This window comes from Apodemus sylvaticus, chromosome 19 (assembly GCF_947179515.1).
Source record: "Apodemus sylvaticus chromosome 19, mApoSyl1.1, whole genome shotgun sequence".
In the NCBI taxonomy this organism is placed as follows: domain Eukaryota; kingdom Metazoa; phylum Chordata; class Mammalia; order Rodentia; family Muridae; genus Apodemus; species Apodemus sylvaticus.
In genome coordinates this window covers 8610474-8671421 of record NC_067490.1, presented here as the reverse complement: position 1 = coordinate 8671421, position 60948 = coordinate 8610474, and the positions used below count along the sequence as shown (strand labels likewise).

Here is a 60948-nt window from a genome sequence, read left to right as displayed (position 1 = left end):
GTTTAACCTCGGGTTTCTGCTTTTCTGACCCTCTTCTCCCAACTGCCAAGATAATGGGGGTATGCCACCACTCCACATGTATGGGATGCCGGCCACTGAGCCCAGGGTTCTGTGCATGCCAGGCAAGGCTATACCAACTGAGAGTGTCACCCCCCAGCCCTTAGACACACTTCTGAAGGAAAAAGCCTCTTGGTCTGCTGCTCTAACACAAGCCAGGGACCTGCAATATCCTGTGCTCCTGGACATGCCCAGGATGCACTGCGCAAGGGGTTTTACAGTGTGGAACCAGCAAAGGTTATTGTCTGCACTCATGAACGCCAAAATAATTCAGCTTATAAAAAGTTACAATGAAAAATCTTCTTCAGAACTTTTTCTTTTTTTGGTTTTTTTCAAGACAGGGTTTCTCTGTGTAGCCTTGGCTGTCCTGAACTCACTCTGTAGACCAGGCTGGCCTCGAACTCCGAGATCCGCCTGCCTTTGCCTCCCAAGTGCTGGGATTGAAGGCATGCACCACCACCGCAGGCTTTTTTTTTTTTTTTTTTTTTTTTTTTTTTTGCTTAAAAAATCTCAACTAATTGAAGCCCAGACCCTTGAAGGTGTGAATGGAGCCGAACAGTTGGGAACGGCGGTGTAGCCCTGGTGTCGCTGTAAGATGTGTAACAATCTTGAGAACCTGGCCTAAGAGTGAAAAAGTCCACTTTGGTGGCACAAACAGAATCAATCATCCACAAGGCGTGTTTCTGGTTTTAATTTTTTTCTTTGATAAATCAATTGCTTCACAAAAATCCTTTTAAAGACACCAATCCAGGAAAACATATTGTTACAGTATTCACATTTTAAAGATTGTCAGTTTCAAAGACCGAACTTAACTGAAGAAGGCAGCCTGCTGTGTTCCAGCCACGCCCTGTGGGAGGGGCCTTTGGGATGGGCGTTTCCCTGCCAGCCTTGGGGGAGGAGCAAGTCTCCCGCTGCCCCCACAGGTGCGCCGGCCACACAGCAGGCTACACGGTGGCCCGTCAGCCCTAGCGGGAAGGGTCACGGTGCATATTGCATATACACTTCTATTTGACAATCTGGACTTGAGAAAGCAGAAAACCGAGCCCACCGGATGGGTGGGTCAGACGGTCTCGATTTCTGCTAGGCAGCCAAACAGCAGGAATGACACGGGTTGACTGTAGGTCTCAGAACACATTCAAAAGGTCCCAATGTTTGGGAGGACTTTAGCAGAAATGGAGGATAGGATCCGACCATTTAAACAAGGCTCATGGGAGATGTACCTTCGGGTTTTCTCCGCTGGCCAAGGAGAGACAAGCAGGGGTTTTGCTTGGTTTTTTTGAGACAGGGTTTCACTAGGCACCACAGGCCGACTCAATCGGCGGCCATCCTCCTGCTTCAGCCTCCTAAGTGCTTGTATACATGCTACAACGCCCAGCAAGCAGGTGTCTTGAAGGTGCAACTGGCTGACACCAGATCTGCTGGGCAGGAAGTCTGTGAATGAGCAAGGCTTGCCTCCCGGTAATCATGTAAGAGCAGCTCTGTGCACCGGAGGTGGAAGGCTATGACCCTGTGCCTGCTCTTTTACAATCTCTCTTTTTAAGACAGGGTCAAGTTAAATAGCCCAGGCTTGCCTCCTGCCTCAGGCTCGAGGGTGTCTGTCACCAGGCCCGGTTCTCTTAGGATCTTCATGATACTCCTCTAATTTAGCAGGTGAGAGTTCAGTGCTTAGGAAAGATGGTTTCAACCGGAAAGGACAGGATGGATCATGGTGTTTGAATCCCAGCTAGAGCAGCCGGGGCGTGGCAGGCCTCTGCAGGACTCACAGGGGTGATGGACCGCTGCTTTAAACCAAGTAGGACAGCCAGCTGATCGTGCAGGCTTTTGTATACCTGACTTAGAATATTAAAGCAGTTAGACTAGGTAACGGAAAGGCTGCTTAAAATATTCTCTCCTCAAAGGAGCTGCTGGCGAGTTTTTCGGTTTTGTCTATTTTGCTGTTTTGGTTTGTGTGGTGGAGGCACGGGAAGCGGTTCTAAAGGAGCCCCCATTTTTCTCGCTGTCTAGATGTGCTCAATGGCTGAAGAGAAGAATCAAGACATTTGGGGGGGGGGATAGTGAACTGTTCCAGAGAAGTGTGAGGCAGCTAAAGAGGTCCCCATATGCAGTTACCACCCTTGGGGCCCAAGACACGCCCCCCCCCCAGGGGCACGGCTTCTCCCTATCAGCACGTGGCCTAGGTACACGGGAGAGCAGATGCTGGGGCAGGGCGCTTGTTTCCTAAGAAAAAGCTTCCCAAGTAAACCCAACCAACACAAACCAAATCTGCAGCCCTCAGCCTCCAGTCTGCGCTGTCTCGACACTCAGAAATGACGTCTCCAAACCATCCTGAGTCTAGAGTGGTAACAGAGGGGAGGACCCAGGAGGGTGAGTGACAGTGAGAGCCACCAGTGGGCCCGCTGCCATGGCACCTGCCAGGTGTCTGCCAGTACCAGTAAGAAAGACAGTTCAGGTGTCTGCTGTTTACCCCAGCTCTGAGCCAGTGGGGCAGAGCACACTTTATATTAGTTTGTAATAAACATTCTATGCATAACAGGTTTTAACTAAAAGGAAAAAAAGTCTAAAATTACCACCCAGTTAACACGGCCAGCTAGCCACGGAACTGCAGTCTGACTAAGCCTGGAAGAGCCTCACTTACCGCGCATCCTACTGAGCACGCTCTGTAAGATGCTCTAGCGAGTGTAACAATGCAATCTGTGCATCACGTGTGAACATGAAACTGGAGATATCGAAAGCTCACTTGACAGGTGTTTCCTTTTAGCAGCTAAGGTGAGCCTCCTCCCTCCGACCCCGAGGGAGGAGCAGGAGACCATGCCTGGGTAGCCGCCTTCCAGAATATTCCGAATCGAAAGACAAGCATGTGCTGTTGTTTCTCTAGAAATTTATCCGCAATATAGTCATAATCCAATTAATAACTGATTTATAAAAATAGCTTTTTATCCAATAATCCCAGCAAGGTAAAAATAGGAGTTTCTTTTTTTCTATATAGCAAATGAAACAGGCAAATGCTGCCCTGGAGAGAACTGAAGTGTGTGGTGGGCACCCATTGCCCACCGGGCGGGGCCAGTGTCCTCTCCCTCTGCAGCCCGCGTGCAGGTCATCTGCCAGACCTGTGGGCGGCCCCGCAGCTGCCCGCAGACCTGCTGTAAACCACACGACTCAATTGCAACTGCATAATTTCTTAGAAAATGGCAGCACCGTTCCTTATTCTGGTCAGGGACTCCTTAAGGGGCGGGGCCACTCGCCACGTTTCTTCCTAGCATTAAAAACCCATACGCGCATCTGAAGGGAGTTGCCGCACCAGCAAAGACGTCTTGAAGCTTGCTGTGAAATACAAAAGTGCACTCTTCTATATCTACATATAAAACAGGTTACAAAGAGAACTGTAAAATGTTTGCTGTGCAAACAGTAAGAGTCCTGGCGCCCCTGCTCTGCGCTGGCGGCTCGGTGCTTCCTTCCTACTGGAGGGAGTCGCTGTTCTCCAGCACCAGCCCGCTGATGTGCGTGGGCGCCAGCGCGCCGCCCTCATCCTCTGTGCTATCCACCGACTCGTCCTCACTCTGCCCCGCCATCATGACTTGCTGTACGGCCAGGGTGGCCCCGTCTGAGGACAGAGACTGGAGGCTGTCCACATTCATGTTTACAGGTGTGGTGATGGTCACAACGGCACCTGCAGCAGAGCACACCCGGGGTCACTGCCTTTACTAGTCCTCGGGGCCAAGCGCAGCCAGGTGCTGCCTGCTTGTTCAGTGTACCTGTGTGTCAGTCAGGAAAGGAGGGCGCGGACCCTCCCACACTTCTGGAAAGGAACGGGATAGATGCCCAGGAGAAAATCATGTTGGACAGGATCAGTATCACATGAAGGAAGGGCAGTGGCAGAAAGGGTACCAGTGACAACTCAGCACGAAGCAGACAGGAAAGAACTCCAATGCCAATGATGGCTGTGTGTGTGTGTGTGTGTGTGTGTGTGTGTGTGTAGGGGCTGGGATGGACTCAGTGGGAGAGCAGCATGTATGAGGCCAGTGGTTCCACATCCAGCATTCCAAATCCATAAAGAAATTAAACACTGTCCCGAAAGCTCCCCAAGCACATAGCAGAATATCACCATTGTGAAGAAAGAAGAAGATGGGAGTGGGGGGGGCACGGAATATAGATAAAATAATAATAAAAAAAGAAGACGAGGAGGAAGACACACCCAATCGGAAGTGTGCATACCCTAGTCAGAACTGCTGAGTGAGGCGAAAGGGCTTAAGCCCAGGGGTTCAAGGCCGCCCAGGGCAGCACAGTTCAGCCTTGTCTTAAAACAAAACTCATATACAAAAGAAGCCAGACTCTGAAGAGCTCATGCAAACTCATCAGGATGGCGGCTGTGACCGGGAGAGAAGGGGAAGGCCAAAAGCAAGCGACAGGCACAAAGACAAGCCAGGGGAACAGGCTTGACTCTGCTGTCTGCTGAAGGCCAGCAAAGGCAAAGGGAACACAGGAGAGGGCTCTGCGGGGGACACCGAGACAGGCAGCCATCACCTCTCCATCACGGGTGAGCCTCAGCACCTGCCCGTGGATGTCTCCTCCTGTTTTATTCATTTTGAAACACTTATTTGTTCAGTATGTGGGAGTGTAATGTAATTTTGGCATGGTATGGAGTCAGAGGACAACTTGTAAGAGTTGGTCCTTCCCAGGTGTCAAACTTAGGTCATTAGGCCTGGTGGCAAGTGCCTTTCTTTACCCAATGAGCCATCTGGCCAGCCTTGAATCTTAGATGCAAAGAAAGGGACAGACTCAGGCACACAGCTCTGCATGGGCTCACAGCGGACAGCAGTGACCTGGCCCGTTTTCCCACCTTTGACCACCTGAAGTGACGTACCTTCAGACATGGCGAGCTCGCTGGGAGTTGCTTGTGCCACTCCTGATGCAAGAGAATCTGGCCAAAACCTCTGAACTGGCCTGTTCTGAGCAGGTTTTTTCTTTGTTTTTGGAGTCTCTGAACAGCTGGAATCCAACATTGGCTGGAGAATCCGCCTTCGGGCATTGATGAACCTGTGTGTGGACAAAGGGGTACTCATGCCATAGAGCTTGTCACGACTGGGACAGGAAAGCATTCTTAAGGAGTCATGCTGACAGATGAACACGAGTGACAAGCACACAGACTGTCTAGGTCTACAGAAATGCAGGGCCAAATCTTTTTTTAAGAAACGAATTTAGTTGGGCATGGTGGCACGAGCCATGCCTTTAATCCTAGCACTCAGGAGGCAGAGGGAGATGGAGCTCTGTGAGTTCAAGGACACGCTGTGTCTAGCCGCAGCACCTGACAGCAGCACAGAAGGCGTCAGGAGGCCAGGCTCTGCAACAGTGATTGGTGTAGTTAGCAAGCAGTCATCTTACCAGTTGTTGACTTGAAGCAGTGTCAAATTTGTCTGAGCAGCAATCTGCTTTTTCTCATCCTCTGTCGGGTAGGGATGCTAAAAATAAAGGCGGTTACTATTACCGTGGGCTTTGAGTTTTTAAAAAGGCCAGTGGTTCTCAAACTGTGGGTCGTGACCCCTTGGGTGTCACATATCAGATATCCTCCTTATCAAATGTTTACACTACAATTTCTGACAGTAACAAAATTACAGTTCTGAAGTAGCAACAAAATAATGTTCTGGTTGGAGTCAGCATGGCCATGTGTTAAAGGGTCGCAGTGGAAGGAAAGCCATCAGCAAGCGCAAAGGCTGATGGGGTGGAGCTGTCAGCACGCTGGGCCTTAGTCTCACAGGTCCTGGTTCTAGAAACAGTCAGGTAGAAACGCTGCAGCTCTCTTTCCTGACCGAGCATATCCTACACAACAGCCGCTGTCAGTGTGTGGTGAGAACACAGTCTGCCAGTGTCCCAAGGTGCCCAGGGAGCAGTGATGGCAGTGGGAGCTGCAGCCCTGCTGTGGGGTGTCCTCTGTGCCTAGCGCCAGCTGAGCCTCGACACCGCACACCAGTATCAACTTTGCTGAGAGTTAACACTTGAGTGGCACACGGCACCTACTTCAACCATGAGCGCTTTCTCAGGGTGCAATCTGTGCGGGATTCACAGGATGCTGTTGTTCAGACACTAACTGTGAGTACAGTGAGCTGGTGAAACCTCAGGAGGCAGAGCCAAGTGGAGGACCCTATGCCACTGGGGTTGTCCCCTTGAAGGGGACTATGAAAGCAACCCTTTCCTCTCCCCCTTCCTGGCTGTGGGCTGTGTACTCTGCTCGGTTACACAGTCACACCATCGCCTTTAGACTCCTACTACTACTACTTTAGATACTACCACTCCTAAGGTCTTCAGCCATGATGCTACCAATCATGGGCTGGGATTCTAAACTGTTCTCCCTTTGAGTTGGTCGTCCCAAACATCTATGGTCATTTTGGAAAGCAGAGTAGTACCTATGCTGTGGGTAAAGGAAGAACTAAGTGCAGGGCTGGGGGCAGAGAGTGTCTGCTGTATCATCTTCCCTTAACACACAGTCAGAATACTTCACTTAAAACAAAACAAAATGAAACCAGAATTAGGGGCTGGCCAGGGGCTCCGCGGTCCGGTGCTTGCTGGCCAGGCATGGAGGCTGAGTCTGGAGCCCCAGCACCGTGTACGACCTGAGCATGGCCAGCGTGCCTGGAGTCCCTGCGGAGATGCTGATGGAAGCCTGAGAGCTGGAGGGGAAGACTCCCGGTGCTGACACCAGGTCTCTACACAACACGCACATACCGAAAAGGACATACAGACAAACCCAAACCTAAGCCAGAGATAAACATCGGAACTCCTGGGCGTACTCAGGAAAATAATTTGGATTCCAGTAAAACAAAACAAAACAACCCAAAACCACTCCTCAGGACTGACAACCAATGTGTGAGGAGGCATAGAAGCCAAGCATTCCAAAACCACATGATCAAATCCTTTAGTTTGGACTCCTGGGCCCAGGTGTGAGTGGCACTTAGAAGAAAGCTGATGTCACCCGGTGCGGTGGTGTGCATCCTTAATACCAGCACTCAGGAGGTGGAGGCAGGCAGATCTCTGTTGATTTCGAGGCCAGCCTGGTCTACGAAGTGAGTTCCAGGACAGCCAGGGCTACACACAAAGAAACCCTGTCTTGAAAAACAAACCAACCAACCACACAAACAAAACAATAACGAGAGAGAGAGAGAGAGAGAGAGAGAGAGAGAGAGAGAGAGAGAGAGAGACATGCTGTGTCTTTGTTTTGATCAACAGGGAGATCTGTTGGACCTGACAGGTCAGAGTGTGGCTCAGTCTGAGCTTGTAGAAACGGGGTCTGCTCTTACCCTAGTCCAGGGGTTCTCAAACCTTGGTGGAGCAAACCTCTAGCTCCACAAGTAACACATTACAATTCATAGCAGTAGCTATGAGGTAGCAATGTGGGGCAGTGTATTCAAGCTCGGCTGTGCTAGGAAGACCGAAAACACTGTCCCACACAGAGTTCACACACTAAACGGTTCAGCAGTGCGTGTGACATCAGCACCAAGATGTAGTGGCGGGAGAGCAGCAAGCCTGAGGCCAGCCGGCTGCAGTGAGGCCTTGCTTCGGACATTACCTCTGAGGAAAGGACTTGGCCTTAGAGCACATGTAAAAAGCTATGTAAAAACAAGAAATGAGAAGTGAGCTCAGACACAGAAGCACAGAGCCAGACTCAGGCAGCAGTCAACAAGGACAAAGAGGGACAGGAGCACAAGCCAAACAGGAGAGGTGTCCTCACTGGTCCTCATGACCAGGGTTTGTGTATAAATTATTAACTCATTAAGGGGAAGTGTGATAAGATACTGATACCCGAAAAGGAAAGAGGCACACCCAATGCAGCACTTCCGCGAGGAACTGTGACCACAGCACCACAGCACTGCCCTGGCCATCACTTCCTGTCCCTTACTGACACTGCCTTCAGTGGCAGTCCTATCGTACACACTTGTGTGCTCCCTCCCTGCTGGGCCACTCATTTTAAACTATAAGCCATGCGCTGGCTCTCCTCATTGTGCCCAAATGTGCCCTGGCTCCCCGCATCTCCCTCTTGGTCCCCCTGCACGACTCTGAGGCTTGCTCGGCTGTTCCAGTGTCCTTCTCTTTGCCCCTCCTCCAGTCAGCCACGTCAGATGTAGGGTTTTTCTGACCCAAAGACATACTTGACTCGACTCCCTATTTTAAGCTTCCTGAAGCCATTATTAGGGACCTGTGCTCCGTCCCCACTGTGGCCACAGCACAGTATCGACACAAGTCAGCTTCCCGGGGTCCCCCGTGGTGTAGCCAACGCGCACTCACCCCTATGTGCTGAAAGAGCCAGGACCGCATCACATTGGTGGCGTGCTTCGGCAGGACGCCCCTCTTGTTCTTGGAGGAGCCGTCCTCTTGGTGCAAGATGCTGAGGTCTTGGTTCAACTGCAACTGAAGCTTTCACACAATTGATAAGGAACGTCAGAAAGGCCTTGAGATACCCACACATCAAGCAACTTACAACTTCAGATGGAGGCTTACTGAGGCTCCCTTATTTACAGTAAAGAGGCATGAGCTAAAGTCCTGTACAGGCTAATATTTTGAGGGTATGCCTGGCACTGTCATCAATAATATTTGGTCTTGGGCTGGAGAGATGGCTCAGTGGTTAAGAGCACTGGTTGCTCTTCCAGAGGTCCTGAGTTCAAGTCCCAGCAACCACATACGTGGTGGCTCACAACCATTTGTAATGGGATTCAATGCCCTCTTCTGGTATGTCTGAAGACAGCTACAGTGTGCTTATATACATAAAATAAATAAATCTTTAAAAAAATAAGTAATAGTAATATTTGGTCTTCATTCCCACTTTTTCAGCATGCAAGCTCTCCAATTCTTAGACTCTTCAAACTGATAAGGGATGTCTCTCGGTATACTGAACTGTGTCGACTGCTGCCCACACTTCCAGGCAGGGACTGCTTCAGATCCTAGCCTCTGTGGTGCATCAAGGGGCTAAAGTTTAGTGCGATCATGAACTGTCAGTGTGGGTCCAACCACCCTACTATGTCGTGAAGCTTCCGAGCTCCTAGAGGGCGGCACACCAGAGAGGACCCTGGAAGCTCTCACACCCCTCTTCCTGTCTCCATCTGCATCCTCTGCAATGGCCTTCAGTAAGGACCAGCACAACGGGCCCAGGGAGGAAGACAGCCCTGAAGCAGCTGGCTCTGGCAGGACAGGCGGTACTGACGTGTCGCCTGGCACTCCGGACACGTACATACTGAAAACCTTGCACACAGAAAAAGGAAGCAGCACTCGAGCAGTGCAGAACTGCCGCTGGGTGTCACCATGCACCTGACCCAGCACAACTGGAGATGGACGGTGTGTCGGGGTCAGAGTGGAGCCCTGCTCCAGTAAAGGGCAGGCAAGCACGGTTCAAGGGTTTTCAACAGAGGCAAGCTTTCCTTTAGAAGCACATGGGATTAGTGGAATAAATGGGTCAGGATTTGAAGGGACCTGGGGGGAAATGGAGAACCGGTCAGATCGGTGGCCTGCCTATGGTGCCCTGGGGTCTGAGACTCACTCCATCTCATAAAAACATCCCAAATGCTGGTGAGAGGGCAGGGAGTGAAACCTGACACTCGGTACTGGGGTAAGAACAGGGTGCTAGGCAGGTGGGGCTGCAGCTATGCAGGTAATCGGGTTCTATGACACATGCTGGCATCCTGACCCTCAGAAGGCGGAGCAGAGGAAGACAAGTCCAGGGTTATTCTCTGTTATACAGAGGCTAAGACCAGCTAGTGATTCATGAAAACCTCCCTCCTGCCCTCTCCTCACTCTCAAAACCATCTTTACATGGGTGCATGTAGCAGTGGGGAGACTTCTCAGCGGGTATCCGCAGGAGTCTCAACTCTAGTCTGCTGTCCAGGTCTGAGTGTCCCCACCAAGCTGACACCTCCGCAGGGAGCAGCAGCTGCAGCGCTCTCTGACCAGAGCCTGTGTGCCATGTCACACAGGGCACCCCGAGTAACAGGGAAACAGTGGGAACAAGGGTCAGAAAGCACGCCCCAGAGTGCTCGGACTTGGCATGTTTGCTATTCAAGTGAGTAGCCGTTATTCCTAAGGAAACGCAGTCACATGGAAGACTTTTCATCTGGGAGGCTGAGGCAGAAAGATCACAGGGATTTCCAGGCCAGGCAGGGTATGAAGTGAAACCCTGTCCCCATTCCCCTAAAGCAAACAAAAAACCCTTTCTTTCTCAACAAGACAAGTGAGCATACGCTAAAGTACTAGTTCATTATTTGACTTAACATGTCTTCCTCCTAGAGGAAACTAGTCAGTGATCGGACATGGCTCCGTTGTTGCAAACGCTTTAAATGGAAAAGCACAAGGGAATTAGGTTGGTGTGGAGACACATGGCAGCGTCAGAGAGATCTGGCTCCCCTCTATGCCTGGGCCTGAGCAGTCACGGATGGGCTCTGAAGCCTCTGCCTATGTCAGTGATGCCTCTGTCTTTTTCTCCAGTGTGGCCCTCAAACCTCTGGCCCAGATGGCAGTTCCAGAGTACCCAGACCATTGAGAGTCACTGTAGCCCACTTGGGCCACACCCAGGGCTGGACATGAGAATCCTTGAGGAGGACAGACAGAGACCTCACAAAGTGAGGCCATGTGCACAGAGAAAGAACGATGCTTTAAACCTTGTCTTAAACTATTAAAAAAATTAATAATCATGTTTCCAGAACTTAGAGGGTCTTCCAGAAAGATCCAATATCTACATCTTAGTACAAAGGAACAGGAAGACTGTAGAGTGACCATGACCCGGGAGGTCACAGGTCACCTCTTGAAGCCAAAGATGAAGGTGAGGCCCAGTGCTGCCAGGGACACCGAGCAGAGGCCTGGGGTGCCTCCAGAGTTTGGGGTGCTGCCTCGGGGTAGGGGTACAGTCTGGGCTCTGTGGTTCTGAAGACTCAGCCTGGACTTGGAGTCTTGGTGAGCACACATAGCAGATGCTCACGTGAGCCAGCCTTGCCTCTGGCCATGGCTACTTCCAGGACCATGAATAACTTTCCTGGTGTCTCAGACTGTTCTGAAGTTTGCAAATTTCCACATTAAGGGAGATGAGCATAAAAAGAAATGGGCAACTAGAGGCTACTTAACAACAAATGATGAACCGGGCAGGTGGTGGTGCACGCCTGTAATCCCAGCATTCTGGGAGGCAGAGGCAGGCGGATTTCTGAGTTCAAGGTCAGCCTGGTCTACAGAGTGAGTTCCAGGACAGCCAGGGCTGTACAGAGAAACCCTGCCTCAAAAAAACAAAAATGCAAGGAAAAAAAAAAAAACCAACAACAAATGACTGTCACAAGGAGGACACAGCTTAGCCGGCGCCACTGCCCTTTACACAGGTGGCACTCAAGGCAGCACACACCTGCGAGTTCTGGATCCTAATTGTCCCAGGAGATAAGGCCTGCGTGACCACTTGGCCTTGTGGAGTGACGACGGTGACGGGCTGGTATACTGTGCCACCTTAAAAAGAAAAAGAGAATTTAAAGATTAGTTTTCAGTCTTTTTTTTTTTTTTTAAGATTTTATTTTATGCTTATGAACACACTGTAGCTATCTTCAGACACCAGAAGAGGGCAATCAGATCCCATTGCAGATGGTTGTGAGCCACCATGTGGTTGCTGGGAATTGAACTCAGGACCTCTGGAAGAGCAGTCAGTGCTCTTAACCGCTGAGCCACCTCCCCCGCCCTACTTTTCAGTCTTAATGATTTAAAGCCATTCTTCCCGATGTGCTTATGGAAGAGACGAAAAGCCAGTTGGTGACCCTTCTAACCACTTCAAATGATCAATAGTACTTTGTAAACTATTTGGTCAGAGGAATTAATCACCCAACGCTGCCCTGCATGACTCCAGCCCTGTCACTGCGGACATCGTGGGTCCCTCCTCTCGCTTGTCTCTGCTGATCTTTCCCACAAACAGCACGCATCCAGAAAGGGGCCAGAGGGACTGGATAGGACGCCTTCATTCTAGATTTCTGGCAGTCTCTTCTTTCTAGTTTCTGTTTGGAAACAGGGTCTTTCATGTAGCCCTGGCTGTCCTTGAGCTCATGAACTCCTCCTGCCTCTGCCTCCTGGTACTCTGCCACACTGCACCCTAGTTATGACTCTCAGCAAGCGTTCTCTTTCTGGTGAAGTCCCCTTCACAGTGCTCTGAGGCATGCCAAACAGTCTATCACTCCTTATGTGCCTGCTCCACTTCAGGATGCTTCTAGCTGCAATATTCTACACAGAGCAGACAATGCTTCTTCTGTCCTATCCTATAATGGTTTTGTTATAAAAATAAAACTAAGACTAAGGCAATATTTCCCCTTGGTTGGCACCACCAATTTATGATACAACTAAGCAGATTGTGGGTCCTGTGAATAGCACAATTAAAAACTATGTTATTTGAGAAGTTTGCAAGATGACTCATCAGGTAAAGGTGTTTGCTGCCAAGCAGAACTGACCTGAGTTAATCCCTGGGACACATGTGGTGGAAAGAGAAAAATGACTTCTGCAAGTTGTTCTCTGAACTCCACACACATGCTGTGATGCATATACACACATATGCTTACACATGCTTACACACACATGCACGCACAACCACACCCAGCAGCTAAGTCTTTTAAAAACGCTATTATTTGAAATCAAAATTTAATTTTTGCTGTCTATTTTCTCTTTTTACTTTATTATTTCAAATTATGCATGTGTGTGTGTGTGTGTGTGTGTGTGTGTGTGTGTAGGTACAGGCACAGGAGTGCAGTGCCCACACAGAACCTCCCAGAGCTGGAGTCACAGACAGCTGTGAGCAGCCCAGCGCGGGTGCGGGGAATCGGACTCGGATCTTCTGCAAGAGCAGGGAGTGCTCTCAGCCGCCCAGCCATCTCTCCCTCCAGCCCCTTGCTGTTTGTATCCGATCCCTATATAAAACCTTCTTCTAAATGCTTTTAGTAGAGAAACACAATCTGTACAACATACTTGTTGAAAATCAACAAGCAGGTATTGAAACTGCTCTGAACACTAGCGCTACTGCTTCAGTACCTGGTACTCAGTAAGACAGTGACATGGAGGAAGAAGAAAAGGACGTTAAAAGACACTTATATATGTGCTTGTTCAAAAATAATGAATCTGTTTTCTGCAAAAGCTTGTGGAAAAAGTGTCCGTTTTTATGTGGTCCTACCTGCCACTGTTGCCATGGTTACATTTCCCTGTTGCAGGGCTGATGCTGGCACCACGATTCCCTGGGGGCTGAGAGTGCCTGTGATAGCGCTCGGAATCTGCTGAATGTCAGAACAACACATTGGAAGACTTATTAAAACACAGAAATCCTTGTTCAAAACTTCAAAGGAAGGGGGATTACAGTGCAGCAATAAGGACGGGGAGTCGGGCCACAGAGCAGACGCAGCTGACAGGCTTTAGAGAGCAAGCGTCCCAACAGGAACTAGAGAGATGAAAGCAAGCCACGCTGGACAGGATGCCCAGGAGGTGAGCAGAGCGACTCTGCTTTCAGATTGCAGCTTCCTCCTTAGACTTGGCTCAGGTAACAGTTCTCTCCAACCAGACCCATCAGGACAGGAGCACACGCAGAGCTGACACCCCAGCCTGAGAGGCACCAGAAGCGACCAGGGGCAAGAGGAGGAAGTCCGCCTTCACACTTAGTCAGCACTGGATATTTCAACAGATGCAGTGAGGCAAGAAACCAGAGCCAGTGGCACAGAGGTCAGGAAGGGAGCAAACAGAGCTCTTCCTATTTGTACAGGACCCAGTGAGAGAAACAAACAAACCAGGGACTGACCGAATAAATACCTTCCTTAGGATGGAGAAATGAACTCATCGGGGCCATAGGATTCGAGAACAAGCGTCCACTGTTAGGAGAGGGTCTGACAGAAGGGGGGAGGGGAAGAAGGTAACAGGCCCATGAGCGTGACCAGACATCTTATACACACATGTGGAGTGTCAAGATGAAAGCCACTACTTTCTACAACTGACATCTGCTTACAGAAACACACAGGTTTACAGGCTCTGTACGATATTCTCAGGGGTGTTCCACATTAAAAATTAACTCACACACAAGAAAGAAGGAAGGAAGGAAGGAAGGAAGGAAGGAAGGAAGGAAGGAAGGAAGGCAGGCAGGCAGGAAGGAGCTATATGGTGAAAAACACACCTTTAATCCCAGCACTTGGAAGGCAGAGGCAGACAGAGCTCTATGAGTTTGAGGCCAGCCTGGGCTACAGAGATACAGAATTCTAGGACAGCCCAGGCTACACAAAGAACCCATGTCTCAAAAGGCAAAAAGAAAACCAAAACAAACTTAACTACTTTTCTTCAGAAAACAAAAACCAAAACCTACAATCCAGGGTCTGGAGAGACAACTCAGGAGATCAGAGCACACGAGGTGGTTCTGGGAACCAGGGTTTGGTTCCTGGAACTACATGCCAGCTCACTTGTGGCAGTTCCAGGAGTCTGATCCATTTATAGTCAGTCAAAGAACAACCCAAGTGTACTTACAATACAGCCTCAGTGTGTGTGTGTCTGCCTGTCCTAGGACTTATAAAGACCAGGCTGGCCTCAAACTCACCCGAGATCTGCCTGCCTCTGCCTCCCAAGTGCTGGGACTAGGGGTATGTGCCACTACACCCAGCTACTTGTGTGTATTCAAAAATCTTACAGGTCACTATGCTGAAAGCTACAAAGCACTGATGCAAAGGTGATACCGACATGTGGTGTGTTTGTGGAACAAAGTGTGAAGATGTCAAAGAGTGAAGATGTCAGCTCCCATAACTGATGCACAGGGTTAATGCAATTCTGTCAATACCCATGGTGGATTTGCTCTATAGATGTGCAAAGCATCACTGATAATTTATATGGAAAATAAAGCCACCAGAAGAGAGCTAAAACAAGTCCAAGAGAGATGCGATGGGAGGAAGCCATCTCTCCGACGCGGAGACTGGCCAGGAAGCTGTAATAATCAAGGCCTCGTGGTCCAGAACGTCAGACAGAGATGCTCCTGCAACAACATGCCCACCCGACTTTTACAAAACAGGAAGGAAAAGCAGTTCAGTAGGAGGAGAGCTTCTAACAGCAGACGCTGGAGCAGGGGAACATCTGCAGACAAGTAGGACTTTCAAAATAAGGAAAATAAAAGGTTAAAAAAATAAGAAGGCATGGGCAGACTTTTAACAAAGAGAAAGCTAGGGCAGGTCAGCATATGAAAATATCATTTGCTATCAGGATTTATTTGCTTTATACAAATAAATTTGCTTTATTTGCTTTATACAAATAAAGTTCATGACAAACACCACACACCAGGATGGTTAAATACAGTGGTGCTTCATCCCTGACTAGGTTTCGAGGCGCTCTGAGAAAGTAGCCAGATACTGTATGGCCCACCTCTGTGAGGAACCTAGCGAGTCAGTTCACAGGTGTGGGAAGGAGAATGACAGGGCCAGGGAGAGCGGGATGAGGTGCGCCTAATGGGAGAGGACTTCCCGTGGGAAGATGGGAGAGCCCTGGAGTTACAGTAGTGGCGATGGTCGCACAGCAGCGAGAATTCACTTAGTATCCAGGGCTACGTTCCCCAAAACAGTTACAGTGAAGAACAAAAGCTAAGGATCTACGTCGTCTAGGAAGCCGGCAATCGTGTAGGAGCTGGCGGTCTCAGGAGTTAGCGCGGGGTAACCACTGCCACAGTGACCAGGAAGCACGCTGGGCCGCGAGGCAAGTACCTGGGATTGCACAGGGGAGTACGGACTTCCGGGCTCCCCACTCAACAGGGTCTCACTGTTCATTTTTGTCTTCAGACAGGCAATGTACCGACTGCAGAAATCTTTACAGAGCTCATTAACCTTCTCCAGTTCAAGAAGATGAATGCGCAGGACCTGGATGGCTTTCACCATCTAGAGGCAGAGAAAATAAAGACTGTTAACTGGGAAACTGTGCCATCCATCGTCAGAAGTCACTGTTGCTGCACACCGCTCTTACTTATTAGATGGGGACAGCAGCAGTGCTAGCAACAGAAGAGGAACAGCATTAGTGTCCCAGCACTCTAGAGCCTCTGCCCTGGCTCTGGCTGCATCTGTGCCACACACAGAGCAGGGTGCCTCCTTGGGCATGGCTGTGCTGGGAGCGTGGCTCAGTGCTTGCCAATGACTGGGCCGCAGCCTCACCCGGCTCCATCTCCACATCCTCACCCATCCTAGAGGCAGTTCAAAGTTCAACCCCTGGCTCTGCCTTTTCTGGATCATGCAGCTGGTGTCAAGTCTAAGAACTCTAGCCTAGCTCTAGATTCCCAAGTCCTTCTTGTATTATTTCTCTCTGTTTAATATGACATCATCAAGTATTGAGGAGACTTGCTCTCAAGCAGTGGGTCACAGCAACAGTGCCGCCAACCCCTCAGTCTCAGGCTTGTGTGTGATGTCGTTGTCACCCATCAGTAACAAAAGCTATGGAGTGTCCTGTGCTAGATCCCGGGCTTAGATGGGGGCCTGGCAGGGAGGAGGCCCATCCCCTAACTGAGTCAGGCCAGGGACAGGCCAGAACCAAAATCTCTTCTGATCCTTACTCAAATTAGAGCCCACCTATTTTATATCATACAAGATATCAAAAGCAGCAGGCTAACACTGACAGAATTTCTCCATGAGAGACAATGCTTCCAAAGACAGGTTGCAAGTCTGAGTCCTACAGGGTATTCGTGAAACCCAGAGAAGGCCTTGCTGTGGGGCTTCTAAGTTCATCTGAGTCTGGTAGAGGCTCAGGCTCAAAGGGCAGACAGTGCAGGTGCCCTGAAGAAGGACCCTGTGTCCTCAAAGACCTCTGCACCGCGCTGGACAGGAAGAAGGCGCAGTGGCCAGGGGCAGCGCTGGGAGGGATCGGCCGTGCGGATGCGGGCACAAGCCTGCTTCTAAGATTAGGTCTGCGCTTACAGCTCAAGTGGAGCGGACTCCCTGCAGGAGCAGCCTGCCCCAGGGACTCTTCATAGACACCCACGAGAGCACGAGTCCCACCTCTTGAGCAGGCTCAGTTAGATTTTTAAAGGGAAACTTAGCTAGAAACCAGAAGACCAGAAAGGTAAACTGCATGAGCAGATTTAAATCGCAAACAGTGGAGACAGACTTCACTCACTAAGTTGTCGGTTTCCGGATCTTCACAGAAGAAGGGCTTTCCGTCCTTTTCTTGCTTCCTGACAAAGTTCTCAATGTCCACGTCGAAGCTGGCAGACGTCGTGCCTTCTGAGCCCTGCGTGGACTGCTCGCATTTCTCAAACAACAAAGCTAGCAATGGAAACAGCGGGTGCCTGTGGGGAAACAGAGCGAGGTTGTGCCACATCTCTCTAGGAACGCTCTGGGGGTGTGCCCCGACGGGCCTCTGCCCACTCTGACACGGGGATCCTTTATTCAGTCAGGCTGGCTTCTAACTCGAAGCTCTCCCGCCTCAGCCTCGAGTCCCTGAAGTTACAGACACGCATTGCCTGGACTGTAGGCATGATTCTTAAACAGCTCCTTACTTACATCTGTAGTTTATAAATTTATTCCATACATATGTACTACGTACATGCCTGGTACCTATGGAGGCCAGAAGAGGGCAGCAGATCCCTCGGCCCTCTGAAAGAACAGCCCATCTCTTCCCCCACTGGGCCTATCTCTCTTAACCCATCCGTTACTTGTTTCTTAATTTGTTTATGGCATGACTACTCGGAGTGGAACTGTCTCATGAAATGTTTTTAATTGGGTTAATTCTATACTATGTGAAAATCTGTTAATTAATCTTTTCTTGTTATCTGTTTTATGACATAGGGTCTCATTACATAGTCAGGCAGGCCTTGATTCATACTCCTCCAGTCCCAGCCTTCCGCAGCCTGGCAATAGAGCACAGACTCTTATGCCTAGATTTTCATTGTTATTTGTGAACTATCCAACAATAAAATGGGCCATCTTGGTGCTTAGATCCTTCCATGTGTGTCTAGTCACCACTATAAACAGGACACAGAGCAGCCCCAGGACTCCCAGTCTCTTTTGTTGTCCCTTTGAGTGCCAGGCTGAAGACCTAGTCCCAGCTGGGGTCAGCATCATCAAGTTCTCTCTTGGTGTTATGGAAAAGCAAGTATACAAAATGCAAGCCCCAGAGAAAAATAAGGAGCTCACCAAGATACCTAGGGTTCATGTGAACACATGTATGCAGCCACATATGTTCCTTTCAATGGGCCCACCACTGTCTGAGAGACATCCCGGCTGTTTCTAGTCTGAGGATTGAGTGAAGCTTCTAATGCACTGTGCACAGGTATGTGTATCTACATACCTGTGTATGCATTGGACAGGTGCACTACAGCCAAAGGGAGGAAGCACAGCCGGGTGTGTGGCAAATTTGGGAGGCAGAGGCAGGTGGCTCGTAGTGAGTTCAAGGTCAGCTTTATCTATATACTGAGTTCTAGAGCAGGCCAGGCCTACAGAGAGAGCCTATCTCAAAAAAGGATGAGGCAGCCCAAACCCCAAGTGCCCAAGCGTCTGCTGATAGGTAAACTTGGTATATAAAGAGTGGAATACTAATCAGCCTCAAAGAGGAAAAAAGTCCCAGTAGACTCTATATTACTGAGTCCTGTTTAAAACAGTCAATGTGAGAGAAGCCAGTCAAGCAAATGTAACATAACTTAAGTGCTCGCTCACTCAGGAGACACCTGGGTAGCTGAGGTCAAAAGAGCAACATGACAGTTTCTAGAACTGCATACGTGGTGGTCAGAGGACAAAAATGTGGCATTCTCCTCACTCTCTGTGGTTCCAGGAATCAAGCTCAGGTCACCTCATTTACACGTAAGTGCTTTCCCTGATGACCCATCTCTCCCCCCACTTTCCCTCATAGAGTCTCGTTCTGTAGTCCAGCCTGGCCTGGAACTGCCTTTGAATTGTCTCTCTCCCACCTGAGATTCACAGTGTGCACCACCATGCTTAACCTGAAGATTTCCTGAAGGGTTACCCAAATTCAGGTTGATGTTATTATTCCATTATTATTATAAGTACCAGGCCAATCTAGAAAGTGCTCGGTCTAGACCCCAGCCCCGACTTCCACTTCACATGCCTTCCATTTCACATTCTCTCCAGTCCTCTGAAAACCACACAGTCCACACCCGGGCACTACCTATAAATGGCCTGCTTGTCGGCATCCATCGGGGTCTGAGACTCGATGGGAGGAGGACTCACTCCTTCTGCATCCGGGTCAGAGCAGTTGGGGTCTTGCTCTGTTTTTAACTCTGTGACCACCTGCATCTGTAAAAGGAGAAGTTCTGTTACAGAATACATATGCAGTGCTGCTCGTACTGAGCTGGAAGATTGATTACAGAACTGCCAACAACCACACAAACACCACTAGCAGCAACCCTTTGACTCCCATATGCTCTAAGAGCAGACAGCATAAAGGGCAAGTGTATTAGGAAGTGAGAGGACTTGGAGGCTGTCACTGCGCCTGGCTAACAGGCACTACCTGGTGCCAGCTGACTCTTGCAGTCACACAGCTCCCAGTGAGTGACTTGGTGAGAGGGTGAACAGGAGGTCTGTACTCTTCTTATATTCAAACACAAAATACTCACATGCAACGCTACAGTTCTGTGACAGGGTTCAAGTTCTCCTACACAGAACCCTGCACCATTATGCAGATATGAACATGGGCTAGGGACAGAGCTCATGTGCAATTCCTTCCTAGGTTTGACTCCAGCACACACTCATGTGTACACGATTTTTAATAAGATTTTTTTTTTTTAGATTTATTTTATGTATATGAGTATACTGTAGCTGTCTTCAGACACACCAGAAGAGGGCATCAGATCTCATAACCATCTGTAAGCCACCATGTGGTTGCTGGGATTTGAACTCAGGACCTTCGGAAGAGCAGTCAGTGCTCTTAACCACTGAGCCATCTCTCCAGCCCACATATTCTTTTTTGTTTTTGTTTTGCTCTGTTTTGTTTTTTTGAGACAGGGTTTCTCTTTGTAACCCTGGCTGTTCTAGAGCTCACTCTGTAGACCAGGCTGGCCTCAAACTCAGAAATCCGCCTGCCTCTGCCTCCCAAGTGCTGGAATTAAAGGCGTGCACCACTACTGCCCGGCTATATTCTTAAAATAATAATAAATGAACTAGCCAGACAAGGTGGTTCACACCTTTAATCCCAGCACTCAGGGGCAGAGGCAGGTGGATCACTGTGAGTTCAAGGCCAGCCTAGTCTACACAGTGAACACCTGGCAAGCCAGGGCTATACAGTGAGATGCCATCTCAGAAAATTAAATAAACAAATATGCAATGAAAGCCCAAACAAACACAATCCTTTTAAAGGTAGCCTGACTGTGTGTATAAAAAAAAAAAAAAAAACATCACAGGGGCTGGAGAGCTGGCACAGGAGCTAAAAGCAGTGACTGCTCTTCCAGAGGACCAGGGTTCAATTCCCAGAAACCACACAACAGCTCACAACTGTCTGTAACTCCAAGATCTGACACTCTCACACAGACACATATGCACACAAATCACCAATGCACATAAAATAAAAATAATAAATACTTTTCTTAAAAAATCATTACAGGATGGTGTGACTATCCACATAGGGGACACAGGATGTCCCTGGAGGAGCACCTGGCCCTGGTGCAGGAGGCTGTCACCACTCTGTCTGGGACAGGATATACACAGAAGACAGGCACAATACTAGTCTGAACAAAGAGCTAAGGGAGGGCAGGCAGGCCAGGCGGGCGGCTGGAGCAGCCAGAGGCAGAGCCTCAAGGCAGAGATTCCCCAGTAGTCGGCACCCAGAGGGTCCACCAAGGCACGCAGAGGGCGTGCAGAGCTGGGGCAGTTTGGATCTTGCCTGACAAGGGTGGGTAATCATTCCAGGCCTCAGGGAGGAGATATATTATTAGATTTGCATTACATTAAAAAAAAAAACAAAACCACCCAGTGCTGGGTGTGGCAGTACATACCAGCAATTTATTTCAGGAAGGAGGCCAGAGGATCAGGAGTTAAAAGTTATCCTCAGATACCAAGAAGGTTAGAGGCCAGCCTGAGCTAAGCTACAAGTGAGGCCCTGTCTTAAAACAAAAGGTGGGAGGTGTTTGGGGGGTGGGGGTAGGGAGGAAGAGCAAGAAGAAGGGGAGGGGAGGAAACGGGAGGGGAGAGGAGGGGAGGGAAGGAGTGGGCAGGGGAGGGGAAGGGAAGCAAGGAGAATGAAGGAAAAAGCTAAGGCAGACTCAAAATAGCAAAAACACTGAAGAAAACCAAGTATCTGCAACTAGACAGAACAGGTGCAAAACTGGTCGTCAAGGAAAGGGAAACAGAGCTCGCCTGCCCTCCCAGACACCCTTGACAGACTTCCCTGGCCTCCCTCACATCCTCAGGCTGGGGTGAAAGAGGGCAGGTGGCAGTCCTCCTCTGCCTGCGCTGCCCAGTAGGAACACAACAGGGAGGACCCGGCTGTAAGGAGGGGCTGGGCCAGTAAGTGGGCGGAGCTCCTTCCCCTCAGTTGCCATGGGCGCTCACACCACACCTATGAAAACACTGGGCAGCCTCAGTGAGCAGACCATCAAGAAGTTACCCTCATCAAAACCCAACAGTCCAAGCACACACAAGGTCTGCAATGAAAGCCCCACCAAGGGCGGCGATACAGGGACAGTGCCATCCTGTGTTAACCACTGGGGAGATAAAGCCATAGGATTCCCATTTTATTTTATTCTGATTTCCTTATATTTTTTAAATGATGTATCTGCATGGTGGTGAGTGGGTATATACGAGCATGAGCATAGGTGCCCCTTGAAGTCCAAAAGCGGACACTGGATACTACAGAGCTGGAGTCACAGGCAGGTGTAAGCTGCCAGGGATTCTGGGAACTGAACTCAGATCCTCTGTAAGAGAATATACAATCTAGATTTTTTTTTTTAAGATTAATTTATGTGTATGAGTACACATCACTGTATTCAGACACACCAGAAGGTGGCATCAGATCCCATTACAGATGGTCGTGAGCCACCATGGGGTTGCTGGGGATTGAACTCGGGACCTCTAGAAGAGCAGTCGGTGCTCTTAACTGCTGAACCGTCTCTCCAGTCCAAGATTATAGAATCTTACTGCCGTGCCACCTGTCCAGCCCCAGGGTTCCCTACTTGTAATCTCTCTCATGCTCAGAAGGCTGAGGCAGCACTGACTCAAGTCCAAGGCGGAGAGCAGGAGCCCCTGCCTCCCCAAACAACAGCAGGGGCTAGCCAGGCTCAGCAGAGGAAAGCGCTTGCTGCCAGGCCTGATGACAAGCTGAGTTCGGAGCCTGGTCCCCACAGATGAGGGAGAACTGACTGTGGAGAGTTAGGAGCCTGGTCCACACAGTGGAGGGAGAACTGACTGTGGAGAGTTAGGAGCCTGGTCCCCACAGAGGAGGGAGAACTGACTGTGGAGAGTTAGGAGCCTGGTCCACACAGAGGAGGGAGAACTGACTGTGGAGAGTTAGGAGCCTGGTCCCCACAGAGGACGGAGAACTGACTGTGGAGAGTTAGGAGCCTGGTCCACACAGAGGAGGGAGAACTGACTGTGGAGAGTTAGGAGCCTGGTCCACACAGAGGAGGGAGAACTGACTGTGGAGAGTTAGGAGCCTGGTCCCCACACAGAGGAGGGAGAACTGACTGTGGAGAGTTAGGAGCCTGGTCCACACAGTGGAGGGAGAACTGACTGTGGAGAGTTAGGAGCCTGGTCCCCACACAGAGGAAGGAGAACTGACTGTGGAGAGTTAGGAGCCTGGTCCCCACACAGAGGAGGGAGAACTGACTGTGGAGAGTTAGGAGCCTGGTCCACACAGTGGAGGGAGAACTGACTGTGGAGAGTTAGGAGCCTGGTCCACACAGAGGAAGGAGAACTGACTGTGGAGAGTTAGGAGCCTGGTCCCCACACAGAGGAGGGAGAACTGACTGTGGAGAGTTAGGAGCCTGGTCCACACAGAGGAGGGAGAACTGACTGTGGAGAGTTAGGAGCCTGGTCCCCACAGAGGAGGGAGAACTGACTGTGGAGAGTTAGGAGCCTGGTCCACACAGAGGAGGGAGAACTGACTGTGGAGAGTTAGGAGCCTGGTCCACACAGAGGAAGGAGAACTGACTGTGGAGAGTTAGGAGCCTGGTCCCCACACAGAGGAGGGAGAACTGACTGTGGAGAGTTAGGAGCCTGGTCCCCACAGAGGAGGGAGAACTGACTGTGGAGAGTTAGGAGCCTGGTCCCCACAGAGGAGGGAGAACTGACTGTGGAGAGTTAGGAGCCTGGTCCACACAGAGGAGGGAGAACTGACTGTGGAGAGTTAGGAGCATGGTCCACACAGAGGAGGGAGAACTGACTGTGGAGAGTTAGGAGCCTGGTCCCCACACAGAGGAGGGAGAACTGACTGTGGAGAGTTAGGAGCCTGGTCCACACAGTGGAGGGAGAACTGACTGTGGAGAGTTAGGAGCCTGGTCCCCACACAGAGGAAGGAGAACTGACTGTGGAGAGTTAGGAGCCTGGTCCCCACACAGAGGAGGGAGAACTGACTGTGGAGAGTTAGGAGCCTGGTCCACACAGTGGAGGGAGAACTGACTGTGGAGAGTTAGGAGCCTGGTCCCCACACAGAGGAGGGAGAACTGACTGTGGAGAGTTAGGAGCCTGGTCCCCACACAGAGGAAGGAGAACTGACTGTGGAGAGTTAGGAGCCTGGTCCCCACACAGTGGAGGGAGAACTGACTGTGGAGAGTTAGGAGCCTGGTCCACACAGAGGAGGGAGAACTGACTGTGGAGAGTTAGGAGCCTGGTCCCCACAGTGGAGGGAGAACTGACTGTGGAGAGTTAGGAGCCTGGTCCCCACACAGAGGAGGGAGAACTGACTGTGGAGAGTTAGGAGCCTGGTCCACACAGTGGAGGGAGAACTGACTGTGGAGAGTTAGGAGCCTGGTCCACACAGAGGAAGGAGAACTGACTGTGGAGAGTTAGGAGCCTGGTCCCCACACAGAGGAGGGAGAACTGACTGTGGAGAGTTAGGAGCCTGGTCCCCACACAGAGGAAGGAGAACTGACTGTGGAGAGTTAGGAGCCTGGTCCCCACACAGAGGAAGGAGAACTGACTGTGGAGAGTTAGGAGCCTGGTCCACACAGTGGAGGGAGAACTGACTGTGGAGAGTTAGGAGCCTGGTCCCCACACAGAGGAGGGAGAACTGACTGTGGAGAGTTAGGAGCCTGGTCCACACAGTGGAGGGAGAACTGACTGTGGAGAGTTAGGAGCCTGGTCCACACAGAGGAAGGAGAACTGACTGTGGAGAGTTAGGAGCCTGGTCCCCACACAGAGGAAGGAGAACTGACTGTGGAGAGTTAGGAGCCTGGTCCACACAGAGGAGGGAGAACTGACTGTGGAGAGTTAGGAGCCTGGTCCACACAGAGGAAGGAGAACTGACTGTGGAGAGTTAGGAGCCTGGTCCACACAGAGGAGGGAGAACTGACTGTGGAGAGTTAGGAGCCTGGTCCACACAGAGGAGGGAGAACTGACTGTGGAGAGTTAGGAGCCTGGTCCACACACAGAGGAGGGAGAACTGACTCTGGACGCTTGTCCTCTGACCTCTACACATGCCCTGTGGTACACATGCCCTATATGCAACAAACAAGCATGGCACACACCTATGCCCCAGCACTCAGGACAGGCTGATAGGTTGGGAGTTCAAGGCCAGTCTAAGCTATGCAGAAAGACTGTTTCTAGAACACCTAGCTAAAGGGGACCAGCATTAAAGTGTTTGCCGAGCATAAGACCCTAAACTCCATTACTAACATTGCAAAAACACAAAACACCCACCCAGTTTTTCTGTCTTGTTTTTCCTTCCAGTGAAGCAAACAACCCAGGTCTTCACAAATGCTAGGTCAGTGCCTATTTTGTTTTGGTTTTTTGTTGTTGTTGTTGTTTGAAACAGGGTTTCTCTGTGTAGCCCTGGCTATCCTGAAACTCCCTCCATAGACCAGGCTGGCTTTTGCCTCCGTCTCCTGAGTGCTAGATTAAAGGCACGCACCACCACAAGCCAGCAAGTGCCCAGCTTTAATTCCCAGCACCACATGCTTGCATGCACAATAAAATAGCCTACAGCTGGTTTGGTGGCAGGCCAGGAGGTGGTGTCACCTAGGGAGTTAACATGAACAACTGACAGCTGTGAGCTTGGATAGTAATGGGTGCCTCCTACATTTAAAGTTGGATGTGTAAGCTCATGGAGACTGCCACAGAATGCTGTCTGAATTTAGTGTCAGGTGGCCTGGCGGTCTAAGTCAGGCCTTACTTGCTGTCCATCTTGATAGCTGTCTATACTTAGCGTCTGTGTAGCCATCATGGTTGGTGAGGGTCCACTTCAGACATCAGATCATCTTGAGTCAGAATCGAACGGTGTCTATGGAAATAAGAGAGAAGAGCACGGTTAAAACGCCCTCAGCATGCCTTGTCTTTATCCCACAGCATCACATAATGTCTAAAACCTGGCTACTTTTACATGGAGGGGCAATCCCTGAACTCTAAGCAAACCCCCCCCCCCTGGCAACACCACACCTGCTCAGCAGTCACTCGTCTTACAGTGCTGGGCCCCAACCCGCTAGCATATGGTCAACCACACTCCTTTATCCCCTAACAAGGAGCCAGTAAATTCCTCCACATAAAAGGCACTGGGTAGGGGCCTGGGACACCAAGCACAGGAGTCGGCCTAGAGAGACCCCGAGTCCCTGAGTATATGGCAGTGGAGGGCGGAACAGGGGGCAGGAGGAGAGACACCAGAGGCACCCCAGGATAGGAGCATGAGGAGAAAAGGAAAGTATGGAGGGGTTCCCAGGATGTGTGGGCAGAGCAGGCCTCCTCAGGGAAGGGCCATCTAAGAAAGGCTTGATAGCCTGCTGAGACTAGGGGGGAAAGAAAGGAAAGGGCCAGTGTGAAACGGAAATAATGTGCCCACAGGTGCAGAGGCCCCGACAGACCTGCGCGTAGCACAAATAAGGAAGCAATGGCCCTCTGCTTAGTGATGATAAAACCCTCCAACAGTGCTGCCCAGCTGGACAGATGGCTAGGGTCTGACAGGCATGGGAGGGGGGCGGGCTGAGGCTGTGGGGCAGCCCCAGCTGGCCTTGAGCAGCAAGCTGGAGCCCGCCTAGTCACTCCGAGGCCAAGGGCAGGTACGTCGCTAGTTCTGCACTAGCAGAAGCAGCTAAGGTAACCAAAGGAAGGATAGCTCTACTCGATTCCGTGCTCCGCAGAAGCACATTCAGCCCGGGCAGGGCAAGCCCCGGGCAGGAGTGAGCAGCACACCTTGAGATAGCTCAAAGAAGGGCAGGGCTTAGCCCTCCAGCAGGGTAGTGGTAGCAAGAGCTAGCCCACCTCTCGAGCACACGGTAGCCCCTGGGGGTTCTTACATGAGGCTCACTTTACATAACGGGGCCAGGCCGCACAGCTGACCGGACGTGAGCTAGACAAGGAGAAGGGACCAACATGGGAATCCACTGGATGCTATGAGGACAGATGGCTTGGGCACAGGCACAAATTACTGGCAAACTGGCAAGCCCATGTCAGGAGTGATGAGGTATGGGATCCAGGTTGGGACACAGGCTGACGGGGCAGTAGGCACCTTAGAGGAGAGGTCTGACTAGTGAAGTGGTAGCCGGCCACCTACCACCCCTGTGCAGAAGGAAGCCAGGAGACAAGATGGCTGAACAGAATGGAAAACATGGTAGGGATGTGTCTGATCAGGTGAGTTTGTAGCTACAGCGAGGACAGCAAGTCGGTGGGTAGAAACCAACAGCAGGTGTGAGCAGTGGGTGACGCATGCTCTGACCACACGGACAGACCAGACGGAATGGCTGAGGGGCACAGGGACCAAGGCGGGGAGCTGGAGGCACAAGAGTCAGAGAAAGTGAGCAGGAGCCTGCAGGTGGACGACGGAGCAGGGATGGGTCCAAGCTTCCCACCTGAGCACCTGGAAGAACAGAGCCGTGGGTCCCGGGACGAGCAACAGCTAAGAACAGCTCCGTGGCTTGGGAGGGAAACAAGGCAGGACATCTCAGGCTGCAGACGAGTCTCAAGATCCCTTCCCGGAATCACTCGGTCACCATCAGGGTACAGTGGGTACATGGAGATGAGCTGAGTCCTCCCATCTAACACCCAGCACCTGAGCATGGACCAGATTTAGAAACAGGGTCTTACAGACGGAATGACACTAAGGGTCTTGAGATGAAATTCCTCTGGGCTTAGGAGTAACGGGCTGTCTGGATAAGAGGAGAGGAAGACTTGAGATAATACAAGACGCTCATGATGGCAAGATGGTGGTACACTGTAGTAATACACCTTTAAGTCCAGGAAGCTTAAGCACTGCTTGGGTTACCAGAAGTTGGAAGAGGCAAGCACAGACCCCTAGAGCCAACAGAGCCAGTGTAGCCCTGTCTACACCTTGACCACGGATTTCTAGAGCCATGAGAGAATCCACTTCAGGGCTGGGGTGGGTGGTAGGGATTAAATCCAGAGCCTCACTCGGGCTAGGTGAGCCCTGTCCCGTTTAATAGTCCCAATCTGTGGTCACTTAGCACAGAAGTCCTAGTAAGCAAATGCTCATACACACACGATATGAAGCCAAGAGACTGAAGAGACCAGAAGAAAGACAGAAGACAGTGTGGGAGGGGCTGGCCTGGAGGTCAGAGGCTAGGAGGGCACAGGGTAACAAGGGAAGCAGAGCAGGGCTGCTCACACTACGCAGAGAGGGGCCGAGGTGGGGGAGTGCTAACCGTGTTAAGAACTTCCCCGGGATCAGGAAGAGGAGGACTGGGTCAGTAGCTGGTGAGCAGAAGGACTGTGTGCTGGGAGAAGGGGGGGGGGGGGGACAGAAAAGACCCATGGCCCCAACCCTCCCACCGGAGCATCGAGTTCCTAAGAGCTGCCTGTATAGGAGGGGAGGAGACACGTAAAAGAAGCAGTGCTCCAGACAGCCCCTCAGAAGGCGGGGTGAGTGCACTGAGACAACCAAGTTAAATATTCTTGTCTTTTTTTTCCCCTTTGGTGACAAGGTCTCACTATGTAGCCCAGGGTGTCCTAGAACTCACTATGTAGCCCAGGCTGGTTTCAAACTCAGAGATTCACCTGCCTCTGCCTCTCAAGTGCTGGGATTAAAGTCATGGGCCGTGTTATGCCTGGTCTCCAGGTTAAATCCCACCTCACCCAGGACCCCATTCTGAGACAGAGACCCACAAACCGCAGCTTGCTCCAGAGCGTCTCTTACTGCTCTTGGCTGTGGTTACAGTCTGGCTATCTTCCAAACCCTGGCTTCTCTTCAGTTTTTGCCTCCACCTGCACTTCCGCCCTCAGATCCAGCACAGCACAGCCCCTCAGAGTCCACCATGTCTGCAGCTTCCGCCTGCCTGCCAGAGCCTAAGTCTGGCCTTGCTCCATACCATTCCCTAGGTTTTTTAAAATGCAAATCTGGTCACGTGACTATTGCCTCTACCCAAGCCCATCCCCAGCCATCAGCCTTCTCCAAGAGTACACACCCTCAAACCCACCTCCTGTCTCCACTTTCTCCCAGCATAGGCCGTCCCCCTCCCCAGAAGCTCTGCCTACCCTCTCCCATTCCATGTACACGGCTAGCTATGAGCTGCATCATCCGTACCCCCTTCCTCCTGGATCCCTAGGGAGTGAGAAGCCCACACAGAGGCTGGGAAATGATGCTCTTCAGCCATTAGTCAAGCAGAGGTGTAAGTCTCTGGAGGCCTGAGATGCTGAAGATACAGAAGTATCTCTTCATGATTAATTTTAGTGTATGTATGTGTGCCTGTGTGAGCTTATGTGTACCATGTAGAAGCAGGGGACATTGGGTCTCGGGGACTAGAGTTCCAGGAGTTGAGTTGTGGGCATTGGGAACTAAACAGGTCCTCTGCAGGTGCAGCAAGTGATCTTCACTACTGAACAATCTCGCCAGCCTTATAAAAGTTTATTGTTGTTTTTGAAATAGGGTCTTTCTCCATAGCTCTGGCTGTCCTGGAACTCACAGAGATCTGCCTGACTTTGCCTCCTGAGTGCTGGGATTAAAGGTGTGTGCCACCATACCCAACCTCTTATAAAAGTATTTTAAACAACTTGCTTTCCAAACACAGCCAAAGAGCCAATGGACTCCATCGAGTAGATAACCCGCTTTTGGCCATGTGGGGTGGAGAGGGACTCTGCTGTGAATGGCACTGTATCTTCCAGGGAAGTCAGACCTCGAATCCAACAGTATATTGACAGTTCTCCATCAAAATCAGGTCAGTCCAGAAGTGACTGTGTCACACAAACATCTGGTCCTGTATGCTTCCAGACAGTCCTCGCTGGACACTTTCCATGCTGCACATGGCAGAGGTGCCAGCCCTGGGAGAATGTCCTCCAGGCTCACTGAGGAGGCTTCCTGGGCAGTCATCTGGGTAAAAGACGATGGCCAATGGACACACGTGGGAAGCCAGGGACAGTGTAGCAACCCAGAGATTTAGTCTCTCTGTGCCTGTTGTCCAGAACAAGGTCCTGGGGAACCTCCCACTGTAGTGTCAGAGCACTATGGCTGTACTCAGTGACACATCACTGTGTCGCACTCCCATTGGTGGGTACACTGGGTCAGTATTTAGTACCTACACATGTTCCCAGCCTCATAATCCCATTGCTCTTTTCTTGAGACAACAGTCTTTTATCACATCATCTTGGGAGTTGGGCTATGGGAGATCAGAGTGACCAAGAGACCCATCTCCAATCTGGACCAGGCCTACACACTCACACACACTATGAACTTCCCCACTACTGCGGGGACAGAGGGAATGTTCAGTTGAAAGCAGAAGGGACAGGCACCCTAAGCCAGCTGCAGGACTCTCACAACCCACACACAGAGTTCAGCTCTGCAATCGCTCTTAACTCTTCCAAGAATACAATGGTCACTTCCTATCAACTCTTGCTCACAAAGCATGCCTGAGAGGCCCTGCAGAAGCATCTACAGAGAGCTCCCTGCAGCAGACAAGTGACTGACAGACTCACGGGCCTCCTCTGGGCCAATGGAGGGAGGGACTGAATATACTGGAGCAGTTTTTGTTTTATTTTTGCCTTTTTAAGACCAGGAGATTCCAGGAGGGGAAGGAAGATACAAGAACTACCTGAGCCAGGCTTCCCAAACAGCAAACAGGCGAATTTCAAGGCACTCTATGGTGCTGGGGAAACGGAACTGTTAGTGTGAATGCACGGTTTGAATGCAGAGAGATACAGATTCAGACATCCATGCATGATATATCTCCACACATACTTGTTCCATCCACTGAAAGGGACACAGTACCAATAGCAATGGGTACTTAACAGGAATAGAAGATGAGCCTAGAACTTGTGCTCAAAAACATAGGTGGGGGGTGGTACTTCAAACTTACAGGATCTTCCCTAGGCTGACTGGACTGGAGGGTGGGGCTTTGGGCCAATGCTGCTGTTGGCCACTCCTGTGAACTCTGAGAAGGGATCTCCTCTGATCCCTTTCTCAAGCAGGGCTGCTATACAACTGTGGCTGTTAGGGTAGTCCTGCCTTTAATAAGAGACCTCAGTCCTGTAGATCTGGCCAGACTACTGGCCTCTGATATCCGAACACCTACAACATCTCCAGGTGTCTGGTGACCCTGGCCTGCCCTCAACAAGAACTGTCACATCCATACCGTCTCCTATTGATTTCCCATCCAGATTTGTAGGCAAGTTCTTTGCCTGAATGACCACAAATAGCCTTTAGTTGATTCTCAATGGGATTCTTATTCTTGTTAGAAACCTTGTAGATGCCCAGTATTTACTCTCCACATTTCTGTCAGCCTTCCGGCCTTCCAGGCTCCTTCTGAAACCACTCATCCGCCTCCACCTAGAGAGATCAAAAACTTCTCTCATCTTCAGGCTTTTCCAAATTCCTCCCACAAACAAGATCCATGCCAAGTTTTCCATCCAGAAAATTCCTCCTTGTGGGCTCTCTGTTTCCATTCTCCTGATTCTCCTGCAGGGTTGAAAGCTGAGCCAGCCTCCCTCCCACTGCACAGCTACCAGCTTAGTCCCGTGTCTGTTGGGGTGCCCCAGAAGTAAATTCGCCTTACTGTTTTTAACGGGGCCACTGGGTGAGTTGTTCTTTAGTAATGTAAAATATTCATGAAAATAAACAGGGACAAGAGAAAGCTCTGAGACCACAAGAGTTCTAAGACAGGACTGCACTGTGAAGAATAACCGGTGTAGCTAGACTGGCCCCTTCCTGTCTCTGCTTACTGGGTACCAGGAGATAAGCAGTTACCCTCCGCCATGGCCTTCATGGTGTTTGCCTTGCTGTTGGCCTAAAAGCAACGGGCAGCCCACCATGGGCTGAGACCTCCAAGTCTGTGAGTCAAAGTGTTCCCCCTCTCCTAAGTTGTGCGTGGATGTGATGCCTGACTTGTACCCAGTTTTCAAAGGATGGTCTAAGAGACCAGGTAAAGTGTGATGGGGCTGGCGTCCCTGCAGGTAGGCCTAAGTGATACGTGAAACTGAGCATTAACTGACATGAGATGGGAGACCCTCTATGTGTGAGAAAGACACTGACGATGCAGGGTTTCTGTGGGGAAAGCTACAAGCCAAGAATGGAGCCAACTTAAGAATGAGGGTGCGGGAACTGCAAACAGGAGAGCGCAGCAGTGGAGCCGTGAGGTGGAACCATAAGGGTTCTTTGTAAAGTCGGCTGGGTGGTGTTTTGCTGGGGCAAACACGTGAAAGCGGACTCATGTGTGAAAGGCTCAGGTGGACTCTGAAGGAACATTTAGCTGAAGCAGATATAGGAGAGAGGATGTTCTGCTAAAGCAAGCGTGTGAAAGGACATGTGATGAAGGATTCTTTGCTAACAACACACGTGTATTGGTCCACCTAACATTACTTAGTTGAGCTGCGTTTGTGGGGACTCCACAGAGAGAAACGCACCCAAACACTTGTGGTGGTGTGCTGCAGTTTCCTGCTGCTCCTGCTGACTCGGGCTGATTGGCAGAGTGATGTCAGCTGAATCAGATGCACCTGCTGAGGCAAGGCACGTGGAGGACACGTGGTGTTTGGAGGGTATAAACGGGACTCCACAGAGTGACGGGGACAGAGCTTGGCTTGCCGGAACAGCTGGTTGTACACCGCTTGTGGGCCTCACATCTTTGGTGATTGCTTCCCTGAGAGAGGCACAACCTAGAACTTCTGGTGTTCCTGTCGGTCCCTTCTGCTGACTCATGCCAAGGCTGAGGCCTGGCTGTCTCTGCTAGGCCATGTCACCACTGTCGGCTAACCCGACTACCGAACTGGACTGCTGGTGTATCTGAAGTGTTTGCGAATGGATCGAGCTGCCACTGCTGATCTGTGAACTGAACTTTAGACTTCCAGACAACACAGATGGAGTTGCTCCAAAGAACCTTTCTAAACAGGCCCACTTCCCCTGTATCCTTTCTTTCCCACTACCTCTGGTGGGTGGCAGGATAACAGGTAATTTAAGCATTTAAGAACGTCATTAAAAATAAGACTTGGAGGGCAGTGGTGGCGCATGCCTTTATTCCCAGCACTTGGAAGGCAGAGGCAGGCAGATTTCTGATTTCGAGGCCAGCCTGGTCTATAGAGTGAGTTCCAGGATAGCCAGGGCTACACAGAGAAACCCTGACTTGAAAAACCAAAACAAAAAAACAAAAAAACACTTAAGAAATCTTCTTGTTACAGAGCTGTCCAAAGCTGTCCAAGCCTTTTCAAGTGCCTAGGTGTGACATGCCCTACAAAGTTATTATTTCTCAACTAGCTCTCATTCCTGCTTTGATCCCAAGTCTTTTAAGAGCTTCTTGAAACTTCAACCTGATGCTAACACATCTGTCTAAGATATTTCAGGGATGTGATTGGCCACAAGATGAAAACCATTATTCTGAGCATGTCCGGGTGATGGCTGGGCCTTGGTTTTCCCTTCTCCCTGACCCATCCAGCCGCCCCGGGCTTCTTGCAGGCTCCACCGTATCTTCTCCCAGCCTCCAAAGAGTTTCCACTTCTATGTAGACTGGCTTCTACATACTCTCCTCTACACAGCCGTCATCTCACTGTGAAGTCGCCCCTGACCCCTCGCTAGCTGCTCGGAGCAAAGTCCGCCTCCCTTCCAGTCAGGACCACAGCTGTAATAAATCACTGCTTTTGACAGTCGCTGATGAGCTCATGTCTCTCCAGGCACAAACTTCTGTGCATTCCAGATAGGAACTTTAGCGGCTTCTAGTCTTCGGGTATTCCCAATGCTGGGTATACAGCTCAAGCTCAATTATTTAGTTGAGTGAGAACTCCTGAAGTCTGTACAAAACAGGAATGACTTGTTTTATGAAAATTCCATAGAACTCACTCATCTGTGCCTGGGGCCTGTTCTAGATGCTCTCTACCTGGAAGTCAGCTCAGACCCTGCTTTCCCCATACATGACCCACAGCTCCCCAGAGGCAGTCATCATGCAGCATGTGCTGACCTTTTTATTATTATACATACATGAAGGTTTTGCCTGCATGCACAGCTGTGTACCGTGTGTGTCTGACGCCTTCGGAAGCCAGAAGTGTGCACCAGATCCCATGGAACTCGAGTTACAGTTGTGAGCTGCCACGTAGGTGCTGAGAATAGAAGGCTCATTTTGAAGAGTAGCAGTGTAGTAACCTTAACCTCTAGGTCATCTCTCCAGCCCCAATGTGATGTGGTCCTAAGCTGGGCAGTGGTGGCACACCTTTAATCCCAGTGCTTGGGAGGCAGAGGCAGGCGGATTTCTGAGTTCGAGGTCAGCCTGGTCTACAGAGTGAGTTCCAGGACAGCCAGGGCTACACAGAGAAACCCTGTCTTGAAGAAGAAGAAGAAAAAAAAAAAAGAACGAAAGAAAGAAAAGACAATAAAGACAATGTGATGTGGTCCTATTTGTCACCTTCAATCTATCTTTCTATATCCTTTTTAAAATTATTTTTCTCTAATTTCTTCGTAATCAAATTTAAAAAACACAAAATCAGGTTTTCCCTCTTTGGATTAATTTTACTTTTCTTTTGTCTTAAGCTGAAACTTCAATCTGCTTACTTTCTTATTTTCTAGTAAATATACTTGTGGATTTGTTTCTCTTGAATACTGTCTCTGCTTTACCCTGAAGGGGAGGATGTATAATGTTAGTCATTTGTAAGCCAGAAAACAATTATAGTCATTCATTTATTCAGAGGCAGAAAATAGTTTTTTGAGACCAGGTCTAACCTAGAACTCACTGTGTGTCTTGGTCTCAAACTCAAGAGATCCTTTTGGCTTTGCCTGTTGAGTGCTAAAAGTGTGCCCTACTTCACAGGTAGAGTCTCTGAATCTCTTTATTCCAAGAAATATACAGAAGTTATATAAATATACACAAAGTCCCTATATAGGTTGCATTACTGTAGTCTCAAATTCTCATTCATAGAATTGTTCAGGCTTTGTTTTTGAGAATAGGTCTCATAGCTGAAGAGAACCTTGAGCCCCCAATGCAGCCTCCACTCCCGAGAGCTGCAATCACAAGCAGATGTTACCATACCTGGGCTCTCCTCTCTCCATTTTAGGAGACAGGTCTGTCTTTTGAGACACTGTGCAGCCCAGGCTAGCCTTGAACTCACAGCAATTCTCCTGCCTCTGCCTCTAAATGGCTAAAAAATCTGGCTAGGATTTAATTTTCTAAAACTTGAGGATTTTTAAAATCTGAACACAGGGCTAATTTTGCTAAGTGTTTATGTGGTGGAGACAATCTATATTTTATTAGACACAAATTTCTGCTCATGTTTATTGGTTCATTTGTCAGAAAGTTTAAATCCTCTGGACCAGCAGTTCTCAACTGTAGACAGTTTGGGCACCCAAGGGACATACATCTAGCAATATCCAGAGACATTTCTGATTCATGAAGCATGTGAGGTCCTGACAGAGAGATCTGGCTCATGTCCTTCCTGACACTCTCCTTTGAGAACTACTTGGTCACTGGGCTGCTGGGAGTCTCAGGAGATGGAGTGGTCTGTCTGTCTGTCTGTCTACTGACCGACTGACTGCCTTCCTGCCTGTTTGTCTGCCTGTATATGTATGCTAGTTTGCTATAATCAGTTTGGGTAAAGATAATATGAGATATACAAAGTTTAACACCTATACTGATACTGAGTGACACACAGACAGGTCCCCAGTACTTTTCTCTTCCATCAAGTACTGACACAGGAGTTGTCTTCCCTGGCAGTTGCTCCTGGTAGGCTGTCCCCACCCCTTGCTTCCCATCTACCCGTCAGTCTCAGCTGACAGCAGCTCATCTGGCTCGATGTCATCTTTCTGCTTGACCTGGAGCTTCATCAGATAAGAGATTAAGTTCCTTCAAACTCATTGTGATTCCTGATATTTTGGGCTTATGTCCCCTGGTTTTATTTCTCAATCTCCTTTGTTAAAAAGTTTTTCTGGGGGGCTGGAGAGATGGCTCAGCGGTTAACAGTACTGACTGCTCTCCCAGAGGTCCTGAGTTCAAATCCCAGCAACCACATGGTGGCTCACAACCATCTGTAATGAGATCTGATGCCCTCTTCTGGGGTGTCTAAAGACAGCTACAGTGTACTCATATATAATAAATCTTTTTAAAAAAAGTTTTTCTGGCTGGGCTTGGTGAAACATGGCTTTAATCCCAACATTCAGGAGACAGAGGCAGGCAGATCTCTGTGGGTTTGAGGCCAGCTGGTCTACAAAGCAAGTCCAGGACAGCCAGGGCTCTATTACACAGAGGAAACGTATCTTATAAAAAAACAAACACTTTTTTTCTGTTGGTCATCCGGTATGTGTAAGTTCCCCTGTCCTTGCCTACCTTCAGTTATCAACTGGTTATTTTCATACTACACTAACTAAAGTCAATAGCTCTATCCCAGTTGGTTTCAATAGCAATCCTGCATTATCAGTTACACAGAACATGCTTGGAAGACAGGCGTGCAGGTGCATCCCCAGCTACCCAAGAAGCTAATTCGGGATGATCCCTTGGGTCTAGTTTAAGGCAAACCTGGGTAACATGGAAGTACATGGTGCTCAAGAGGATGGACTCTGTTTCTCAGAATCTACACAGCAGTTCACAATCACGTGTAACTCCACTTCCAGAGGATCCAGTGCTATCTTCTGACCTCCATAGGCCCCAGGCACATATGTGGTACACATACATACATACATACACACAGGCAAAAACACTCAAACACATATCTTTTTTAAAATATCCACTAAAATGTACAAGAGAACACAGTTTTCAAAAAAGGTTGAATCAGGCTGGTCTCTACCACAGGCTGGTGGGGTGTGTGTGTGTGTGTGTGTGTCTGTCTGTCTGTCTGTCTCTTACTACCCCTTAGCTACAGAGCCATACAAATATAGGCTCCACCTGAATGGACAAACACAGAGTCACAAAATAATCCCTAGCTCTAGGGCCACAGCTAACCAAAGAGACTCTGTCTTCACTAGGTTTCTCTGTGTAGCCCTAGCAGTTCTAGAATACTCAACTTTTCACCCATCTAAAATATTTATCAACTCAGGGATATTTATCAAGTCACTGGATAGGCCCTAGCAGCCTGTGGTCCTTTAGGACAGATTCTCCAGTGCTACCTGCTATCAAAGTTAGCCTAAACAACTCCAATCTAGAAGAGCTGGATATTGCAGGCAAGCTCAGTTCTAGTGTCTGCAGAAAGCAAAATCAGCACTGAGAGAGACAGACATGACAGCAGGAGGCAGCTAAAGATAGCACTGGAGAGTGCTGGACTGTCTGACATTTTTCTTCTATTACTAATCCTCCTTACGAATTGATGGTCCTTGTCTAAACTGAACCTGCGCTTTTCTAAACACTGGCGAAGGTCTGTCTTCAAAAGGACACCTTCTCCAGTAGCTTTTTAGGGAATTAGTCACCCAGCATAAAGTCAAGAGAGTTTTGTTGTGTAAGAAATCCCAAGTGGGGCTGGAGAGATGGCTCGGTGGCTAAGAGCTCACTGGTTGCTCTTCCAGAGGTCCTGAGTTCAATTCCCAGCAATCACACGGTGGCTCACAACCATCTGTAAAGGGATCTGATGCTCTCTTCTGAATTTAATTTGGTGTGTCTGAAGACAGTGACAGTATATTCACATATTTAAAATAAATCTTTTTTTAAAAAGGAAGTCTTTTTTGGGGCTCATAACTCACACAAAGCTCTGGTTTTCACCCCCCACCCCCCCACCCCCACCCCACCCCCCGGCACAGCAATGGCCAGTCAATAAGTAACTCATCTGAAGGAAAACATCTGCCAAGAAATGACTTTAGTTTTCAAACAAAGCTTGAGAATGTGCCATTTAAACCTTAATATCCAACTAAAATCAGATATTAAATCTTATTAAAACCTATGCCAGGCACAGTGGCATACTTGCAACCCCCCACTCAGACAGCTGGGCCACATGGGAGGCTCAACAGAAGAATGGTTTGAGGCAAGCGTGGGCTACACAGCAAATGAAAGCAAAAATGTACAGAATCTAACTAAAGACATAGCACAACTCGTCTAACAGACACTGTGTTAGCCTTGGGGGACGAGTGCCAGCATGTATCTGACTGACAGCAGGACTATATGCAGGTCAGCCATCTTCCACGCTTTTTGTCTGCTGCTGCATTTGCCAGGCAAGCTGGCCCAGGGCATCTCAAGTCTCTTTGCCTTCCATCTCATGGTAGTGCTGGGATTTACAGATGTGCTCCCACATCAGGCTCTATGTGGGATCCTGGGGACCTGAGCTTGGGGTCCCACACTTGTGCAGCAAGCACTTACCTGTTATCTCCTTGGCCCTAACAAAAAACATTTTATGGGTTTTAGAATTTAATTTGAGCTAAGTTAGATGGCCTATCAAAGCTATTAAATTTATTTATCAAAGCTTTAAGACTATGATTATCACCGGTATCAATACAAACTGCCACACAAAACTTGCATAATGTCCTTGTTATTAGAGCAGTGAAACTGTCCTGTGAGACACAGAGGACAATGGTATTGTGTGTTTACCATGTACAAACCAGGCTCAATCCCTACCACAAGGAAAGCGAAGGAAGAAAGAGAAGAAAAGGGACCTTAACTCTCCCAAGCTAAGCACGCTGTCCCTAGGACAAACTTTCTCCCTTGGGCACTGCCAGTGCTGCTCAGGGACATCGACAGAGCAGTGTAGAAAGAGGCCCCAGCAGGCCCTTCTCCCAACATCTGCTGCCTTTCCACACCAGATTTCCTGTCAACCCAGCCAGTACCACATTGAGTGGATCAGAAGAAAGCCAGCTTTCAGATGGAAAACACAAAGTCAAAAGTTAAATGCTCAAAGGCCCTGATATATCAGGCATAACCATAAAATACTAAAAAAAGACTGTGACACTTAACATTTTTAAATTAAGTTTATTTCTTTATTATATGTGTGTACAATGCCACAGCTAGTATGGAAGTTAAAGGGAAGCTTGTAGAAATCACTTCTCTTCTTACACCATGTGGGATCTGGGACTGAAGTCAGGGTGTCAGGCTTGGTGGCAAACTACCTTCTTTACCTGCTGAGCCATCTCTCTGGCCCAACTTTAAATTTTTAAAATAAGAAACATTTATGTTAACATGCATAAAATTATATGATATTGCCAGATACAGAAGTACTTTTAACAATTTATATATAAAATATATGCACATAAACTAGATTCAAAAACGGGCAACGATCTTAAAAGAAATTTCGCCAAAGAAAACACACAAATGTCAAATAAACCCATGCAAAGTGCTCAACATCAGTAATCACTAGAAAATGCAATTATACAATAAAATGTCATCTCACACAAGGGCAGCAACTTAAAAACAAGCACACAGAGACTGATGCTCTAAGTGTAGCTCAGTAGTAGCGCCTGTCTGTTTACAGAGCTCTGGTCTTCTGCCACGAAACAACCAAGCACCCAAATGCCAGGATGTGGAGAATCTGGAACCCCTGAGTGTAGCCTTGCTATTGTGGAAAAACAGGACAATGGATCTTTAACCAACATGACATGGCAATCTGTCTCCTCCCGAGACTGTACCCAAGGCCCTGAAAGCAGAGCCCAGATACTGGCACTCATGTTCATGGCCGACAGAACCAACATTTCAGCAATGGTGGATGAACAAAATGCAGGGCATACAGAGGATGGAACTTTATTAGGCTTAAAAACAGGGAAATGTGGACACAAGCTAAAATACAGATGCAGTTTTGCTAAGTGAAATGAGAATCACAAAAAGGTAAGTTATTCCATGTAAATGGGATATCTAAAATTGGCACTTCAGACATACAGAAAGTAAACTGTGGTTGCTGGGAAGAAAAAGAAGGGGCATTTGATGTTTAAAAAGGCAGCTCCCAGTGTAGCGGTCGTGTGCAGATAGTGGTATATAGAAGAGAGAGCTCAGAAGTCTCATGTCCATGGCTAACAAAAGGAAAGAAGGCAAAAGTGAGGAGGACTGAGAGAACAGGGAGGTGGAGCTGGGTGATGGCCAAACAACATGGTGACTACAGAAGGAGCCCACTGGACTCCTGTCATCTTAGCCCTCTGAGCACATGTATAGTCACCAGAAGGCTTCCCTCTATCAGAAGGTGGGCCCAATAACTTATACAGGCCTTTAAGTGACAGGATCACCATACATACACAGAGCAGGGACAACCCATGCTAATCAGCTTACCTCAAGAGGGAAGAAGGGCCTTGTGACTTTACCCATCAGGATGACCACACTCTTACCATTTCAGAGAAAGGCCCAAGATGATATAATCATCTGGCGTAGGGATGTTTGGAATCACATCAGGGCTTTGTAAAGCAAGAGCTCTATTGGTGAACTACATCCCCTACCTGTGATTATCAAGATTCTGCAGATGCTCCCCCCCCCCCACCTCCCTGAAAATACTTGGAATAAGAAGCTACTCCATCCTTTTCCCATGATGCTGTCCCAAGAACCACAGAGAACATCAGAGAAAACAGTTCTCAAGCACAGGTCAGCCACCACACTGACTGCCTTCTGGGGGAAATTTCCAGAAACAATAGCTGAACAGCAGGGGCTGTAGCAGGCAAGGTACCTCAGTAATGTAACACTTAGCTGCCTTTGAGGCCAGGCTGGTGTCTGCTTTGCACCATCCAGTCTAGACTTTGTTCATTCTACCAATCAACCTTTTCTACACACAACATACTTTCACTGTAGACAAGATGGAAACAGAACAGTTTCAGCGCAGCTAACTGTAAGACAGCCTAGCCCACCAACTGCTGTGGCTAACCTCTTACCCTCAACCACTGTTAGACCATACCACAACAGCAGGACATCAAGTTCTCCTGACTGTTGCATGACTTGAATTCTTTGTCACCTCTGCCAACAAAAAGCCAGGTCAGGAAGAGGGCCCTGAACATCCATCCACGCACATTCCTACCAAAGACAACTAAATGCACATGGGTTTTTAACCAGGACAGAAACTGACAAAAACAAAATATCTAAGGTAGCTTCAATGGGGGAAGGCAATCAGATCAGGAGATGAGCAGGGCCAGTGTGAGGTTATGTCCACAAAGCATTTAGGTTGTCACAGAAACCTCACCACACTCCCAAAGGATTTGGAGGGCTCTGCTCAGCCCAGTGAGATAATCCCGGGCTCTGATGAGACTTTCACTTGACACTTTGGCCCGATACTTTTTTTAAAAGACAGGGTTCTCTATGTAGCCATAGAGAACTCGCTCTATAGACCAGACTAAAGAGATCACCTGCCTCTGTCTCCTGAGTGCTGGCAGTCGGGGCGTGCCACCACTGCCCGGCTTGACTGGTACTCTTTTTGACCATGGGAAAGTTTCAGCTTCTGGATTCACAGTTTGAACCTTGGCAAATCTCTTTTCTTCTCAACCGTTCTGGTTTTAACAATGCCGGGCCAAAGTGAAGCTGTAACTGAATGTTACTACTCCTGCAGTGACTTTGTTTCCACAACTCACAATTAGGATTTCCTAAGGTTAGGATACAAGGCCACAGAAACGTTACTAAATGTAAACTGGAGACAGAACAACCTGCTGTCCCCTGAATGGGAGACCACTGTGGGGAAAGAGCTCTCTTTCCCGCCATGCTTCCCTCTATTCTAAAGCACAGGAGACTCTCTTAAGGAGCATCAACTCCTGGTGCCCCGGTGCCAAAGTTCCGCAAGGAAGAACCACAGTGGTGGATCTAAGACTCAACGTGCTACTGCCAACGGGATGCCCGGCATGCACAGGCCACAGGCTGGGAGAGTTTGCGGACCCTTGCCTGCCTCACCTGGACACCGAATGAGCAACAAAAAGCGTGCTAGCCACGCGTTCCCGCCTCAGTCAAATCTTTCCCTGGAGCGCTTAGAGAAAGCTCGTTTTTCTAGTGCCAGGACAGGGGGCCTGCTTAGGGGTGTGCTCTTCCATCCTTTAGTGGAAAGCACCCAGATCTTTAAAAACAAAACAAACAAAACAAAAACAACAAAAAGAAAGGCACTTCTGGAAGAAGCTTCCCTGTCTGGCCGACACCCACGTCTCAGCTATCCAGAATCCCTGATGTGTGCTCAAACTTGGCCCCCACGGTCCCCGCTCCCGGGTGGCCCGGCGGGACCGACCGCGCAGGCCGAGGCCTCCGGAGCCTGGAGCCGCTAAGTCGAAGTCGCCGGGCTCGGTGCTCCTAGCTGCACCGCTTTCCTACACCGGTATGCACCGAGCGGGCACGGAGGGCCAAGCGCTCCGAGAAGCTCTCCCCGACGGGCGGTGGACACGCGGGACATGCTGTCACCATCCGCGGATTCCCGCGGGAAGCCACGCACCGGCTCGGGCCGCCCCTCTGGGCTGCCGACCCCGCCGCCATCTTCCTGCCGCGCCGCCCCCCGGCCCTCTGCCCGCCGCCGCGCGCCCCCGCCGGCCCGCGCGCCCCCGCAGCCCGCGAGCCGCGCTCCGTGAGCGACGGTTAGGCGCGCGACCCGAGCGGGCCCAGCGCGGAGGCCCTGCCGCCTTCGAGAAATTTCCGCGCCCCTGAACCCACACAGGAAAACAAGCCGGGCGCGCCCCCGCGCCGCGGCCGCAGCGCCCCCTCCCCCATCGGCGCACCCCTCCCCCGCCCCCGCCCCCGCCCCGGGCGCGGGTCAAGTGCGGCCCCGGGCACCGCCCGCCCGACCGCCCGCCCGGCCCGCGGCGGAAGAGGCAGCGGCGGAGGCGGCGGCAGCGGCGGCCTCGGCCGGTGTGATTGATAGGGACGGCGGCGGCGAGAGCGGCGGCGGCGGCGGCGGCGGCGGAGCGGTTGAGTGACAGCTTACCTGGGTGCCAATCTTCATCACACTGACAAGCGGCTGCAGCAATCGGGACCCGCAGTGCCGCGCCCGCGTCCAACCGTCACGCCGACGCCGGGCCACGCGACACAGCCTCGCTCAATGGGAGGAGGGCGACGCCGACGCGCGCCGCATCAATATTCACCGCGGGGGCGGGGCCTACAGACCCAGGGCCCCGCCCCCGCCCAGCGCGACGGCGGGCAGGGGGCGGGGCGGGCGGGGCGGGGCGAGGCAGGGGGCGGGGAGGGCCCAAGAGGGGCGGGGCAGAGGCCGGTCCCGCCCCGCGGCGCGCACTCAGGCTGGCCCCACCCAGCGGCCCAGCCCCGGCGCCAGTAGCTGCCTGCCCCGCCCCAGAGGCAGAGCTTACATTTCCTGACCACGCAGTGGGGCGTGGCCCAGAGCGCTGTAGACCACGCCTCCTTTGCACACTCCTCTGCTCCCTCCTTTCGGATAAAGGTTTGTGGAGCTGGGTGGAACCATCTGCAGCTCGGGCGGGGATTACAGGCTGTACCATCTGTGGACCTTCGCCTCTGGGCCTCCCGACTCCAACCCTTCGTCCTGAGCGGCGCCTCGCAATCAACGTTCTGGCGCTGGGGTAGGCGCGGAGAGGTAGGCGTTCATCTTGGAGGACTGGAGGACTGAGCGCCTGAGATGTCTGCCCTGGGATCTGACCCTGGATGCAGTCCCCTGAGTGACCGCGAAGTGACTGCGGTCTCACCTCTGGTCCATTAGGATTCCAGGCCAAAAAAAAAAAAGGCCTTTTCCCCGGGCCCCGTGGCTTCACTGACAGATGTAAAGACAGAGAGATGCAGGCCCTCAGTTTGCCTGGCTTGTCTAGGCAACTGTTTTATGCAGTGGCCGCCTGAGTGTGCGATCGGTGCTTCGCATCCACTCACAGCTTAAAGCGGTTCTGCTGACCCCACACTCCTCAGGAGGAACCTTGTACATCAGGTCTGATGGCTGGAAGAGGCTGGAGGTAGCCGCAGCAGGCATCTTAGGACTCCCTCCTGTGTCCTCAGGGCTCCACAGACACCCCCAGGGCATCCCTCTCTGTGGCTACAGTTCAGGTCACCAAGGACCCACATGGAAGGAGAAAACCAACTACCAACACATATGTGTGGTATGCACACACATTTACACACATACAATAACAACAACAGTACTAACATTTGAAAAACTGGGTTTGGGGACTGGAGATACGGCTAAGTTGATAAGAGTGTTTGACTAGCATACACAATGGATCTAGGTTGGATCTCCAACACACATTAAATGTATGATGATGCATCCCTAACATCCCAGCATTTGGGTAGTTGATGCAGAACCATCAGAAGTTCAAAGCCATTCTTATCTACCTCCTGAGGTCCTGGCCAGTACAGAATACATAGGAACCATGTCTCAAAAAAAAAAAAAGTTATTAAGAATTGCAAGGGAATGCAGGGCATTGGTGGCACATGCCTTTAATCCCAGCACTTGAGAGGCAGAGGCAGGCAGATTTCTGAGTTCAAGGCCAGCCTGGTCTACAGAGTGAGTTCCAGGACAGCCAGGGCTATGTAGGGAAACCCTGTCTCAAAAAACCAAAAAAAAAAAAAAAAAAAAGAAAGAAAGAAAGAAAAGAAAGAAAGAAAGAAAGAAAGAAAAAGAAAGAAAGAAAGAAAGAAAGAAAAAGAATTGTCAGGGATCAACAAAAGAGAGTATCCTGTTTTGCTTTCCATTGCCATGTTATAACACCCATCAAAAACAACCTGGGAGAGAAAAGGCCTTATTTGGTTTATACTTCCATATTATGGCCTGTCATGGAGGGACATTAAGGCAGGAACTGAAGCAGAGACCATAAAGGCCTGGTACTCCTCTCCACGGTTTGATCATCATATTTTCTCATACAACCCTGGACCATCGGCCCAGGGTTGTCACCACCCACAACGGTTGGGTCATTAGATCACCATCCCCTAGGCCACAGGAATCCTTTGCTTCTCTAAAACCCTGCATGAGGCCACAGGACCTCCTCCTAGGGCTGAGATCCTTGGCAGCTTCTAAGGAGAGAATATCATACATTTAACTCTATCTACTGTCCATTCTGTGCCTGTACAGATTTACTTTAGGGTCTCTGGAGTTAAAAGCATTTATTACTCTTCCAGAGGACTAGGGTTTGGTTTCCACCACCAATGTCAGGTGGCAAACCACCTGTCTCTCCAGCTTAAGGGACCCTACATCCTTCTCTGGCATCTGTGGGTACATACACATAAATAAAATCAACTTTAAAAACTCCATCACTATTTTTCTTTTTCTTTCTTTCTTTTTTAATATTTTTTAATATTTTTTTAATATTTATTTTTGATGTATATGACTACACTGTAGCTGTCTTCAGACACACCAGAAGAGGGCATCAGATCCCATTACAGATGGTTGTGAGCCACCATGTGGTTGCTGGGAATTGAACTCAGAATCTCTGGAAGAGCAGTCAGTGCTCTTAACCACTGAGCCATCTCTCCAGCCCTCCGTCACTATTTTTTCTAAGGACCACGTTTGAGAGCACGAAACGAAAAGCCACATACACACACACACAGTAACTGTATGCAGAAATTCAAGAGCAGAATTCATTCCCATTTTTAAAAGGAATGATCTTGGGACTTAAGTTTGCAACCTGCTTTTCCCACTCAGGAAGCACCTGGATATGATCTCACTTTGGACCCTAAAACTTTATCTGATTTTATTTATCCTGCTTCTGATTTTACCCCAACTGTCATTGGCAGAAAAGAGGAGTTTAGTCCTGAGTGTGGGTGCTTGTGGCAGACACGTGTCTGCAGGTTTAGCAGAGGAAGGGAAGGACCAGCTAGCCACCCGCACTGTCTGTAGAGGAGCCACACTGGGCAGTAAGAAAGAGAATTGACTGGGATGGGGGCCAAACAGGTGGTAGTGTGTTCCATGCAAAAACACAGGAAGGGCAGAAACTGACCAAGCTGTCGGCTTTCACTCTGGCCCAGCCAGGGCTCAGGCTTACAGGGGACCTCACAGAAAAAGACATGGTGGTCCCTGACCACCAGAGCTTTGGTGTGCATATCAGCCCAGTAAACATCAGATGGACACAGGCAATCCTGGTGTTCCCTGTGAGTTAAAAGAGGCCCTCTGATGTCTTTAAGGGATCTGGGGATCTGGAAGGAGGGTTATGATGAATGTAGCTTGTCATGGTGTGAGGTACTTGTAATTCCAGCTACTCAAGACTGAGTCTGTAGGGTTGGGAGTTCGGAGCCAGCCTGAGTGATTTTTAGCAAGACACCTACCTTGATCCCTCATCTCAAAATCAACCAGCTAAGCTTGGTGTAGCCTATCTGTAATCCTCACACTTGGTGGTGGAGGTAGGAGGGTCAGAGGTCAAGAACATTCTTAGGTACATAGGATAGTTCCAGTCTAGCCAGCCAGGCTTATATGAGGCCCTGTCTCTGAAGAAAACCAAGGGCAAAACCCATGGGTGGAGAGATGGCTCAGTGGTTCAGAGCATTGATTGTTCTTCCAGAGGTCCTGAGTTCAATTCCCAGCAACCACATGGTGGCTCACAACCATTCTGTAATGGGATCCGATGCCCTCTTCTGATGTGTTTGAAGACAGCTACAGTGTATTCATATACATGAAATAAATAATCTAAAAAAAAAAAAAAGGGCAAACCCCAAATCAACCAAACAGTCGATTATAATGTGTAGATTCTACTGGAGTTGTTCCTTTTTCTGTTTTAACTTTATCTTTGTGTGTAGTATGTAGTGAATGTGTGCATATGCACATGTATACATGTTCATGTGTGTAGCTGTGTGGGTGCATGAGAAGTGTAGATCAGGGGCTAACATTGGATGTCTTCCTTAGTTTCCACCTTAGGTTTTGAGTATGGGGGTGGGGGGGTCTACCCTGGAGGAACTGTGCTGGGGTCAGGACTCACCTATCAGCAAGGCATTGTCCCTAAAAATTTAAGCAGAGAGCGACACAGAACTGCAAGGGTCTGGCTTCCATGGTTCCTGGTTTTATTGTGACAGCTGTGAAGCTTTGGATGATTTCCAGATGCAAAGCCTTTGTCCCACTCCTGCCCCAGAACAGCTGTGTTTCTGGTACAGCATCCTACAGCCCTGGCGTCATATGGGCCCTTTAGATGCAGGGCTTTAGATGCTGTCTTTTTATACCCATACTGCTCAGAGCATTGGTAGGGTGGTTACACTGTGGGTTAGACAGACCCAGTCTCCCAGACCTCAAGTGGCCAAGGTACCCTGTGCCCGAGGCTACCCTGTGCTCTTGGCAAGCCGCACCAACTTGCGTAGTCAGTTGTAGCTTCAGTTTCTTTTCACAGCTGGCCAGCTTCCAGATTAGATCCACAAATGCAAGGGATGCCATTTATTTTATTTTTGCTTCTGACTCCCTAATGTTGGGATGACAGGGGTGACCTTCCAGGCCTAGGGATGTAAAATCCCTTTTCAATGAAGTTTGCGAAGTAAACACAAAAGTCTTCAGGCCAGGGCAGCATCTTCTTCATCCTGATGCCCAGTGTGGGCAGGGAATAGATCAGCTTGATGTGACCCAGCTCAGTCCCACAAAGGAACCAGTATGCTGAGTCTTTGTTGTTTGCTATGAAGATTGATCCATGTAAACCGTCTCAAAGCCCTCTCTGGCTTCTTTCAAGACTCTCTTATGAGGTAGCAAGTATAGGAGTCTCTTCCTTTTGAAGGCTGGAGGCTATCCCATTATGTGGGCAGGTCCCAATGTGCTAATTCATCCATCCATCAGATGCCTTGGGGCATTTGGGTGACTCCCAGAGTTTTGCTATTGTGAATAGTGCTATTTCAAAGCTGGATATGCTAGGGTACATTTTAAGTCTTTAAAAAATATAAGGGGGGAGGGACTTGAGAGATGGCTCAGTGGTTAAGAGCACTGACTGCTCTGCCAGAGGTCCTGAGTTCAATTCCTGGGCAACCACATAGTGGCTCACAGCCATGTGTAATGGAATTGGATGCCCACTTCTGGTGTGTCTGAAGACAGTGACAATATACGCATATATATAAAATAAATAAATCTTTAAAAAAAAAAAAAAAGGCCGGACAGTGGTGGCGCACACCTTTAATCCCAGCACTTAGGAGGCAGAGACAGGTGGATTTCTGAGTTCAAGACCAGCCTGGTCTACAGAGTGAGTTCTAGGACAACCAGGACAACCAGGGCTATACAGAGAAACCCTGTCTTGAAAAACAAAACAAAACAAAAAATACACACACACACACACCACACACACACACACAAGGGTTCTTGCACATGAATGCAGTGATGTAAGGCAGCTCTCCCTGGAGCTGGGGCCGCCTCAGATTGTGAGCCACTTGATACAGGCCTTGCGGAAGAGCAGTCTGTGCTAGCTCTCCAGCCCCCTTTATGTTGTTTGGCTTTTTTTTTTTTAAATAAGGTCTCATTTATCCCACTCAGGCCTTGAACTTATTGTATAGCTGATGTTAGACCCCTGTATCCAGCTCTGGGACATTGGGATGACAGGTGTGTGTCACCACACCCTGTCTCATAAATCCATTGTCTAATCTCTGAAGTGGCTGTCATTCTGTTCTCTACAGCAGCTGGGAGGTTTTGCATCCTCACCAGCTGCACACAAGGGCTGGAGCCTCTCCATATCCTCCCCGCTCTCTCTCTCTCTCTCTCTCTCTCTCTCTCTCTCTTTCTCCCTCCCCCTTCCCCTCTGTCTTTCTCTTTCTCTGTTTCTCTCTTTTTTGTCTCTATCTCTCTGTCTCTTTCTCTCTCTGCCTGTCTCTTTATCTGTTTCTCTCTTCTTTGTCTCTGTCTCTTTCTCTGTGTCTCTGTCTTTGTCTCTGTTTCTCTGTGTCTCTCTGTCTCTTTCTCTGTGTCTGTTTCTCTCTTTCTGTCTCTTTCTCTTTGTCTGTGTCTCATTCTGTTTATCTCTCTTTGTCTCTTTCTCTTTCTGTCTCTCTCTGTCTCTGTCTCTCTGTGTGTATCTCTGTCTCTCTGTCTCTCTCCATCTCTTTCTGTCTGTCTGTCTCTGTCTGTCTGTCTACTCTTTCTCTGTCTCTTGCTCCCAGCATGACCATGCATTATCACTGATGTCTAAGATTGCATTCATCCCAATTTTCTACCACCCTTTTCCCCTCCCCTGCTTCACCTCTTGAGATTTTCAAGAAGTCCAGCTGATGCCACGCAGTCTCCTAAACAAAGAGAGTTAGGGAGAGTAAATTCTCCTTAGGACAGGATCGGCCTGTGTGCACTGCTGACCATTCCCAGCTGGAGCCCGGGCTGCCCTTCTTCCCAGCTCTCTGGTTTTTGACTCAGGCAAGCATAAGGCTCCCAAAACTGAAACAGTACTAAAAACAAAACAACAAAGGAAACCAATGCAGAAAGTGTTTCAAAAGATTTTCATCAGTCTGCTTAAACTACAATAAAAATCTAGTCTGTGTCACTTTCCATAGCCTGAACATTTAAGAAAATATTTCCTCAAACAAAGGATAGACAACGAGGAGGGTGACATTAACATTTTTTTTTTCAAATCCTTTCAACATCTGGCTTAATTGAGGACAGCCAGCTTGCCTCTATCTGCTTCTGCATCCAGCGAGTCGTGATTTATAACTCTGGCTGACGTGCATGGAGCAGTGAGACCCTGCAGACAGGTCTGCAGCAAGGATGCAGAACAGGATTTAGCTTGCCTTTGCAGTTAACGTTGCTCTGCCAGACTCCATGGCAGTTTTGTTTGGGCAGGCCTGGACCATCTCCGATAGACTTAGATTCAGGGAGGGATGCCATGGCGGTGAACTAAAGACCGGCAGGCACTGCATGGGCTTGTCTGGCAGCACCGCCCACGTGGGATTCTGCAGCGCGACATTTGGAAAGCATCAGTTCACGGATTGTTCAGACGGGCGCCCAACACTGGTCGTTATCACTAGGCTAAACAGAACCCTGGTTGTTAGTGCTCCTGCCTTCCTTGTAAGAGTCTGCACCAGAAAGTGGTCAAGTTCATGTCACAGATAAGTCCTCCAGGATTTTTACTTTTGCTTGCGATTTTAGACTTTATTTCTCACAACCAAAGGGTTTGGCATTATCCATGTTTGAAGTCACAGGTCCGCTATGTCTTCAGTCTGGCCTTGAGCTTCTGAGCTCAAGTAGTCCTTACTGCATCAGCCTCCAGAGTCCTTGGACTCCAAGTCTGTATGTATATCAGGCCTGGTATTTTGTTTATTTGAAGGCAATCATCTGCCCTGCCTTGTGCAAAACAAGCGCAAGGACCTGGGCTCAGATCCCCAGCAGGAGTGTACAAAAACCAGATGTGGTGGCAAGTGCCTGCGACCCTAGCCCTGGGTGGTGGGAGTCAGGAGAGAGGAGACAGGTAGATCCTGGGGTCTGGCTGGTCGCCCAGCCTGGCCAAAATGGGATCTCCGTGTTAAGTGAGAAGACACCGTTTCAGCAAAGAAGCAAAACCAAAATGGAGGTTAAAAGAGAAAAATACTAGGGGCTGGAGAGATGGCTCAGAGGTTAAGAGCACCGGCTGCTCTTCCAAAGGTCCTGAGTTCAATTCCCAGCAACCACATGGTAGCTCACAACCATCTATAATGGGATCTGATGCCCTCTTCTGATGTGTCTAAAGACAGTGACAGTATAGTTATACATTAAATAAATAAATAAATGAATAAATTCACAATAGTCTCAAATATATATATTTGTGTGTATATAATATACATATATATATATGTATATGTATCTTGGGGTGACTCTAACCAAACAAGTGGAAGACTCATATAATAAAAACTTGAAGCAGTAAAGAAATTGAAGAAAATATATAAAAAAAAAAGGAAAGAAAAGAAAAAGAGAGAGAGAAAAAATACCAAAAGTCCAACCTCTGGTCACCCCAGACACCTGCGTGGGTGTCTGTTTGCCCGACAAACTGACGGGCACACATGTACACAGACGCTCGATGTTCAAGTCTTTTTTTTTTCTGCTTTGTGTGTCTGTGTTGTGGAGGACATTGAAGTCAATGCCGCATGTCTTCTACTGTTCTCTTCCTTAGTTTTGGGACAAGGTCTCTCACTGACTCTGGACATTATAACCTTGGCTAGACTTTCTGGCCACCAGGCTCTAGCATCTGTCTGTGTCTACCTCCCCAGCACTGGGAAGACAGATGCTTGTGTGTGACCACCCCTGGCTTGCACCTGGGTGCTAAGGATCTAGACTCAGACCCTCGTGCTTGCTCGACAAGCACTTTGCCTACTGATCCTTCTTCCTAGTCCCCAGTTCTCAAGCCTTGGATAACTGAAGTTTGCCAGTCAGTTGTTCTTTCAAATAAAAAGACTGTTCTGTAAAAATAAATCCAGTTAAGCCTGGGTATGTGGCTCAGCACCCAGCATGCACAGGAGTTCTGGGCTCTAATTCTAGCACTGAAAAGGGGAGGGAGGAAGAAGAGAGAGAGGGAAAGAAGGAAGGAGAGAAAGGAGGAATGGGGGAAGAATGGGAGGAAGAGAAGGAAGGAGAGAGAAGAAATAAGATGGGGGAATGGAGAAAAAGAAGGGAAAAAACTGAGCAGGAAAATGGAAAATAAAAAGCAGCTGCTGGCAATAATTTTATTCTCTTGTCTCAGCCTCCTACTTGCAATCACAACATGTGCTGGTGACACACAATGCCACCGGCAGAGGGGTTTGCTGCTGCCCCATTGGCAAGCTTTCAGAAAGGACACGAGCTGTTTCTGCGGCATCATGTTCAGGTGATGCCCATGTTATCATCAGACTTGGGTAAAGCAGCCAACCCTCTGTGATGTGGCCCGGTCACAGTCAGGCTTAAGGAAATACAAGAATTGAGAGGGCACAAGATGAAAGGAATTCTGCCCCCTACCCACCATGGCCTTGGTCTAGAGGTAGCCTAGACTCTGTCCTGGCAGCTGCTTGCCCTGGTGTTTGTTGTTGCAAAACAATCTCCCAAACTGTGCTTGGCTTGCAGAGCACTGGAAACTAAAGGTAACCAGGTCTGAGAAGCTGCCTTGGGAGGATTGGCTCCTGACCTTGGTGGGGCCCTGCCCCAGGGATGAGCAGGGCTCTCTCTGAAGTCTTTCAACAACTGAAAGAAGTTCTTCCAAGAGCTGCACAATTGTCTTGGACTCCTGAACTCCACTAACAGGGAAGATGAACTCAGTGCCAAAAAGGTGAGAGGCTGAAACTGAGTTTCAGAAGTAGGGATTGTGTTCTCTGATGTCTCAGGCTGGGAAGCCTTCACTTCAGCACAGTTAGGACTATGGAGAGCTTTTGGGGCCACCTTCTAGGAATTTGGCAAGAATTTAACTTTGGGCAAGGACTAGGAAGTAGGCTCAAGATTAATACACCTGAGGAATGTGTATCTTGCTGGGTCTTGTTAAGACCCTGAATATAGGGATGGAGAGATGGCTCAGTGGTTAAGAGCACTGACTGCTCTTCTGAAGGTCCTGAGTTCAAATCCCAGCAACCACATGGTGGCTCACAATCATCGTAATGAGATCTGATACCCTCTTCTGGGAGTGTCTGAAAGACAGCTACAGTGTACTTATAAATAAATCTTTTTTTTTTTTAAAAAGACCCAGAATACAATAATCATGGGACCTTTGTCTATGCCTTGTTTGTTCCTTAACTAGTTGGTTTATGCCTTAGAACTGACTTTATTCTTTGCAGGTACCTAGAATGGTATAAAAGCAAACTGGAGGAAAAAAAACCCACTTCAGCCTCAGCACTGGCTGGAGTCATGTTATAGTGTTGTCTAATTGTGTTTTTCTTTTCAATCCTCAATCCCTCCCTTGAGACCTGGTTGACTGTCTGAGCTGGCTTGGTCATAGGACACTCAGGCATGAGGGGCAGCAAGGGAGAGGCTTGGTCATGCATTTACACAAAGCAGGACTCCACATTGCAAGAAAGCCTTTGTTCTGGCGCACTGCCTTCCTAGCCTTGTCACTACCTCCCACAGGGCCCAGAGAACTTTGTGCCAAGCCTCTGTGTGTCCTTCAGGTCAATTCATCTCTCTACAAATCCCTGGGCCTGCCACCCCCTTTCCCTCTATCTCCTCCAGGCTACCCCCTTTCCCTCGCCCTTGTAAGGAAGGTACTTAAGTTTCGGCCATCTGACCCTTCTCTGACCTTCATATTTTGTGCGGCTCCTTTGCACATTAATAAATATGTCCACTTTTCTCCCGCTGTTGTGTGTGCTGTCCATTTCAGCACATCCAACTAGCAAACCACAGAGGAAAAGCCTGGGCTTCACTGTACCTGGAGACCTCACACAACTCCTTAAAATAAGCCTGTCTTCACGGATGAATAGAGAGAAGGAAGGAAGGAAGGAAGGAAGGAAGGAAGGAAGGAAGGAAGGAAGGAAGGAAGGAAGGAAGGAAGGGAGGGAGGGAGGGAGGAAGAGAGGGAGAGAGGGAGGAAGGGAGGGAGGGAGGGAGGGAGGAAGAGAGGGAGAGAGGGAGGAAGGGAGGAAGAGAGGGAGGGAGAGAGGAAGGGAGGGAGGCTAGGTGGTTGAATGGATGATATTTGGTTGGTGGATCAATGTGTGTGTGGTTGGACAGTGTCTCAGGGTGTTGCTTAGCCAGTTACTGCTGCGAACAGATACCATGACCAAGGCAACTCTTATAAAGAACATCTGAGCCGGGCGGTGGTGCTGCACACCTTTAATCCCAGCACTTGGGAGGCAGAGGCAGGCAGATTTCTGAGTTCAAGGCCAGCCTGGTCTACAGAGTGAGTTCCAGGACAGCCAGGGCTATACAGAGAAACCCTGTCTCAAAAAAACAAAAAACAAACAAACAAAAATACCATCTGACTGGGGCTGGCTTGCAGGTTCAGAGGTTCAGTCCATTATCATCAAGGCGAGAGCATGGCAGCTTCCAGGAAGACATGGTACAGGAGGAGCTGAGAGTTCTACAATTCATTCCAAAGGTCAACGGGAGAATACTGACTTCCAAGCAGCTAGGATGAGGGTCTTAAATCCCATGCTCACAGTGATACACCTACTCCAACAAGGCCACAACTCCTAACAGTGCTACTCCCTGGTCCAAGCATATACAAACCATCACAGATGGGTGGATGGATGGATGGATATATTAATGATAAGATGGATATGTAGATGGATAAACAGGAGTGTATGTGTATGTTTGTATATGTATGTATGTGTGTATATGTGTATGTATGTATGTATGTGTATGTATGTGTATGTTTGTATGTGTATGTATGTGCATATGTACGTGTGTGTATGTATGTGTATATATATGTGTGTATGGAGTGTATATATGTGTATATGTATGTGTGTATGTATATCTATATATGTGGGTATGTATGTGTGTATGTGTATGTATGTATATGTGTGTATATTATGTATATATGTATGTGTATATACATACATGGGTATATATATATAAACCTACACATACTCATGTGTGTATGCGTATGTATGTGTATGTTTGTATATGTGTGTATGTGTGTGTATGTATGTGTATATGTATGATAATGTATGTGTGTGTCTGTGTGTATTTCTGTATATGTATGTTTGTGTGTATATATATGTATTTTTGTGTGTGTGTATATATATATATATATATGTAGATGGATAGATGTCTCGAGCCCGCAGAGTGTGCTTCTCAGAAGAATGCTACCAATCTTAGCCTTTCCTCACCTCTGTTTGGACACTCACACCCTTTACTGACATATCACGCCACTGTCTCATATGCTGTGGACAGTGGATAGTCAAGGACAGTTCTGGATCGCTGTGGTCCCTGCTAGCCACCCTCTGCTGGTTCTTCCTGGAGGGAAGGTGTAGGAAGGGCCAGCCACAAGAAAGGTGCTTTCCAATTCCTCTCCACCTGCTTCCTGTCTGCAGACAGCAATGTCACCAAAGCACTTTCCCTTCTGCCCGTATGACAGCAGGAGCCAGACACTGTCCCTGTCCTTCTCGGCCTGGTGGAGGAATGAAGAGGTTGCAAGGAGAGGAAAAGGTGGGAGTGACAGAGGCCAACTGACTGTGGCTGGTCTCCTGGCCACAAAGGCCGACTTTGGCACAGCTGGAGAGGCTTAATATAAACGGCTGGCCTGGCGTGGGTGGAGGGAGGGAGACAAAGGCTGCGCCCTGTCTTCCTGTTCCCTGGACGTGCAGAGTTAATCCACCAAAAGAAGTGACAAGCTAAAAGAAAATCCTTTCTTTGTCGCCTGCTTGTTCCTAGCTGTCCTTCTCTTGAAGCCTAAGAGAAGGGTTAGGCAGCCCGGAGGCGTCCTAGTTCAAGGTCTCTGCTTCCCCAGCACGGAGCCAGAGAAGACAAAGAAGGTGGGCGGAGCCTCTCAGGGCCCAAGCTGCTTCTCTGGCTTCTTGCCTAGGAGATGCCTCCAAGGGGCCCTCCTCCTTGGCCCCCTCTACTTGTATTATCTATAGACATATTGAGGCCCTCGTGTGTGTGTGTGTGTGTGTGTGTGTGTGTGTGTGTGTGTGTATGTGCATGCACGCAGGCAGCATGGGTGGCTGCTTAATGACTGATTGGAGCTAACACCACAGAGTGTACTTGGACATCTGAAGCAAAAAACCTCCAGGTGCAGCCTGCTCTCCAGAGAACAAGTTCAAGACCAGCTCCCAGGCGCCCCCATTCCCACAAGGACTCTTCATGGTGGTCAACTGGGCAGGAAGGAAAAATGAGTCCCTCCCTGCTTCCTTTCCAAGTATTTGCTTTGGTCCCTGTTTAAAAAAAAAAAAAAAAGACAAATTAATAATAGGGAAGCACGCAGAAATATCATAGTGTAATAGGAAGGAATTCAAAGATGAGGGAACCCAGAGGTGACTTAAACAGATTCTCTGAAGCCAAGGGAAGGCAGGCTATGAGAAGGCGACTCTGTATGGGAAAAGCTAGTGACCAGCTTAAGAGTGGTGCAGACTGCCAGGCGTGGTGGGGCACGCCTTTGATCCCAGTACTTGGGAGGCAGAGGCAGGCGGATTTCTGAGTTCGAGGCCAGCCTGGTCTACAGAGTGAGTTCCAGGACAGCCAGGGCCACACAGAGAAACCCTGTCTCGAAAAACAAAAAACAACAACAAACAAACAAAAGTTGTGCAGATTTAAGTCTGTGGAGAGACAGGGAGACTTCCTGGACAAAATGACTCTACACTCCCACCCCTGGCCCCAGAGTGTCTCTGATGTCTACTACTTTCAAAATGATCAGCTTGCTGCCATGAGGTATGTTTGGGGTGACATATGCTGATGTCCTATGAAGGACTGTGTTCTCACCCCATTCCATATGAAGGACCGCAGAGTCCTTTCTGTTGGTTGGTTTCTGAGACCAGGTCTCACTGTAGACCTGGCTGTCCTGGAACTCTATTATAAGCCAGACTGCCCCAAATTCAGAGATCTGCTTCCCTCCGCCTCCTGAGGGGCCACCACGTCTACCTTCAGGACCAAGATTATGTCTTAACCAATAAAGATCTTTAAAAGCCTTAACAGCTGTATGGAAATGATGCATACTTAGCACAGCACCTGTTGAGCAGTTGTAGGTTTCTAAAGCCCTTCAAGTAGCATTTGTTAAAATGTTTGTTAAAATTTGTTAAAAGTTCTCCCAAAGCCTCTGCTTGCCCTTGTTATCACAAACAAAGGGTCGTTAACAGGGCAACTTCCAATTCTTCATCGAATCACTGGAGATGCAATAGGCCAAAGAGTTCTGTGTAATCTGGTTCCACGGTCTGCTAGCTTATTTTCGTGCTGAGGAGGTATTTTATCATTTTCTTTTTAATTGGAAAGCTGGCCGTAGTGCTGGACACATGGAACCCCAGCTTTTTGGCAACAGAAGGCAGGAGGATTAAGAGTTGGAGGCCAGCCTGGGCTACATAGTGAGTGGTTGCCTGGAAACAAAATAAAACAAAAAACGGGACTGTGTGCCTGCAGCTAGGCCAGACAGACACTTTTAGGCCAGACTCCTATACTAAGGGCAGTGGTTCTCAACTTTCCTAATGCTGTGTCTTAGTTAGGGTTTTACTGCTATGAACAGACACCATGACCAAGGCAACTCTCATAAGGACAACATTTAATTGGGGCTGGCTTACAGGTTCAGAGGTTCAGTCCATTATCATCAAGGAGGGAGCATGGCAGCATCCAGGCAGGCATGGTGCAGGAGGAGCTGAGAGTTCTACATCATCTGAAGGCTGCTAGCAGAAGACTGGCTGCCAGGTAGCTAGGATGAGGGTCTTAAAGGCCACGCCCACAGTGACACGCCTACTCCAACATGGCCACACCCAATCCAACAAGGCCACACCTACTCCAACAGAGCCACACCTTCTAATAGTGCCACTACCTGGGCTGAGCACATGCTGTAACCCTTTAATACAGTTCCTCAAGTTGTGGTGAACCCCCCAACCATAAAACTATTTCCTTGCTACTTCCTAACTGTAATGTTGCTACTGTTACGAATCTTAATGTAAATATCTGTATTTTCTGATGGTCTTAGGCAACCCCTATAAAAGGGTTGTTTGACCCCAAATGAGTGAGTGGAGACTCACAGGTTGATAACCACTGCTGCCCCTTTAAAAGGCTGTAAGAGAGCCTTTGTCTCAGCGTAACTAAGGCTCTTTGGAAGAACCTGTTGGAACTAAACTCTACCTCCGGGTGCCATCCTTTTGAACATACCCTTATGATGTGGAATTGCACAGGAGTATTTGCCCCTCTGCAAGTAAAGGTGAGCCTCCCCTCTGCAAATGCGAGCAAGCTCTCTTCTTCCTCTCAGCCACGCACTGACCACGCACTGACCTATCTCCACCTCCACCCTCTGCCTGTGCCCATGGCTGACTCCCCTTCACCAAGAGGTGAACCCATCACCGAATGTCCCAGAACTGGAGGATTCTTTGGCATGCTTTCTTTTTTTTTTTTTCAGTTTCAGAAGTACGTTTTTCTCTTTCTTCCTGGTATTTTTGTCATGGCATAGATTCGTGGTCCCTCGTGGTCGAGCATTAGACTTGGTGTCTCCACTCTGTGTAAGATTTCCTGTGTTTGCAGGGAGAGAAGGATGATGGGGTGACGAGGTTTTTTCTTCTCTCCGGGCTATATCATAGATTCAAGGTATGCTTACCGTATTATAGAGAGCATAGGAGTTTCAAGGACACCAAGGACAACATATTCACTATTATACACCCCTACAAAGTACAAGGCAAGGGGACATTGCTAACCATCTTTATGTTTAGTTATTTACTTAATTTGTTTGTTGGGGCTCATGTTGCACATGTGGAAATCAAAGAACAACCTGTGAGAATCCGTTCTCTCCTCATACCATGTGGGTTCTATGTTGCGGGAAATATTCACGCTCCTGCCAGTCCGCCAACTCTGCAGCCACACGGGACCACAAGGCTCCCACCTAACTACCTGGTAGAATCATGACTCTTAAAGCTTAACTAACCAGTCAGATGTAAATACCAATAAAATCACAATTTACAAGATGCCAATACAATAATTTCAGAGCCAATTGATAATGATAAAAGCTTCACCCCCATATTTCTAACTTTGTGAAATCATAGCTACTTGTGGCTGGAAAACAGACACAAGTACCCATTAGCAGCCATTTTTCTTCCTCCTTTTACCCAAGATGCTCTTCTCCTTGACTCTTAGCTCCACCTCCCTTTTCCCTGTCCAATCACAGGCTTCCCACTGCCCTAATGTGATTGGACAGGGAAAATCCTGCAACAGTTCCAGGGATGAAACTCAAGTCATCCACTTTGGTGATAGATATCTTTACCTGATGAGCCATCTATTAGGTCCAGCTCCTGATTATATTATATTAGATATTAGATATTAGATATAAGATATAAGATATATTATGATTATATTATCTGTAAGTACACTGTAGCTGTCTTTGGACACACCAGAAGAGGGCATCAAATCCCATTATAGATGGTTGTGAGCCACCATGTGGTTGCTGGGATTTGAACTCAGGACCTTCGGGAAAAGTAGTCAGTGCTCTTACCCACTGAGCCATCTCACCACCACCACCACCACCACCACCCCCAATTCCTGATTTTAAAACATTTTTTTTTTTAGATTTTATGTGTTTTGCCTACATGTATGTATATGCACCACATGTGTGCCCGATGCCTTTGGAGGTCAGGGGGCTGGATCCCCTGGAACTGGAGTTATACATGGTTGTAAATCTTCACATGGGTCCTGGGAATTGAACCCAGGTCCCCTGTAAGAGCAGTCAATGCTCTTAATTGTGCAGCCATCTCTCCAGTGCCAGTGCTTGATTTTGAAACCATGGAGACACATAGTTTCAAAATGCAGAGAAAGTCTCTCACAATCCAGGACACTGACCACACACATCCCAAGGTGTGTGTTCTGACAGTCAGTACAGTATCCTACGGATTCTCTCACCAGCTCCTGAATCCCCACACCCAGCAAGTCTGTCCCCGTGTTCAAGGTGACAGGACTTAGCAAGCTTCCTCGGTAGCCTCTTTTTTATTCAGTGTCTGTACCTTCCTGGGAGCCATTGGTTTATAAATTTAAGATTTATTTATTTTTTATGTATATGAGTATACTGCAGCTGTCTTCAGGCACACACCAGAAGAGTGCGTCAGATCCCATTACAGATGGTTGTGAGCCACCATGTGGTTGCTGGGAATTGAACTCAGGACCTCTGGAAGAGCAAGCAGTGCTCTTAACCACGGAGCCATCTCTCCAGCCCAGTTTATAAATTAAAAAAAAAAAGTATTCTTTATCATTTATTGGGTTAGACATGTACTACAAATGGCTCTCTAGAACTAAATTGTCTGCTGGGAGGCAACATATCCTCCATATATTTTGAGTTTATGACCTTGGGCAGCAAGAGGCCCAGATGGGGTTTCCATTCCTCATGGCCAAAGCAAATCCCCTGCATGGCAGCCCCAGTTAGAAAACCTCATTCTCTTTCTTCACAGCCATTGCTCCCTAGGGTTCTAATCTATTTTCTGTCTCTTTGTCAACAATGCCCAGAGGTGTGATGCAATTCTTTTAGGGCCACGGAAGAATAATGCAAAGTCTTATTTATACCGCTGCCTTCTCCAAGGACTGGAACTCACCCTGACAGGGCTATGAAGCTAGTGTGGTTGTCATTTAAGGTGTTAGGTGGGGCCAGGTGCTGTTAAAGTTAGTTTTTCCTTAGGATTTTGAACATGTCTGTAGGCATGAAACTAGAGGGAAGGATGTGATAAACCTATGTGATGAGCATGTGATTGCAAAATTAAGGTCTGAAGGAATAGCTTAACTGTAGGTTGCGTGTTTAACATTCAAGAAGGCCTCCACTCGATCCTAATCACACGTGTACACACACATACAGAGTGTATACACAAACCTAGTAACATTGTGTCAATCTTGTTGTTTAAAAAATGATGTTTACTGTACATCCCAACATTAAGGAGACAGAGGCAGGGGCATTCCTATGAGTTTGAGACCACACTAAGGACTATCTGGTAAGACCCTGTTTTGTTTTGTTTTTGAAAGAGTAAATCAACACAATCTTTCTCTCTCTCTCTCTCTCTCTCTCTCTGGGTGTGTGTGTGGGGTGTGTGAGTGTGGGGTGGGTGGGTGTAGGTGTGGGTGTAGGTGGTTACACGGGTGACAGGGATTAAATGGAGGGTCTCATGGATGTCAAATTTAAATCCAAAGTCACATTTACTTATAAAGCTGTTGTTTAAAACCTTAGTGTGACTTGTCAGAGTGAGCATGTGATCCTGTGGTCACCTGAGACCCAGAGAGTGTGTTTTGTTTTTGCTGCTGCACACAGCATACTGCAATCTGTAATCCTCTGAGGAACGTTTCAGTGAACACCACCCCACTGAGACATCTCAGCGGTGATTTTTCTCCTGACAGGTCTTCAGATGCTGAGCATTTTGCCTGCCCATTTTCAGGCTACATCCCAGAGAAGCCTCACAAGGCCTTGTCGTCGGTCCTCTGTTGTCCCTGGGAAGCTGATGGACCACAAAGAATGTGGCTGGTCTCTGGCTCTGGCTCCTAGTGGGGAGGGCATAAATACATGGATTTCCTGGGTGGATTTATGACAGCCCTCAGACTATGCATGGTGTATCTCCACTTTCAGGAGGGGTCCTTCCTGCTGGAAAGAACAGCCATGCCATTGGAGGGTTGAGTTGGGAGTTTTTAACTTTACTGGAGCAGCCTTGGGTCACTGTGTTAAATCTATGTGAGAACGATACAAGGAATGAGAGTTTTATTTTGGCTCACGGTTTCAAAGGCTCCTCTCATCCTGGTGTCATGCTGAGGCAGAATGTCATGGTAGACAGGAAGCAGGGAGAGAACATATAGGAAGTGGCAAAAAATATAAGGCCCCTCCCCCCAGGGACCCAGTAGGTGTCACTTCCCAATGGTGACATCATACATTGAGAGAGAATTCACTCATAAAGTCAGGACCCAATTACATCTCCCAAAGCCACCACCTGGCAAGCAAGCCCCCTAGTTCACAAGCCTGTGGGAGATAAGCTCTTTTTTTTAAATTTTTTTAAATATATATTTATTTATTTAATGAATGTGAGTATGCTGTTGCTGTCTTCAAACACACTAGAAGAGGGGATCAGATTCCCATTACAGATGGTTGCGAGTCACCATGTGGTTGCTTGGAATTGAACTCAGGACCGCGAGC

The 60948-nt window shown here is 48.9% G+C and overlaps 1 protein-coding gene across 7 annotated transcripts; it reads right to left on the bottom strand.

Annotated features, from left to right (window-relative positions):
* Nucleotides 1-726: 726 nt before the first annotated feature.
* Pknox1 (PBX/knotted 1 homeobox 1) lies at nucleotides 727-42454 on the bottom strand. 7 transcript variants are annotated; one of them, XM_052163654.1, is made up of 12 exons: nucleotides 42318-42454; nucleotides 26981-27180; nucleotides 25315-25422; nucleotides 19162-19289; nucleotides 17155-17326; nucleotides 15759-15929; nucleotides 13214-13310; nucleotides 11420-11517; nucleotides 8332-8454; nucleotides 5437-5513; nucleotides 4919-5091; nucleotides 727-3724 (listed from the first exon to the last, which is right to left on the bottom strand). In XM_052163654.1, exons 3-12 carry the CDS (start codon nucleotides 25363-25365, stop codon nucleotides 3513-3515), a joined length of 1302 nt encoding a protein of 433 aa, XP_052019614.1. In that variant the 5' UTR covers nucleotides 25366-25422; nucleotides 26981-27180; nucleotides 42318-42454; the 3' UTR covers nucleotides 727-3512. The 7 variants fall into 7 exon arrangements, with proteins under 7 accessions (XP_052019614.1, XP_052019613.1, XP_052019612.1 ...); XM_052163653.1 differs by having other exon boundaries at nucleotides 13214-13313; nucleotides 42318-42453; XM_052163652.1 differs by having other exon boundaries at nucleotides 8332-8460; nucleotides 42318-42453.
* Nucleotides 42455-60948: the final 18494 nt, after the last annotated feature.

Bases quoted from the DNA above. Each gene is read 5' to 3' on its own strand.
- Pknox1 (XM_052163650.1), bottom strand. From the start codon at position 25,365: ATGATGGCTACACAGACGCTAAGTATAGACAGCTATCAAGATGGACAG. The intron at 13,314-15,758 runs GTACTTGCCTCG...TCTGACATTCAG, and splicing joins ACTCCCCTGTGCAATCCCAG to CAGATTCCGAGCGCTATCAC. The intron at 3,725-4,918 runs GTACGTCACTTC...GCTCTGCTGCAG, and splicing joins CGAGCTCGCCATGTCTGAAG to GTGCCGTTGTGACCATCACC.